The sequence below is a fragment of the Amphiura filiformis genome, chromosome 1 (assembly GCF_039555335.1).
Source record: "Amphiura filiformis chromosome 1, Afil_fr2py, whole genome shotgun sequence".
NCBI classification, from domain to species: Eukaryota; Metazoa; Echinodermata; class Ophiuroidea; order Amphilepidida; family Amphiuridae; genus Amphiura; species Amphiura filiformis.
This window is the reverse complement of record NC_092628.1, coordinates 3,662,034-3,732,928: the sequence shown is the minus strand read 5'-3', so window position 1 is coordinate 3,732,928 and position 70,895 is coordinate 3,662,034. Positions and strand designations below refer to the sequence as shown.

Sequence of the window (70,895 nt, the reverse complement as noted above, 5' to 3'; positions counted from 1 at the left end):
CGAATACGCAAAATTGCTGTTCTGAGTAAACGGCGTTTGAAAATCTTGATACCATTCCATTGGTCCTTCTAAAAATTGAGAACATTCTTGAGCACTCATTTGAAATGTATATTACAGAAGTGAATGTGCCCGAATTATTTGCAATAATTAGATGTTCTGAAACAATCGATATCATCCCTCCAAACGGGTATTTACAGCTATTCGGCTTTATGCTGAATCCAAAATGTCTCTACCGCTGCACAAATAGTTGTATACGAGGTCGAATCCGCATTCAACTACGCGTAAACCATAGCACGCATTCTTGATTTGGGACTTTCGTGTAGAAATTACTGGTTATCCAAAAGCTGTAGACTTTACATTTAATATATAAGTTATAAAATAGTCATCCCTGTAATATTTGGCAAAACCCGAGGATTTTAAACCAGAAATAAAAATATTGGCCTATATTTTGCATACAATTTTTGGGATTTTACGAGGGCGCACTCATATTATTAAGCCGTAGCGATATCATGTGGGGAATGCTTGTACTTATATTGGTAACAATGGATAGAAGACACCTATAGCTATACATTGGTATCAAATATAATAGTATAGGATATTTAATATAGAAAATTCGGGGTTTCCTGCAATACAATACTACAGATCAACCTGATTTGTACAGCTAAGTATACGATTCGTCTTTTGGTCGAATTCATTAATTGCACTCAGGCGCGATTCGTCCAAATCAAAATTTCGATATGTACGTCAGGGAGTAACATTTACCATTAATTTTTGGTAGAAATAAAAGATCATCTGAAACATAATCACAAGCATACAATAACTCAATTTACTCAAAATTCTCGATTCGTCACTCTGCCGAATTCATAACGACATGAGACTCATCCATGTGCTCAGTTTCCCATGGAGTGTTCCTGGTTAGGCATATGAACTACCGGTATGTGACTGTTAATGACCGCTAGCTGAAGTGAAAGCTACAGTATATCTGCATCAAAATTTGATTTTACTGCAAATTTTCTCTTAAATTCCTAGTTATATTGGATAAGTCAAGTTTTGTATATTATAATAACAATATTGAACCAATTTCATATGCAATTTTAAGACATTACCATGGTCATTGCAGAGTACATTGTGCACGGTCGGTAGGCCTATGGTACTGCATAATTCTGAATCCGATTAGAGGGTCTAAATTTCATCATCCAATATGCACCCCTAAATAGTAAAGAAATTTTATGAAATTGCACAAGGAATTAGATAAATATAGTATTAGAATACAAAAACTTTACTCACCTAATATATCTTTTTGGAGAAAATTTACAATCATTAAAATCACTCTTTTATACAAATAACCTGTAGATTTCACTTTAGCTTGTTGTGGAGGGAAACTATTGGTATCTCAAATCATAAAGTTGGCTGCAGTATATGGGAACTTCTTGTTAGGTGATGGGCCAAGTTTTAGATCTATTGATTGATATTTAGGGGTGCATATTTGAACTTCATCAAAACATGTTTTTGCCAAAATTACAAACAGGCTAATATGAGGTACATATCGTTATGAATACGGCAGACGGCCGAATCCGGATTCGTCTTTTGGTAAATTTATTTTACGAATGCATTACATTTGAATTGGAGAACAAGGGATCAATGCTGTACATGATAGAGGGCAGCATATCATTTTTTTAACGGAGACCAGATGATAACAGCATAATAAGTAATCAAAAGAGGGCGGCATACAAGGTTAGTTGACGGTGCATCACAGTACGGTCACCGACGGCAACCGTTAAAAAATCGATATGCTGCCCTCTATAGATATAGCATTGATCCCTTGTTCTCGAATTCAAATGTAATGCATGTGTAAAATGAATTTACCAAAAGCCGAATCCGGATTCGGCCGTCTGCCGTATTCATAACGATATGTACTACTGATGTGCTATGTGTGCACTCAAGTCAAATCCATTGGTCAGTGTAGGGAGATAAGTCTCTGTGTGCATAGCTCCATTGAGATTGTGTGTGTGTTCAGTCTTGCATGGTAAACATAAAAGGTGTCCAAAGGAGTGGGTTCTTGTGTTGGTCATCCCTACTTATAGAGCATAACATGTATTGGCCGTTGATACATAACCTGTAAAGAGTCCGCACCACAAACGAGAAGCAATGACGCCGGCCTTCTATCTCTTGCTAAACAGGATGTTTTTTGCCGAGAAAAAAGGTAGGGCAAGATAATCTCTATTTTGATGTTGGTAATATTCAGCTGTGCAAGCATAGTACCAAATAAGGACTATAGAGCTATTTTTAATCATTTGAAATACTATACACTGGCGAAGTTCGTCATTAATCGGATTAACTACCATAGCAATACATGTAGGTGAAAACAATTTCGTACATACCGCGCTGCACTACAAGCAGGTTGAACTAATCACCTGTGTATGTCTGCAATCATAGATTGAATACAATACTGGTCTTTTCAAAGATACTAATCTTACAGGTGCAAGTGATCAGCATGATATGGTTCACTGCAGAGGTACCGCATGAACGTATCAGTGCAGCGCGGTATATTCAAAAATTGTTTTGACCTATTGCTATGGTAGTTAATCCGATTATGACGTAACTTTGCCAGCATATTTTGTTTCTCTATTCAGTATGGGAATCTTTTATAGGAGACCCATTCATTGTAGATATTAGGTCCAGTCATAAATCCTCCGCCATCCTGCGAAGTTGGGCCTTTGAATGCTGGATGCACAACAGGAAGAATAACAGCAAACACATCAGAATTTCTTTCACAAACCTTTTAATCAACATTAGGAACTTCTTATACCTCATGTTGCTAAAACAAATTCTAAAAATAAAGAAATATATTTTAGCACACAATCGGTAAGTGAATTGTCATCACGAGTTGTTTTCTGGTTTAAATTTCAAACCAACTTCATTGATAAGTTCTCTATTGGCAGTTTCAGTACATTTAGCTCTTCATTAATAGATGAACACACACAATTGTGCACATATCTCTACTTCCATAAACGAGGAAATTAACATAATTATCAAGTCTGTAAAACAAAACAATCCCTAAAACATTCATAAAACATGAAGACGGTAAAAGAACTAGTTACAAAGTATGTTTACAAACTGTATGTATATGGAAGTTCTATGCACTATTGGTTTAAAAATTATTAATTTTAAAGATCCCTCTCTCTCTCTGTGTCAAGTGGCGCTGTGTAGCGCTGCTGCGTTGCAATATGAGCCCCTATAAGAAACCCTGATACATGGCACCATACACACAGGAAATCACTCTAATACAGTCCAACCTCTTATATCCTCACATGATAGGACCAAGCACTGGCCTCATATTAAAGTGGTAAATCCAAATACATGTGAAGCTAATATGCTATTGATTGCGCCTGTGTGGCTGCATCACTCTTTTTGCTCCTCAAATGTTCCTATTCTGTACTGTTTCTACTGTATAATTTGCTAATTCTTTCATACCATTGGAAAGAACTAACAACAAGGATACTTGCTGGCTACTCAGATTTTGGTGACTCTGCTCATATTTTGTGTACTTTGGGAAAATTACATTTTTTTTGAGGCAATATTTTTCCAATATTGGGTGAGTGTTGAATTCCTCATTGACTTTTCTCATCCTCAAGAACCTCATCACTCGGATGCACATGGCTAGCTTTACATCGTTTACAGTGTTCATCCTGATATTGATTCAGATTGATCTGATCATGCCGTCATCAATCACCTACTCAAGGCTTGATTTACTTGGTTTAATGCCAGCAAAGTGTGATCTACCACATTCAACATATCAAACTCTTAAAGAACTTGATATCTGTGGAGTGCAACAAACTAGTCGTGGCTGTAGAAGTGGAAAAGCTAAAAAATCTCAATCTGACAATAATAAACTCAATACAAATGTGATAAATGATGATGATGATGATGTACAAGTTACTACCCCACAACTTAACATCTGTTTGTGGAATGCCCGATCCATTAGAAACAAGACCACCACTTGTTCTGATTATGTTTTAGAGCATAGTACTGATGTGCTTTTTCTGACTGAGACCTGGTTAAACTCTGAGACTGACCAAGCAACTATTGGTGAACTAATGCCACCAGGGTATGTCTTTATTAATGCCCCGAGGGGTACCAGCAACCACGGTGGTATTGGAGTCTTGTATCGAGAGCATCTTAACTTGCGCACTATACAATCTGGCTTCAAATCTGAAACCTTTGAACACATCATTGTCTCTGACAAGATTAGAAAAATTGACTATGTTGTGATATATAGACCTGATCCGTCACCCCCTTCATTACGATTTCTCGCTGAGTTTGACGAGTTCCTATTGCATATGAATACGTTCAGCAGCAAGTTGATCATGCTTGGAGACTTTAATATTCATGTTAACACTCCCAATAAAACTGGTATATCACATTTCCTGGCTTCCGTACATGAGGCTGGTTTCAAGCAGTATGTAATTGGGCCTACCCATATACATGGGAACAGACTTGACTTGATCTTGTCTCGTCCCGATGATGGTCTTGTTAGCAACTGTAAAGTTGGTCCAAGGTTACTGTTGACCTGTGACCATCATGTTGTCGAGTGTAACATAATTGCTGAGAAGCCAGCTGAACGTACGGAGGTTAAAACATCCAGGAATTTCCGTAGTATAGATCCTATATCTTTTTGTGAAGATTTTGGTAGATCCTTTTCATCATTGACAGCTGAAGCAACTGATATCAACACGATGACAGAAGCTTACACCAATGCCGTCACTCATACTCTAGACCAGCATGCGCCCTCTACAACAAGAACCTGTAGTAATCGGGCTCGTCAGCCTTGGTACAACTCCGAGATACACAGTGAGCGCAGGGTCCGACGAAAACTTGAGAAAAAGTGGCGCAAAACTGGTTTAGATGTTGATCATCAGTGCTATGTAGAATAGAACATAGTTGTCAATACGATGATAGAAAAGTCCAAGACATCATATATGCAGAGCAAACTGCAAACTTCGGACACTAAATCTATGTATAGAACAGTTAACAGCCTTTTGAACAAAAATAAGAAAATCCAACCTGCCTCTGACTCTGCCAAAGCATTGAGTGATAACTTTGCTCACTACTTTGAAGAAAAGGTTGAGAATGTTCATAAAGGTCTTGTAAAATGTATGTCATCTAGTAGTATAAGTAGCACAAATGGGTATGATCAAGAAGTGTCATGTAAATTGTCTAAGTTTCCTGTTCTAAATGAAGGTGATGTTGAAAAACTAATTGTAGGTCTGAGTACTAAGAGTTGTATGTTAGATCCAATACCCACGTGGTACCTGAAAGACAATCTGTCCATTTTTGTTCATGCAATATCAAATGTTATCAACATGTCTCTTTCCACAGGAGAGTTTCCCGTCTCTTCTTAAACGCGTGCTGTTATAACGCCGATCATTAAGAAGTCTTCCCTCAATCCAGATGAACTAAAGAACTACCGGCCAGTCTCTAGCCTTCCATTTCTGTCTAAAGTCATTGAGAAGCATGCAGTTAATACCATCACAGAACACATGATTGACAATAGTCTCGGTGAGCCACTTCAATCAGCTTACCGCCGTGCTCATAGCACAGAAACAGCCCTGCTGAAAGTCAAAAATGACATTATGCATTCGATCCATAACCAGCAGGGTGTCTTCCTAGTATTACTCGACCTTAGCTGTGTGTTTGACACAGTTGATCATGTGATCCTTCTTAGCAGGATGGAAAAGGAGATTGGTTTGTCGGATGCAGCACTTTGGTGGTTGAAGTCATATTTCAGTAATAGAACATCACACGTTAGAATTGACAACGAACTCTCTGCTGAGCATGTTATGAACTACGGTCTGCCACAAGGTTCTACAGTTGGCCCATTGTCATTCACAGTGTATACCATTCCTCTCGGTAGAATCATCACCAAATATGGCTTATCTTACCACATGTACGCGGACGATCTTCAGCTCTACATTGCTTCGATCCATCCAATCCAGCATCAATTCAGAATGCTCTCTCCACTCTCACTCAGTGCATAAATGAGATACGTTCGTGGATGACTACCAATATGCTCAAGTTGAACAATGATAAGACAGAGTTTTTCATTGCCATATCCCCTCACAACAAGCAGCGCATGCTACCGGTTACATTACAAGTTGGTTCGGACACCATTCACCCATCCGAGACTGTACGGAATCTTGGAGTCATCTTCGATACTCACATGACAATGACATCCCACATATCATCCATCTGTGGCAGTTTGAACACACATCTCAGGAATATCACCCGCATCCGTCGTTACCTGGACTTTGACACCTGCAACCACATAATTCGCTCTCTAGTTCTGTCACGCCTTGATTACGGCAATGCTCTTCTTCTGGGTGCAAGACAAGCCGATATCTCCAGACTTCAACGTCTGCAGAACTGGTCTGCTAAACTGATCTTCGCGCCACCAAATATGACCATGCATCCCCTTTCTCCAACAACTTCATTGGCTGCCAGTCAAGGAGCGGATAGCTTTTAAGATCTTGCTGTGTGTGTTTAAGGCCATCAATGATATTGCACCAGCCTATTTGTCATCGCTCCTGACTTTGTACTCTCCTGCCCGTGGGGATTGCGCTCATCCACCGGCGTCACTCGTCTTGAATTACCAAAATAAACAGCAGAACTCTCAAATCAGCCGCTGACAAGACATTCTTTTTTACATCACCATCCATGTGGAACAGCCTGCCTCACACCATAAGATCCACCGGCTCACTTCCAGTCTTCAAAAGGGCCTCAAATCCCACCTTTTTCCACAATAATTGTTCTTGCATTGTATCATGTTGCTTTTTTGCTTCATTTTTCTTATTGTTATGTTTTTTATGTATATTGTTTCATGCGCTGTGATCACCTGAAATGGCGCTTTATAAAAGCCTGTGTATTATGTGAAGTGAATTATGTGTAATTCTGCATTGAACATCTTAAAAGAGTATTTCATGATGCTAGCATCCTCTTTTTATGACAAAAAAAGCTGATTTCCAAAATTTCAGTTGATTCCGATTTTGCGTTTTCGAGTTGTGCATGACTATGTGTATTACATTACTACTCTATAGGCCACTGTTGTAATTTTGTTCTGGTACACCAGAACGCAATTCAAATCTGACAATATTTTTGCTAAACGACAAAAATCTGCAAGAATTTTTTTATTAAATTAAATATCAGATTATGTTGTTCAAGTCCAAAGAAATTTTTTGTACATAAACATTATGTAGCCAGAGGTTTCTAGGTATAAAAATCTTTTTTGAGAAAAGTTAGGGAAGGCTGTGGATCACGAAATGCCCAAACAGATTACTCAATAGGGATAATAATACTGACAGATAGTATTAGAGTGCTGTATGCAACATAATGCTTCTGCATTGGAGCTATACAGAAATTAAGGTGTCAAAAGGTATGTTTTACTATGAAGAGTACACAGCCGGATCAGGGAAAAATTGTACATTTAAAATAAGAGAGGTTGGACTGTAGCTGTGCAAGCACCTGACAATATGCAAATCAATTTACAGAATCTACTGCCATTCTGAGTAGATAAATTTTTTTTATAAAAAATAAAAAATTCATTGCATACTATATACATACATTATCTCACTGCTTATGAATACCAATACAATAGTGAACCAATCAAACAAAATGAGGACAATGTTGTCTAATTATTTTGAATTATGACCTGATTTACGATTCCCATCCTCCAGGAATTTTATTCAAGGGGGTGTGAAATCGGGGGGAGGGGGATTTGTTTACCCTCCAGATGTTTTTGTTCTGACTGGAGTGAATCCCCTATGCCCCCTCCCTGTTGTGACACCACTGAGGGCTAGGTGGCCGAGCAGTTAAGGCGTTGCGCTTTTGGCTGGGAGAATACGATCGACGAGGGTTCGAGCCTTGGGCTTGTCTTTAGTGAGAATTCTATTCCTTTCCCAAAATGTTGGACTACAAAGTACAAGGTCAGAAATCCTGCAATTGTGTTCAGTTACTGAACAGAATATAATTGCAGAATTTCTTCCCACCCCCATACACTGTTAGCACATGCAGATAATACTAATAGGCAGTGTATGTGCAACGTTTCATGATTAGGAAGTCACATAATGTCCTGTGTATGAAGAGGCATCCTGCAGCTATTTGAAAAGATAAAGGGGACCACCCCGGTTCTTATACATGTACTCCTCCCTCTAGGTTCAAAGGACAAGCTGGGCGCGATACAAGTTGTCTACCCAGAAATCCAATGAACAAAAACTGATGAAATCTTATCTTCTTTACTGTTAAATAATTAATATTTACATCAACTTAAAGCCAATTAAAAGTTGTTTATCATGATGCAAGATTCTACTACAAAGTACTCATTTTGCCTGGTCCACTCACTATTGTATGAATACTTTTTCAGCCTTCAACATGATCACATGATACTCATAGGATGTGTAACCTGTTCAACTCAATTAGTACCCTTTATATAATCAGCACTTGATATTTTCTTTTGGGGGTTGAAGCAAACCAAATCATTGGGAGGGGGTGGTTCACCCCCTATCCCCCTCCCTCCCCTAAATGTGATCAGGACATCACCCCTCCCTCGTGTGATCAGGACATCAAGTTCCAATGCATGGCTGCAACATTTATTATACAGTTCCTATTTCAGCATACTGAATTGCAGCATTTCATAGTACAATACATGCCCTATCATGATCAGTGCCCAAGGCATTAATCAGGTTGAATACAGTGCTTCATACCACCTCCATGTTATAATATGGTTTTATCTGATAATACCCATTAAAAATACTACCTATGGCTTGGTCATTTTTATAAGTTTTTTGAAGCCAACTCCATTGCAAGTTGAGGTGTAAACCATGATTGCTAATAATAACAACTCTTATTTTCTTTTAGTTTAGTTATAGATTGTTCAATTACTGATCACTTTGGCTTTTCAAAAAGTGAAAATGGATTACAAAGTAGGTTTTATTTGATGATATATTAGCCATTGCAATGCCTCCATCTCATAATCTCCAGCCACAATATTCAGTATGATTAACCACCAGGAATATAAAACTTATAAAAGCAAAATAACAGTTAAAACAGTGGAAGCATTACTTTTTGAACAACCCTTGTACCAACATTTAGCACTGCCGCAACATTTAACATGGCAAATATAATTTGTGAGTGCTTGTCACTTTCACTGCTAGTCAATGATAGCCTTCTTGAAACAAATTCATCAGGTTTGGTAATGAACGAATTAAGAGAGTTTTTCTTTTGTCAAAACCAGTTTGAAGAAAACTTACTAGTTTTTTCTTGCTGACAGTTTAAGTCAGTGACCCACTGACTTTATCAAAGCTTGGTGTTGTTGTGATGATCCAACAGCTGATGACTGGCGGGAAGTTACTTCACTTCCGGTGACGTGTTAGTCTTGTTAGCAGTCTTCAGAAGAGGATCATACATGCAAGCAAGGTGGATTAAGGAATCAATCCTGATCAGAAAGAGAGGGCGAGGAGTAATGAACAGAGGCGACGGGGTCTACAACCTAAGTCAAGTGTATGATCCTCTTCTGAAGACTGCTAACAAGACTAACAACGTCACCGGAAGTGAAGTAACTTCCCGCCAGTCATCAGCTGTTGGATCATCACAACAACACCAAGCTTTGATAAAGTCAGTGGCTCACTGACGAAACTGTCAGCAAGAAAAAACTAGTAAGTTTTCTTCAAACTGGTTTTGACAAAAGAAAAACTCTCTTAATGATAGCCTTCATTAGACAATGTAACAGACCTTGGAAATCCAGCAGTCCCCTTCAAATTTCAATTGCCCTGCTAGAATTTTATATAATTCATTGGTGTCAACAATGTACTTGCCCTAAGGCCGACATATTAAACCGTCTTTGGTAGCATAACATAAAAATGCGGTTGTTCTGGTAAGTCAGACACAAATGTGACTCATCATATCAAACCGTGGCACTTCTCGGTTGTGACATGATATTTTATTGTTTGATGTACGTAGTACAGTCTTCCCAGGAATGAGTACATATGCTATAGTAAAAATTTCATTTGAATGAACACAGCTGCCAACAGCTGTACGCGATCCGACCATATGTCGGATATTTCAACGCACGATCTTGGATACAATAATGAAAATACTAACCAATCACAAGTGAGTTTGCATGGTTGGGTTCATTTCTGCGTTACACACACGGGAGCATTCACTACACAGTGAAAACGGACAATCATGATGCTTTTGGCAGCTGTGTTCATTCGAATAAAATTTCCACTATAGTATGATATTGAGACAAAGCATGCTCTTTTCAATTGTGAATCTCACTGGTGCTGATGAAGCAAACAGGTCAATGGCTGAGCACAATTCTTTTGAATCAAGAGCAGGCTAATAATCTCTGTATCTATCATGGGATTAGATTGGATTTCAATATTTTGAGCTGGATCTCATGATGGAAGGAACATGTACCAATGGCATCATTTTGGATGTGATGGGTCATAGATGCTCAATTCCATGTACAGGTGTGATGAGATGACAGATAATCAGATTCCAGTGTAAATAGTCATGTTAGTGAAGCTATCAAGGACATCTTGAAACTGATCCACTGTCTGAAAATACAAATGACAAAGAATTAGATGTTTGTTTGCAACAAATCCTGTAGCTATCTGCTTACCATTAATTCAATTACACAGGGCTCATCAAGTGAAATATATCAAGTTAACACAATGTGCTATTCAGTTGAAATCCATACACCCAGTATGGAAGACATGATCTTAATCTTCCAAACAAAGAGAGTGAATTTCAAACTGGGTTACCTGAATGGAATAGCCCAATGCTATAATTTTAAATCTTTTATGTTCATAATTTGGAATGCCTTTCTAGGAACCACCTAAGCAGTTAAAGTTGGGGATTACAAAATACAGAACAAGTCATTTGCAATGGAATAAGCATTCAGAGTTACTATGATCAATTGATATTATACAGTCCAACCTCTTTTATCCGGCCATGATGGGACCACCATTGGCTGAATACATGTATTGTTTGAATTAAACACTACCCCTCCAATAAAAGCCCCCTCCAATTTTTGACAAAATCCTGCCATGGTGTGAGTAAGCTTAAAACTTGCATCAGTCATTGTCCGTCATGTCAGTGACGATCATTAAATTGCATGGACAAATCCTATTATGACTCGATAAACTTCCATCCAGTTCATTGCCTAATTATGGTAGAATTTCACTTATTTCATCAGATTTTTGTTTGATGATGCACTCACTGATGTAATTTCATTGTATTTACCGCAAAAATATCATGTTCCAAGATGTCATTGTATAGACGTTTCAAATCAAGATTAGAAAAGTTTGGAAAACCAGGTGCAGTGAGCAGTATTTATTCAGTAAGCTAGGTGGTCAAAATGGCATACAAGAAATGTTATGAATCTTGGTACCCTTTAGAGTGAAAATGCAGCTTATTTAGCCAATGTCTACATAACGCTATGGTAAATCTGCCATCTTGGTTTGTCGCTCATGGAGGCCACTTAAATAACTTACCTCCATCATTCGTCGGAAAGTTACTTTTCTCAGGAAAGACTGTGTATTTGTTAGCTTAGATGCGACCACATTGCATTGAATTTTGTGTAGTATATTATTAAGCACAGTTGGTGCAAGCGCGAAATTTATTTACACATGCATTAACTTGAATATGCATTTGTTATGCTGAATTACCAAACACACAAACAAATAAATCAGGATGTACATTAAAGACCCATTCAGTGATCCCAGCGCAAGTGTGAAAAAATAAAAATTGTTTATAAATTGCTTAAAGGTGAAGGATAAGTCATTCAAATTGTCATTTGGTATTTTTGAAATGACAAATTTGGCAAAAAATGAAGAAAACAGCAGTACTGACGAAATTGAAGCCCCATTCGAATACATGTAGCTAATTTAGATACTGTCAGTATCTAAATTACAGATTCATGTAAAATGTCTTATTTTGTCTTAAATACATGGCTTTCGGCTGAACAACTCGCAGGCTATGTTAGCACATCTATGGCAATGACAAAGGTACCAAAATCTGAATTTTGATGATTTTTACCATCGTCCGGATGAGCAAATCACTGAATGGGCCTTCAAGTGGCCTCCATGAATGACATGGTGGAGTCAGTGCTCTTAGATTCTATTACACTGGACTTACCGCATCATCCATGACTGTACTGTTTCGTTGTAGGTGATCATTTAGTTGGTCTAGTCGTTGCATATGGTCTTCCTGCCCCATGTTCGTCATGTATATTCTTAGCATAGATATTAACTGTGAAAGAAGAAACATACAATGAGCCAGTCCTGTTATACAAGGAGAGTGATATATCCAGCAGAACTGACGAACTACCGATATTTTAAACATTAAGTTTTCTGATTCAATACTTTACCAACTGATGAGTTGGCTTGGGAAGTCTAAATTCATATCCCTTGTGCCCAGGGTGGGGGGGGGGGGGGGATCGTGATTGTGTAACATGATTTTAGCAAACAAATCCCTATTCTGCATTTGGCCAAAATCATATTGATATGTAAAACTGTATGAACCAGTGCCACTATATATGGCAATCCCTAGCAAAAGCCTATATAGTTCAATAATCAGTAATTGCTAATTTAGCTATACCATTTTTCACCCTGATGCGGCAGTAACATAAGTGTGCACTTCCTTGAGCCCAGCTTCAATGAAGTGCTGGAGTAACACATGCACACCCTTAAAAGATACTGTATATAGATGCACACGCCTCAAAGCATTATTGTCACTGCCACATCATAGTAAAAATTGTTATATCTTGATCACTAAACATTTGGATTGATGGTGCTGCTATTTGCATAGCGAAAGCTCCCAGATGAGCAATGCTATATTTACTTTGAGGATCAGTGTACCAATCTTTCTCAATACCTGTATATTACTAGCCACCTACCTGAATAACTTCACCTTTGAGTTGTATTGATGTGAGTTGACCATCTTGTTTGAGATGTGTGAGTCTGGAGTGTGCTAATTTCAATGGCGTATGACCTCCCCTGTCTAGTTCATGTGCATTGGCACCTGATTGTAATAAAGCAGTAACCACATCTATGTGACTACCTACTGCAGCTGAAATATTCAAAAATACAAATACAGTTACTACAAGAGGGTGTAAAGAGAATGATTGGAATAATTATGTTATACCCTACACAGCGTACCCTGTGTGTGCAATTTATATCTTAGTTACAACGAGGCATCACACCCTTATGGTTCTCAGTGCCGAGAGTATTCTGTAATTGTACTGTACTGTTTTGAATTAGTACCCCTCATTAATTAGAACCCTGTATAATTTGCAATAATGTTCATGCATCCCAGGTAGCCGTAAACTTCAACACTGATTCTATCATAACCTCACACTTAAACACAACAGTATTATTGCACATATTGGAGTGTGAGCTTACCATAGAAACAAGAAGAGATAGAAATTGTTACAACAGGTGCTTGAACTGCCCCCCCATTTTCATCATAATTTGACTATTTTCTAGAAAGTTGCACAGGTTGTCAATCTAGAATCACTATTTCATTCACTACAGTAAAAATTTTAATGAATGAACATGTGTCCGCTGCATCCACTATGCCAGGGCCGTAGCAAGCAGGGCAGCTGGGGATGCCATGGCCGCCCCACTTTTTGAGAAATTTGTTATGTTTTTCTTTATATCTTTATTTCAATTTGGTCATATATTTATATTTTGGCCGCCCCATATTTGTCATGGCCGCCCCACATTTTACAACCTTGCTACGGCCCTGCACTATGCATCCGATAACCTCCCTGTGGTTATGCTGGTTGAGTGGCCAGTGCTGTAGGAATGCACACATTAAAGTTTGTTTGGCTCATAATTGGCCAAAATTATTCCTTTTTTTACTGCGCATGTCAATTAAGTCCTGACTTGTACTTGTAAATTCACATATGTGAGCGCCAACCATGCATTATGCAATGTGCAACTAGCATATGTGCTGCACCCAACTGCATGCACACCATTTTATATCAATACATGATGTTTTATTTTTTTCTCATTTTTTCGACCAATTATAAGCCGAACAAACTTTAGTCATGCCGAGTTCATTCATTTGAATTCTTACTATAATATCAACAGCATGTACCACAGCAATGTATGCTTGTTAGTGTTGTGTCTAAGGACTTACCTAAATGTAGCGGTGTATTCCCTATGCTGTCTTTTTGGTTGACATCTGCACCGTTGTCTAGTAATAGTTTCACTACAGAATGAAAGAGAGAGAGAAATTGAGTAGTTTAATAAAATCAAAACCCCTTGCTCACAGATCAATATGTACTACTGTAAAAGTGGACATTTTCGCAGTACATTAATTTTCGCACTTTTCACGCTCAATGCAGCTATACCGCAAAAAACGCACAGAAAATCATGAATTTAAAAACAAGTAAAATGGTTCAAAACCGGCAAAGCTCGAAAATTTACACACACAAAAATAACTACTTTTACAGTATTACATTGAATCAGATCAAGAAAATTTAGGTACCACAGGCCTAAAATAATAAGTATTGGCTAAGCAGCCATGCTTGATCAAAAGATCAAATGACTTTGGCTCTGCAGACTATTGCCTTGCAGCCTTGGATGCTGCCATGTCCCTGTGTCACTTCATAGAACAGACAGTAAAACACATACAAATTAAGACAGCAAATTCAGATAAGAAGTTACCATTAGTGGTGCAATAGAGGCCGTCAGCGTGACGTCATATGCCACCATCTTGTGGGTACACGCTGTGATGGTCGTTCGATCTCCATGTGTGAGCAGCAACATCACCGCGTTGATGCGCGATAACAGCTGCGTGGCACGCTGCGCCCTGCGCGTAGTGTCCGACGCATGAACACAGATCATTTGTACCCACAAGATGGCGAAAGGCTGACGGCCTCTATATAAATTGGGAGTCCAAGTCCTTCCATTCAAATTCAATTGCATGTATGTATATCATAAACTTTGCAAAACTGTAGCAGTGCTTACCCATTTGCTGGTTTCCTTTTGTTGTTGCAAAATGAAGCGCTGTTCTGCCTTTGTCATCAGCTCTGGTAGGATTCACCCCGGAATCAAGAAGTCTCTGGACTATAACATAAAATGAGATTATATAACATCAATGGTTGTGTGGTCATTTAATTGAAACAGTTTAACCACAGGCAATGTGATGTGTGATGTAATGACATTTAGTATGCAATAATATAAGTACTTTATTTTATAATTAAATTACAACATGACAGTGATCATACAAATCAGGTCCTGTTTCAACCTTGCTTGGTAAAGGTACAAACCAAAAGATCAATGATGTCAGATAAATGGAAGTACTTTCATTAGTAGGATGACCCCTGCCTCCCTGAAATGTAAGAAATGTTGAAAATTCCAAGCCGAAATATCAGCTTTGACCAATATTATATTACTAGTTATTACAAACATAATCAGACTTTTGACCCCAGACTACTACAGACCATTCACAACCAGTCAAAGTCCTTGTGTTTTGTATGCTGTGAAGTCTCGCATATTCATGAGGGCCAATTGTTCCATCTTGCCATGTCTATCACGCCAGCGTTACTTATGTGCCTTCGAGCTGAGCCTTCGAGTATTTGCGATTGTGGTTTTTTGTGTCTTCGCCTTTACACGAAATACCGTAAAAATATGCGGTACATGTGTAGCAATTTCACCTGTCGCATTTCATGGAACAATCAACCCTCATTATCGGGTGATGCTGAGACTTTGTCTGTTTGGCAATTGTCTGTTATTGCACCTTAGGCGGGGACCTTAAGGACACCAATTCACTTAACAAAGGCAATCACTTCATTATTTTAGAACACACACTTCACATAATAATGGAACCACTTCACTCCTATAAAACCCACTTGAAGTGAAGTGGTTGTCCTAATTTAGTGAAGTGATTACCTTTGTTAAGTGAAGTGGTGTCCTAAGAAGTGCTCTAACTTCAATTTGTACCTAACTTCAACTAAATTGAGGCACAAAGGATTGAAGAGATCCATTGTAGTATTTATCTTAGGTTGATTTTTCCTTCTTAGGACATTTTTAGTTAACAGTGTTTATTCTTTGGTCCACAGCAAAAGTTGCACACAAATATTTTGTCACTTTTGGAATGCTCTAATTTTCAGTTGCCACTTTTTAAGCATACAGCACTATATGCCAACTTTTCATCTTAAATTTGTTCATACATGTATACAATCCTAGGAATAAATTGTTGCAACACGAACATCTTTTGAAACAGAAACAGCACAAATACATCCTTTCCTTTGCTGACAACGTTGTCTGATGTCCACACCCACATTTCAAAAGGGGGAGGGGAAACATTGCAGGAAAATATATTTGGGTATGACAACATTTATTTTCCTGTATTGTACATGTAGGTATTCACATGATTTGTTGAAATAAATTAGAGGGTGATCTTTTCTTACCTTCATCATAATCACCTTTCAATGCAGCCTGACGTAATTTTCTTTCACCTACAAATGTTAGAAAAGTAAAAGATTGTGTTCACTTCCCTGAATTTTTGTAAGTTTAAGGCACACAACAGGGCAGGAGAAGATAGTTGTAGTGCAGAGCTGTAGCTGATCGAGACAAATATATGGTATATTCGTCACAGGTTGTAGTAGGCAGAGAAATAACAGTTAACAGGGACAGACACACAGGGCAAATGAATAACTTTCCTTTTAGTGTTAATTATCTTCACATTATACAAACAGAATTACATAAAATATTACCTTGAACATCTCTTCCCAAAGGATTCTTTTGTAAAACTACCGCACCACGTCTACAATAAAGTCTTGACTTAGGCCTCTTAATCTTGCCCACTGTGTGTGCTTGTTGCGGAGTCAACTCTGTGTAGTCTGTACCAAAGCCCTGTGGTTGTATCCCCAATAAATTCAATCCTGATGGATTCTCTGGGGACCAACTACTTAAATCAAATTTGAAGTCAAATCCTGATGGTGATGAAGCGCTGGTGGTGGAAGGCGACTTGAGTCCGATCCTTGAGATTCATCCGATTCAGAGACATTGACCTCTGTGGATATGGATCTCTGAGTCTCTTCAGTCATTTTTACTGCACCACTTTGTAGATAATATCTTGTAATATCAGAATCATGTGCTGCACATTACCACACAACATTCAAGAATATAGCAAATCTCATTATGCAGTAGGCACAAGCAGCAAGTGGATCTACCTTCACTCTAGCTAGCAAATTGGTTATATCCTGCTGAATCACCTGTGCAATTAAATAAAAATAGGCTTAATATTAATGACATACCCGAACAGGAACCACAGCAACCCATTCATCAATCATCAAGAACCTTAGCTACAACCTTTTTAATATCCTCAGGATGTGTATGCATATGTATGAATACATTCCATTGAGTTAACACTGGGGCCCACTGTTTGTCAGGTGGTCAAACCCCCACCCTTTTTATTTCCCCCACATTTGTAGCCAGACATCTTAAAATAAATCAGGAATTGGAACCCACACCCTTTTGTGAACAAAGCTTACAACATTAATTGTAGCTATGTAATTATCAAATTCGGAAGACTGAACATCGTCGCTATCGCAAATTTCATAGCTACTTCCGGGATCATTATTTTACCACTGTCAGTGGAAAGTGAATTTCAGGGGGGGGGGGCAAAATCAACAAATTGTGTGCAAAATTGTGCAGCAAAAAGTAGATGTTTTCATAATTTTGGGTTTTTACTGGGGGGCAACAAGGGGGGGGGGGCAAGAGTTCTGACGGGGGAAATTTCCCCCTAATGCCCCCCCCCCTCTGTGGCGCTGCCACTGACCTAAAAAAAAAAGACCACTGACTGCACCATCATTGTCCATTTCAGAGTCCGAACTGAAGCATAATTTTTTATTTTCAAAGCAGAATATTTAGTCCAATATGATAGAAAAAATATTCAAACCAATGACAGCATGTTGACTAAGCACCGGCCATAATTTTACACAAGACCATACAGCACATCAGGCCATCATATTCATATTCCATCATACCAAGTTTCAAGATCATAAGTTTGCTTTATTCCATGTTTGATTATGAAAAATCATGTCTATGGAAAAATGGGCAAAATAAATAAATGTACGAAAAAAATCGCCCCCAAACTAACTCACTTTTCATGTAAAGAGAAGAATGCATGAACATGATGAACAAGCCCGTTGTGACGTAGTGGGTGTACAATTAACCCCTGTTACTTTCCTATTCGGCGAGGACGACAATTTTGACATCATTGTCTATTTATAAACAGAGCGGTACACAGTCACAAAAGACTCAAAACTGTTCCGGTTGTCCAAACTGAAACACTGAAGTATCATCAGGATGTTTATAGAATATAGAGTGATTCACACAATATGAATAGGGGATTAAAAAGCTGTGAAGTGGGACTATCACTGCGTGCTTCTATTGGCCCGCCAAAAAATCTTTGCCCTCCCCTTTGCATAGTCCGAATAATCAGACCCAGAACAAAATATTAATTTCTGACATGATCCTGTTCTGGGTCTGAACTGTTTTCATTCGAAATCTTGTTGGCAAATCGGACAAAAGAAGCACACGGTCCTACTTCACAGTTTTTTAATCCCCTATTCATGTTGCGTGAATCACTCTATAGTGGACCATCCTTTTGATACTTAAGTATTTGGACAAGCGGAACAGTTTTGACAGACCCTTTGTCTACCTCTCTGTTAGTAAACAAACGAGGAGGTCGAAATCGTCCTCCTCGCCGAATACGAAAGTCAGCGTAATAGTACGGCACTGCCCTTTGCACATGCCGAAGGAATAAGGAAACTTTGCAAGTGTTTCTGTACTGTTCTCATAAGCCTTTTTAGAGAGCATTTTATTTAAAAGGTGCCCCATGAACCAAAAAAATCGCTTGCCTTGCTCCCCCCCTTCTCGGCTCGCTTAAAAATTGCTTGTCACGTCCCCCCCTTGGCTTGCTAAAAATGTCTTCCCCCTCCAATTTTACCCTCACCCCAGCCAGGAGCTCATAATTATTGCACACTCATGTGAGCATGGATGGTGACTGTGTCTGTCATGTCTGTGTGACGTGAGTAAGTAAGTAGGTATCCCAGGCAAACTTTAGTTTTACACATTTGCTAGTCAGCCAAATTCGCCGACAATGTCAATGCATATTTACATAGAAATTTATAAAACAACTGGCCGAAGAACGAAACGTACATAAATATGTTTTCTATACTTCACTTGACCCAAATATGTGATTTTTTATGGTGATAAGACCATCGCACATGGAATTTTAGAGGGATTTTGATAGCAGTTCCATTAAAAAAAGCTGCTATCATAATGAGACTAAGTTCTAGAAACACCCCCGAAATGCCGTTTTGGGGAATTTTGCTAGCTGAATCTTTTTGATGAAAGTCAATCTTTGACAAGATGTAACTTTGCGGAAAGTGCTATGAAAAAAAGGTTTTCAGTTTTGGCTTTGTCTACTCAAGAGCTTTAATTTGAGTTTGATGGCAAATTTGAATTCACCTACATTTGTAGCATACCTACAATTGTCAATGACCTAACACATGCTAAACCATCCATGGCTAAACTAAGTAAAGGTAGGTATCCCAGGCAAACCTTAGTTAACACATTTGCTAGTCAGCGAAATTCGCCGAGACCGGGGAAAAACTCAATGCATATTTACATAGAAATTTGAATTTTTTTCGAGAATAGGTTGGTGAAGGAAACCTACATAAATATGTTTTCTATACTTCACTTGACCCAAATATATGATTATTTATGGTGATAATCAAGTGCGCACATGGAATTTTAGAGGATTTTGATAGCAGTTCCATTAAAAAAGCTGCTATCGCCATGAGACTAAGATCTAGAAACACCCCTAAATGCCGTTTTGGGGAATTTTGCTAGCTGAATCTTTTTGATGAAAGTCAATCTTTGACAAGATGTAACTTTGCTGCGGAAAGTGCTATGAAAAAAAGGTTTTCAGTGTTGGCTTTGTTTACTCAAGGGCTTTATTTTGATATATAAAATGATGCAGTTTGATGGTAAATTTGAATTCACCTGGCATACCTAGTAAAGGTACGTAACTCGTAAGCTTTTTGGCTACCATCATTTTGTTATGTAATCTTATGAAGTATGATCACTGCCATACTAGCTCATACTACAGCCTCTACAGTTGACTTTGCTGTGTCTGCATACTCTAATGACTCTTGCTTATAGATGTCATCCACCAATAAGCTTTTTGTTGTCACGTGTGATCTTCTGTGTGTGGCGACTCAATATGTATCACAATATTAATAGTCGTAAGCTACATGTATTGCAAGCCCCCTGGTCATTCTCAATATGTCCAGTTGCAAATGATATTCAACCAAATAAGAACTTAGCGTTGATGTACCTTGCCATCCTCTTGGCTACTCAAGCAAATGACATTGAAGTAAACCGGGCCATATACCCTAAGTACCCCTGTGGGTCTGTAAGAAAGCTGTTCGCTGGTCAAAAACGAGAACAGCTGTAGCCTGTGATACGTGCGATACATGGTATCATACTGATTGTATGGGAATGTCATCTGAAGTGTATGAAAGTATTAATAGATCTGATATTAGCTGGATTTGTATGTCTTGTGACACCCCAAACTACTCCTCATCAATCCTTGATACTTACCTGAGTGAATCTGACAATAAATTTCAAGCGTTATCAATCATTGACAGTTCATCGGACGCATTTACATGTAGTTCAGTTAATGCCAGTAACCTTGGAAGTCCGTCAACCACAACCAGTGGCCCTTCATCGCACAGTCGCTCATCCATTGATTCTGAGCCCAATCCTGGCTCTCCTCTTCAACAATCTTCCCCCATTAAGTCCAAGAAAAGGAGGAAAAATGATCCTAGACCTTTGAAGGTCCTCTCAGCCAACTTACAAAGTCTGCATGCCAAAAAGGAAACATTTTGGGAAGCAGTTGAAAGTTGCCAGCCTGACGTGTTAATTGCAAATGAAACCTGGCTGAAACCATCCAAGTTAAGTTCTGAAATGATGCCTCCTGGATACAATCCCCCCATCAGGAACGACCGTGCCGATGGCCATGGAGGTGTATTACTTGCTACCAAAAATGACATCATTGATGGTGAAATCAAAATTAATGGTAATTGTGAGCTAGTTGCAACTAAGATCCAGCTGTATGGTCAACAACCTCTCATTGTTATGTCAGCGTATCGACCACCAAATCGTGATCTTGCCTACGCCCAGTCCCTGTGCCAGTCTATTCGACATGTCGTCTCTAGCAACCCGTCAGCTGTAGTCTGGCTCAGCGGGGATTTCAATCTTCCGGACATAGATTGGGACACATCAGCTATTGTTGGCCACCAATACAGTCTTGCAATGAACAATTGCTTTCTTTCTACATTCAGCGATTTGGGTCTAACACAAATTGTTGACTTCCCGACCAGAGAGGAAAACACCTTGGACCTGTTTCTTACTAACAGACCAGCCCTCGTCAGCAAGTGTTTGCCTATGCCTGGTGTAAGCGACCACGAGATGGTTCTTACATTGTCTGACATCCGTGCCAAAAGACAAAAGCCAGTCCGCCGCAAAATCCTATTATGGAAGAAAGCTGATATGAGTAACATCAAGTCAGAAATCAACACCTTTGGCAGTCACTTTGTCGCTTCCAATTCAACTGACACAGATGTCAACGACCTCTGGGAGCAGATAACAACCTTCCTCCTCAACATCTTGGACTCGATGGTCCCTTCCAAACTGTCTTCTACAAGATTCAATCAACCATGGATCAATCGCCACATCAAGGCCTTATCCAGGAGGAAGAAGAAAGCTTATACAAGAGCCACCAGATCAAAGGATCCAAAAGACTGGACCCGATATAAGGACCTCAAGAAACTCCTGCAAAGAGACTGCAAATCAGCCTACCACAACTACATCGGTGACATGCTGTGTGGAGAAGGAGATAGCAACCCTAAAGGTTCTGGTCCTACATCAAGAGCAACGATGCGAGAATTCGGTGTTGCGCCACTGATGAAAGGCGGTGTCCTGCAAAGTGACAGCACAACTAAGTCAAACATGCTGAACGATCAGTTTGCTTCTGTCTTCACCAATGAGGATGCATCTGATTTACCAGATCTTGGCATCAGCCCACACCCACCAGTGCCATCTTTCTCCATCGACACTGAAGGTGTTAGGAAACTCCTTGCCAACATCAAACCCCACACAGCCAGTGGTCCTGATAACCTTAAAGAAGCAGCGGATGAGCTTGCACCAATTCTGTGCATACTCTTCAACGCCACCGTCCATCAAGGAAAGATCCCTCTTGCATGGAAATGTGCTGACGTGACTCCTATCTTTAAGAAGGGTGACAAACACAAACCTGAAAACTATCGCCCAATATCGCTCACATCAATTGTCTGCAAAACAGCTGAGCATATCATCCACAGCCAGATCATGCAACACCTCGATGCACACAACCTGCTAACTGAATGCCAATTTGGATTCAGGAAGAAGCGTTCCTGCGATTCACAGCTCCTGATAACAATTGCGACCTGGCCAGAGGACTTGAGACAAGCAGCAGATCGATGCAGTTCTCCTTGATTTCTCGAAGGCCTTCGATCGTGTACCTCATGAACGTCTTCTTTTGAAGCTCCATCACTACGGGGTCCGAGGCCAGCTACTCTCTTGGATACGAGACTTCTTATCAGGGCGTACCCAGAGTGTGATTCTTGAGAGGGAAAAGAGCAGCGTCGCCAGCGTAACTTCAGGGGTGCCCCAAGGCACTGTTCTGGGACCCCTGTTGTTCTTGGTCTTCATTAACGACCTTCCCGAGTGTGTTTCGTCAAGTATACGACTCTTTGCTGATGATGCCCTCCTGTATAGACCAATCCAATCCCAAGATGACATCACTGCTCTTAACCAAGACCTCACCAACCTTCAGGAGTGGGAGAAGAAGTGGTTAATGCAATTCAACGCTGACAAATGCGAAGTTCTCAGAATCTCCAACAAGCGAAGTAACATCTTGGGTGCAACCCCGTACTCAATCCATGGGACTGCACTCCGAACTGTTGATGAGGCAAAGTATCTGGGTGTCACTATCCACCGTAACCTCAGCTGGAAGCCGCATGTTCAGAACATCTGCAACAAAAGCAACAGCACCCTCGGCTTTCTCCGCCGCAATCTGAGGAAATGTTCCCCAAAGATCAAGGAACTGGCCTACAAGACATATGTTAGTCCCACACTGGAATATTCATCTACGGTGTGGGATCCACATCGCAGGACCTGATTGCCCAGATTGACATGGTCCAGCGGCGTGCTGCTAGGTTTGTGACGGCCGACTACAACCAACAGAGCAGCGTAACCCAGATGCTACAAAGTCTACACTGGCAGACACTCTATGAACGTAGGGCCCACAGCAAAATCATCATGCTGTACAGGATAGTACATGGCCTTGCCGCCATTCCTGCTGCTCCACCATACTTGTTCCCATCTTCATCAGACCAGACTAGAGGCCACAACCAACAGTTCAAACAACAACACTGCAGAATCCTGTCTTATCAACACAGTTTCTTCCCAAGTGCCATCTGTATCTGGAATTCACTACCAATCACTGTGGTGTCAGCTCAGTCACTGGATATTCTCCGGAACCGTCTGGGACCACTCACCCTCCGATAGTCTGCCACAGGGTCATCTTTTTACTTGCACCATGTTTTAAGTTATCTGCACATTTCGTTGAAATTTGTTCCCGTGACCAAGCACCTTTTGCACCCAAGTACGACTATACTCCACTACGGAGGGATGTACCGACAATGGAAGAAGAAGAAGAAGCTTAGTTTGAAAAACAGAAGCGCTAAATTTGTCACAACTTAAAGTAGCAAAATATGCATTTCTTAAAAATAGTGAGAATAGTTTTATAAACAATGCAAGTACTTAGTAAGTAATACAATAGTTGATACATACATGAAGATACTGAAGAAATTATAGCCCACCAAACCCGGAAAATTTCTTTCCCATGGGCAGCGCCATATTTGTTTACGAGGAATGATGGGATATGTACATTTTACCACAAATAATATTAAGTATTTCATGCTGTAAGTACAATTTTATGATTAAAAGTAAATAAAACAAAGGAGCACATTTTAATATTTCCCAAATGTATGTTTTGTTATTAATTACAAGTTTAATCGACTAAATATATCATTTTTACCAGGCTATATTTAGGAATCTGCCAAAGGAACTTTGCCCTCGCAAAGGTTGCTGGGAAGAAATTTCCCATACGTAAACACAATCTGCACAGGTCGCATGTCACGCACGTAATAAATCACACAACTATGGCTGCCGGAATGACAGATTTACGCCACAAATTAGATTCTTCTTACCGTCATCTTGGTGATCGAAAGCGAAAACCTTTCGAAGATGAGTATGATTCGTCTAGAAGGCGACGAAGGCCTTCCTTCGAGCGTCGTAGCTTTGAAGATGAGATCGAGGAAGTGAAGAAGATCCACGAGGGTTGCAAGCAATGTCAGCTGTTCTCAGAATCAGAGTGCCGCGAGATAGAGAAGAAAATTGATGAAGTGGTAGAAATCGGCAAAAATGGCAAATATAAAGAGCACACGGTGGATAAGGCACCATTACGTAATAAGTATTTCTTTGGTGAAGGTTACACGTATGGTGCACAGCTTGCTAAACGTGGTCCTGGACAGGAACGTTTGTACCCACATGGTGGTGTTGATGAGATCCCAAAGTGGATCTTTGAGCTGGTGGTGTCACGCTTGGAAGAAGCAGAGGTGGTACCAAAAGGGTTTATCAACAGCGCAGTCATCAATGATTATTTGCCAGGCGGTTGCATTGTCTCACATGTAGATCCCATTCACATTTTCGATAGGCCTATTGCGTCCGTGTCATTCTTCAGCGATTCCGCGCTCAGCTTTGGGTGCAAGTTTAGTTTCAAGCCGATACGAGTATCCAAGCCAAAAGTGTGTTTACCAATCTCAAGGGGATGTGTCACACTTATCAGGTGCTTATTATAATTAATTATACTATTTTAAAATGTATTTTCAATCATTTTGTGTACTGTATAATAGTTCTTTTTGTTTTGATCAATTGCTGTATCAATTTTAAATACCGCCATGATGACCGTATCAAACACCGGGGGGGGGGGGGCACTCCCATTGTGGCCTGTACACCATCCGTGATAATCAACTTTTGAAAAGCACCCTAAAACAAGGATTTAAGTGGCATATTTTCTAATTTCCTGCAGACGTGAAAGATGAAGGTCGGCCGCCATCAATAATATTTTGGGACATTGATAGGTTTTGATAACACTTTTCAATCACGACACTAAAAAATTCTCTGGAGCCCCCCGTTAAAAAATATGACCACCCCCTAAAAATCGCTCCAAAATCACCTAAAATATTTTGTTTAAAGCAGTTTTTCATCGTATTTCCAGGAAATATTGTAGGAAACTCCTTAATTCAACAGGTCCCAAACAAATTGGTATTAAAAATACATATTGGTAAATCTCCTCACAAATTTGCAGAAGCCAGCAATTTCATTAAGGTGGATTTTTCATAAACTCAATATAGCCATATTTTCAAAATGTCGAAAATGAGAAAAAATGCAAATTTTACCTAATTTTTAACTTAATTATTGCCTTTATTCAGGCTGAGTTTGATATTACCTTTTTAGATAAACATTTCCCATCCTTTGCCTATAAAAAAATGCTTTCTCTATTGTGGTATCTTTTTCCAATTTTTTTTTAGGGGTCTTTAAAATATTGCATTTTGCATTAGTTCGTAAATAAACAAAATCAAAATGAGTATATTAATATTGTCTAATATACTATTTACAATCTGTATTATTCAGAAAGAAACTATTATATAACATCAGTATGTAGATTATTAATAACAACTGAGTACAAGTTTTTACCTAGAAGTGACTTTTTAATGTCCAAATATCCCGTTTTTGGCTGTATTTGGTCAATAATTTACATTCATATGCCTATATACATACTGGCGCTACCTAACGTGCGCGCTTGATTGTTTGAGACTAAACAACGGCGATATGGCCCAGCGTTTAGGACCGGCTGATTTGCGTGAGGATTTCAGTTGGAGAAATAATGGTATATGATGAAGAAATAGTATAGTACCACAAAATGTTCTGGTATAAGCGTGGTTTTCATGAATGAATCCCTAATAAATTAAATTTGATGTGTGAGAATTTGTTAGATTTTACTACATCCACTTGGTCCCATTATCATTTGGTACAATAACCATTTGGTCCTATTTACCATTTCGACCAAAAATGTTAGGGGGGGGCTGATGCCAAAAAATTTCATCGCGAACATTTTTCGGGGCCCGCCTTTACAGACCTCAAAAATTTCAGGCCCCCCTTTTTTTGACATGAAAATTATGGGTCAACCCCATAGAAAAGCATATAAATTCTATTTTCCCGGGAAAATGTGTGGTCATTTTTTTCAAGGCCCCCCCCCCCAATGAGGATCCAAATTTTTCAGGCCCCCACCCTTTTTGCATCAGCCCATCCTCCCAACAAGTGTTTGTGAACGGTCCCTAATAACCAAAAAGTCTAAAACCATTTATTCCAATGAACCATTTGGTCTAATACCCATCTGGTCTAAGTATAGCCATTTGGTCTAATATTACCCTTTTGGTATACAAACCATTTGGTCTAACAAGCATTTAGTCTACTAATTAATTGGTCTACTAATCGATTGGTCTATAATAGCACGTGTGAGGCTATGTACATGATGTAGGCGCAATGATGCTACTAGGCCTACACATGATGAGGTCATAGGCCGGGGTTACCGTGGTCGTATAAAAAGCAGGATGCTTTTGCTTGTTTCATAAATGTAGTATTACAACTCTATGCAAATGACGTAAACAGGCAAACCTATTTCGTTTTAATGTTTGGAGTTGCAGGTAACTCGTAATGGCCCATGTCCCATGCTTGTGCACCCCCGGTGATGCATGATGAGCCTAGTGTCGGTTATATTATTTATGACTCAGTACACCGGTCGATCTTACCGTTTCCGATGTTGATTAAGATACTTCTTGCATCGATCCCGAGATGCGGAAAAAACCAATAGTCATTTTGTCCCACATAAATGAATAAATAACAAAAACCCCGATCCCGAGTGGACTCACCCATTCGGTGGCGTCACCTACGATAATCACCCTTATCCTCCTTGGTTTCTAGATGAGATAGGCGTGTGGATTTTTCTTTACCAACGCTAAGTATCATTACGAACCAAAGGGCCGAGATATACAGTTTGTTTGTTACACTGAGGTAAAAACCAACCAGTATAGTCGCTAGGGAGATAGTTTTGACGACATTTTTCGGCTAGAAAAGTGACAAAAACGATCCAAAAACTTAGCTTGTATGTGTGTTTCCGTTCATATACGGGACACACGTTTTCAAAATGGCCGCCCTTAGGACGCCATTTTATTTTTGTTCTCACGTAAAACAACTATAACAGACTAGTAAGTTACAATAGATGTTTGTACAGTACTGTGTATACATGTATGGTGAGTGATTATCGCTATGTTTATGGTGTGCTCTATCGTTATATCTTTCAGTATGCAGCGTCTGATGGCCTTGAGTTACTGCTAAGAGTTCGGTGGGTTTCGAAGGACCAGCCTGACAAATCTTCCCCAAAAGGTTTTCAGTTTTCATCCCTTTGTATATATATTTTTATATCATACCACTACATCAGCGTCAGCCACTGTGCGTGTGGGTCTGTTTATTGGGCTTGAGCTTGTGTTCGGGGGTAGTGCTGTACGCTCCCGATTACTACAATGTCTAGGCCTTGTCAATCATGCCCTTCCCTTGTACCAGAGTGGGACCCGCATCCACTCTGCTACTCCCACAGGGATTGCTCTAAATCAAATAAGTGTGCTTCCTTTTGCATAGGCTTATCGGACATCCACTTGAGGATTTAGAAAGTAGCGCTCGTTTAGGTCTTGACACAGACAGAAGGCGAAGACTAAGAAACAGAAGCCTACAGGTAAGATTGATATGGTAGGTACTAGCGAGGCGGCAAGGGCCACGCTAAGGTAACCTCTGGGGCTCGGTCCCGGGCAAGCAAGCGGACCCTCCGGGGACTGCTAGCGAGCCCGAAGGCCTAACAGCCAGCGAAAGCACTGACTTTACGTCTAAGCTAGTAGCAGGCAGCAGGGCGGTACTTGCCCTAACAGGCGAGTACCAGTCTACCAGTGAGATCTCTAGCGAGCTTCTTGCAGGTGGACACCCGTCTATTGCTGGCGAACAGCGGGTCTAGCACCATGAAGTAGCCGGCGACGGACAGTATGCCAAGGGTACCCGGGCTTGCCTGGGTTGAATCCTAGCATACAGCGTGCAGCGGACTTGCCTCGGCGGTCTGTAGCACGCATGGCGTGCCAGTGGAACCCGGGCTTGCCTGGGTTGATCCACGACACGCAGCACGCCTTTCGTTCCCGCAAAGGTCGAATGAAAGCGTGCATGGGTTTAGCAGAGACGATACCGGGGCTAACGCTTCAGGTGTAGTCTTAGCAGAACCACTGGGGTTGTCCTGCGGCAGCGTTCCATGGTGGGACCGCCGAGTGATTCCCTGGGCCTTGGAATGGCTGCCGGCTGTCCTCCGGGACTGGCTAGCGGCTATACCGGGGTTGGGCTCGCAGTCTCTCACGGGACAGCGACCCAAGTGCAAACAGTGGCAGCTACCGAGGCGAGCTACGGCTTGACTTCAGTGGTAGCCACTATGCACGCGCCCATAGCTGCCGTGAGTGGTCCGCCACACACAGCGACCTTGGGCGAGGCTCAAGAGGTTAGGGTAGGTAGTTTGAACAGCCTGGCTGATCAACAACCCACTTATGTCCTCGAGAGCCAGCAGAGCGTGGGTGATCCATTACAGTCAATGGGTCAATTACCCTCTTATGATCGATCACTATCTATTCAGCGGAGCATGGCTCCATTGATTGATACTGCCTATTCAGGTAGCGAGGTGACTGATCGAGGGTATACACGCTCAGCTACCCGTGATACTAGGCAAGCTCCTTTTAGCCAAGGGACAGCCAGTATAGCGGGTACCCATACACTGGCTTGATCCTCTAGCGGGGCGCTGTGAGGCATGGGTACAGTGGTGCGCGGCCGGGAGCCCTACCGGGCACCTACGCTACAACCACGCAGGTACCGCAGTACTCGTCCTGGTTACCACAGTCTCTGTGGCAACAGGGGAGGCGGTACTGGTACTACCGTTCCATGGGGTTTCCCTGGTGGCGGATCCTTTCAGGGTCAGCTACCAACAGGGTATGCCCGTGGTATCCGCCGCAGGGTGGTTTCTTCCACGGTCTTCCACCGTGGCAAGTGCCGCCTAGCGTTGGGCAAGCAGTACCACCAGTTGTTACCCAACCCGGCGGCGAGTGGCTAACCCTGATACAGCTCAGGGTAGGCCGCACACTGCTATGGCTAGAGGCGACAGCAGCGAGGCGTCGCGGATCCCGGGGTGCTATAGCTAGCATCTCGGGGTCTAGCGGGAGTACTCCCTCTTCTGCTGGTGTTCAGTTGGCTAGCCACACGGTGGCGACACCGCCCTGTCCACCTTCAGATGCCCGTCGTCAGATCTCTTCCTCATCAGAGAGTGAGTCAGAGTCTGAAGGCGAGGAAAGGAGTCGGAAGATGAAACCAGTAGCGACTCACAGTCTGTTGAGACTGTGCAGCTAGCTTCAGGTCTCCTTCCGCGGCTCCCGCGTGAGGAACTCGCTCGCAATCGTCTGCCTGCGGACACCGCTGAGGTGATGAGCCGTGTGGCCCAAGGTTTGGGCCTGGCTTTCTCTCAGGAGGAGTCCGTTCAGGAGGACCAGGGCATCTTTTCAGTAGGATGCCCAGCTAGCTGGCGTCCACACAAGGGTCGCCCGCACTTGCATTCGGCGGACCTCAAGGGTAGGTTTCGTGAGGGCTGTCAGGCTCGCTGGAGCTTCGACGCCGCGTGCTTGCGCTTCCACTGCGTGTTTCGCAGGAGGACTCTGAAACCTACCTCAGGGTCCCTGACATGGATCCAGGCGTTGCCAAGCGCCTGCCGCTGGCGGCCAAGGCGCCGGGTCGTTCTCCCCCAGTGGGAGGAGGAGCTAAAGCTCATCGATAAGCGAGCACGCTCGCTTATCAGAGTCTCTAAGCGTCGCTACCTGCGCTTGCCGAGCACCTCGGTAGGAAGGTAGCTTGAGCGACCACGGGAACAACGTCGGAACTCTTCCATGAGGTTAATCTGTTAGCGGTGCTAACAGCTAACCTCAACGAGAGTTCTATGGGCCTAGCCCATAGGATGTCATCTCGCCGCCGGGAGAATGCCTGTCTGTCCCTCCAGTCAACTTACGGCTCCGACTTTGCTGATGCAATGAAGAAGTCAGACTCGGTGGGACAGGGGCTACTCTTTGGACAGGCCTTTGGCGCTACGGTTGAGGACCGGGCAAAGAAGGCCACCAATGAGAGCACTCTGAAGAAGTCGGAGGCTGCCCTGACCAAGGGAAGGGCAGTAAAGCGAAGAAGAAGCACAAGAAGAAGAAGTCTTCTAAGCGTTCTTCAGCGCCAGCTCCGGTTTCAGCAGGACGCGCACCACAGACTACATCCGAGCCCGAGTCTACTCCAGCACCTCCCAAAAAAACTGGGAAGCGCAAGAGTAGTGCTGGACCGTATGGCAAACCCCCTAAGAAGAGCCGTTCTTCTAAGGGTGGCAAACCAGATCGGTCCTGAGGGCACGGCGGTCGACAGTCCATGCCGGCAGGCCTTGGACTTCCACAGGGGATTCCCCTGTGGGCGCCGCTGTGCATTACGCCCAGAGATGGCATGCCATCTCACGGGCGCCTGGGTATTGTCAGTGGTCAGTGGGGTTACAGGCTGGAATTTACCAGCCACCCTCGTGCGCCTGCGATTCAGAGGTCCACGGTAGTGCCGCCAGAGCGGCCCCCAGCGTCGGGCACTACTGTCAGAGGTCACTCAGCTTCTCACGAAGCAGCGATTGTCCCGGTCTACCCCCTTTCACCAAGGGTTTTTGGAGCACGTTTTTCTGGCTCCAAAGAAGACCCGGCGACTGAGGCCCATTCTGAACCTCAAGCCGTTGAGCGAGTTCATCAGGCCCAAGAGGTTCAGAATGGAACTCTCGCCGGTGCTAGCCTGCCCCATCAAGGGTATGTGGGCGGCATCGCTAGATCTCTCGGACGCATATCTGCATGTTCGATCGCACCTCAAGATCAGAGGTTTCTACGCTTCAAGGTACAGGGTCAAACTTACCAGTTTCGATGCCTGCCATTCGACTTGTCCACCTCCCCAGAGTGTTTACACTCCTGGTCAGAAGCGGTGGCAGCGTACCTGAAGCGCAGGGAGTCAACATGTGTTGCTACCTGGGACGATTGGTTCATTTACGGACGCACCCCGCTGGAGACACAGTGTCTCGTGGAGTTAGTAGTCCGCACGGTGCGGGACCTGGGATTTCTGATCAGCGTCAAGAAATCCAATTTGGTCCCAGACATGAACACCACTATTCTTAGGGGCCCAGATCAACCTCAAGGAGGGATCGCGGCGCCCTCACCAGAGAGGGTGGCGAACATGGCGAGGTGTGCCCGACTCTTGGCGAGTCAGAGGAGCACCCGCTGTGGCATGGATGAAGGTTTTGGGCCTTATGGCCAGTATGGTAGACCTCGTGCCGTACTGCCGCTTTCACATGAGGCCTATACAACTACACCTTCTAGCCTTTTACAGGCCCAGTCGTCACCCAATATCCCTCGCGGTTCGATGTCGGAGATCGTAGCGAGAGAACTCTGGTGGTGGACCCATCAGCCCAATTTGACTCAAGGTGTCAGGTTCCCTGCACCAGCGGTGCGTCACGTAGTGACGACCGGCCAGCGTCAAAACTGGGCTGGGGGCCACATCCGCGAGGACTCAGTCTCGGGCCTATGGTCGGCCCGCGAGCGGAGTTCCATATCAACCTTCTCGAACTTTGGGCAGTGGAGAGAACTCTCCAGCATTTCGAGAAGGTGATCGTGAGATCTCATATCGTTGTCCAAGCGGACAACACAACCGTGTAGCCTACCTCAACAGACAAGGGGGCACAAGGTCACCACGGTTGTGCCTGCACGCACTACGCCTGATAGGGTGGTGCACGGCCAGGCAGATTACGTTGACAGCGATGCACATAGCGGGAGTCACCAACATCCTCGCGGACGATCTGTCACGAGGAAGGTGTCGGGACCTACAGAATGGTCCCTTGCTCCGCCAGGTCGCCCAGGCGATCTTCGGTGATGTACCACCCCTCGATAGATTTGTTCGCATCTCATCGCAATCATCAGCTGCCGGTGTACTGCTCGAGGGTCGCAGACCCACAGGCATTCGCCGTGGGCGCTCTGTCCGTGAGACTGGGGAGGAATGACTGCTTACGCTTTCCCCGATCTCGCTACTCGCAAGGGTGGTGACCAAGATCGGGAGGGAGGATTACAACGTCATTCTGATAGCACCGTTCTGGCGAAACACCTGTGGTTTCGACCGATGGTGGATCTACTAGCGGCACAGCCGCGAGTACTCCCTGAGTTACCAAATCTACTCCGGATGCCCGGAGGAGAGGTACCAAGTCTACCACTAGAGCACCTGCAGTTAGCTGCATGGCCCTTATCAGGGAACGTGCGGCGGAGGGAGGCTTTTCATCAGAAGCTGCTTCTCTCATCGCCGGGGGTAGAGCGAGTCTACCCTCCGTGCACGATATAGTCAGCGTTTGGCTCCCTACTACGCATAGTGCGATGAGAGAAATACATCTCCCACTAGAGCCTCTGTGCCTCTAGTGGCAGATTTTCTGACAGAAAAGTTCAGGTCAGGACTTCAGCAGGCCACGATAGCCAACTATAAGTCAGCCATTCTCTCGATTCATCGAGGTTTCGAAGACGGGTCGACGATCAATTCAGAGGGGTCCCTAAGTCTTCTTCTCGACGGTATGTTCAGCGGCGCCCGCCCGAAAGGAAGGTGGTCCCTCCATGGGACCTCAACACAGTCTTGGAGTATATTAAGGGTGCACCTTTTGAGACCCTGTCAAAAGCGACCCTTAAATACGTCACTCTTAAGGCGGCCTTTCTTCTGGCGTTGGCTTCGGGACGGCGCTGCTCAGAGTTGCACGCAGTCTCGAAGTCAGCCTCCGTATTTACTAACAGCGGGGCGACGCTGTTTCTTCGCCCGGATTTCCTTGCAAAAAATGAGCGAAGTACATTCCGACACTCGCCCCTCTTCCTCCCCAGTATTGGGCAGGGTTCGTCAATAGCCGAAGACAGGTTGTGGTGCCCGGTGAGGCGCTACAGCACTACCTTGGCGAACACAAACCTTAAGAGGGGCTCATGACCGCTTATTTATCACTCACATGAGAACCGCACGGTCCAGCCGCTAAACAGACTCTGGCACGGTGGCTGGTCCAGGTGTTAGTGGACTCGAGGCGGCAAAAGCGCTCGCCCCAAGGCCCACTCAACCAGATCTATCTCATCTTCGTGGGCCTACCAAAGGGGGGGTCCCCATAGAAGAGATTTGTCAGGCTGTGTCTTGGAAGAACCCGTGCGTCCTTTTCCACGGTTTACTACAAAAGCGTAAACCAACGACCAGGCGATAAGTTCTCCAGGGCTATTCTGCGGAGATAATATGGTGGTTGGGTATCAGGTGTTTTGCGGACAATCAGAATTCCAACATGGTAAGAACCAGTGTTTCTATTCTTAACCACTGAACTTTCAGTTCAGGGGTTGTTGTCTGTTCACGAAGTCTTTCTGTTTCCCGGCCGGGAGGGGGGGAAATAGTTTGACCTCGCGATTACCATGCTACCCACTCTCCCGATCCTTATCAGATGCTGGCCAATCTTGTACCTCCATCCGTCGGTTACTTGCTAGATCGATCTTTCAGATGTTGATGCAAGAAGTATATTAATCAACATCGGAGAGGGTAAGATCGACCGGTGTACTGAGTCTCGTCCCAAACAAAGATGTTTGGGAGACTCATAACCGGTGCGATCTTACCTTTCGATGTTGATTATCGAACCCGGCCGCCCCTACAAGTTTGGCGAGTAGGGGCTGCCCAAGTCGGATAAGGGGTGATTATCGTGTGTGGCGTCACCGAATGGGTGAGTCCACTCGGGGATCGGGGTTTTGTTATTTATTCATTTATGTGGGACAAAATGACTATTGGTTTTTTCCGCATCTCGGGATCGATGCAAGAAGTATCTTAATCAACATCGGAAGGTAAGATCGCACCGGTTATGAGTCTACCAAACATTTTTGTTTGGGACTAATACCTTGTAAAGACCGGAAAGGAAGAACAAATAGCCCGGCAAAATGTCACTTTCAATACATGCAGGCCGCATGTCTTCTTCTTAATTTTTTTGGTACATTATAAACAATAATAAACAATATTAATTCTGAGAATTTAGAGGAATAATGCATAAGTTTTGATGAATGTAGTATGTTTATACACATGCTCGTCTCATTTACATAATATTTACAGCCCGTAACCAGTTGTAGACAAATTTTTTGGCAAATACACGACATAGTATTAGACTGGTTATTAGACCATACGGTTAATAGACCAAACAGTTATTAGATCAGAAGGTAATTAGGCCAAATTGTTCATAATAAAATATTAGACCATATGGTTATTAGTCTATATGGTCAGTAGACATACTGGTTATTGGACCAAACAATATTATACTAAATGACTATATAGACTATTAGACGTGGTAATTAGCCTTTCTGGTACTAGACCTTTTGGTATATGCAGAATTGATATTTAGTATGGAATATTCCAAGACTGGTCTGGAAGGGGTCTGCATAAACCGCACAGACTAAATATTAATCAGGGTGTGTCGGGGGATGGTGTAACATAATTTTTTGATAGAAAATGTGCTTTCCAAATTCCATTAGTTTACATTATGGCGCTCATAATGTAGTGAATTAGCCTAAAATGCCCGCTAAAATGGCGGTTTTAAGGAGACTGAATTGGATTTTTGTGGGGGTAAAATTTCTGAATTTCAAGAGCAACATTATTGTCAAATTTATTGAGGTTTAGGGTGATGTTTACTGAACCTTAATACCAATATGTGTTCATCAGAACTGAAATGCACTTGTAATTTACCCATTTTGAAAGTGGGAGGAGCTTTAAAAATATGGCTCTTAAAAGTGGTACGCACTCAGAAAGTTTGAATGGCCCCCGGGGCCAGATGAAATGTTATAATCTTACTGTACACAAAGAAGCAGCGTGAGTTCATTGGACAATAACAGAACAATTTTGCATAAAGTCCGAAATTCCAGCCCAGTCCTTGAATTTTGTGAGAAAATATTCCATACTAAATGTCAAGTCTGTAGATAAAATAGGTATTGGACCAAATGGTATTAGACCAAATGGCAATAGACCTGACACCTGATAAAGTCCCTGAATGCGTGAGTTTCACGCTCAATGAGATATTGTAAACGTACATCATTACATGTACATATTCAATTTTAGACCATGCTTAAAGTAGGGGAGATTGGGGTTAGTTGAAACATTTTTCACAAAATCGTCTTTTTAACGCAAACCGATTACTTTCAAGAAATACTAACCATACCAGTATAAACATATACATACATGCTACAAATACAGCCTTAAACTTTATTGGACCTGCTTATGATTATTTATATAATCCAATTTGAAAATTTGAAAAAAAGTGTTTCAACTAACCCCACCCCTGGGGTAAGTTGAAACATAGGGTGGGGTTAGTTGAAACACGGCGTGTAAAAATTTCAAAATAATTATTATTGTGTTGTTAGGGTTATACTTCCCTTGAAGGCACCCTTTAACATACAATCAGTGTGAAAAAATGAATAAATAAATATGTTGGAGTGTGGGTCAATACTTTGGACACAAGGTGACGAGTGTCACCATGGACCAAAATATGAGAAGCCTAAAATATTATAAAATTTACTTTCTGTGTGCACTTTTTGCTTGTATTATTGCTTTTTAACCATATTAAAGCAATATTGAAGAAATAGTAAACATGTTACAAAGTTTTAAAAAGTCCAATTTTTAACCATATTTTTCTATGCGATTTTCACGTGTCAACTAACCCCACCTCAAAAGTTTCAACTAACCCCGATGCCTATTTTTACATTTCAAAGTTCATTACACAAAATAAGAAATACAATAAAACTTTTATTTAACATTATTCTGGGACTTATTACTAGTGCTTATGATACTCAAAAAAATAATCCCCTGAATCTTCAAACAACATGGAGATAACGCATCTTTTCTGAGGGGTATAAAAATTAGTCAGTAAGTCAAAAAACAGATATTCCTTTCCCAAGCCAACACTGGTGGGGCATCAGTGCTGTTGCTAATTTGGTGGATGACCCTTACTAATACCTATTATTAGGTGCCAGTATTTTACCAAATTAATTTTTGTGTCAGAAAAAAATACAATGTTTCAACTTACCCCGCGTTCCAACTAACCCCAATCTCCCCTACATGTACATGTTATTTGGTAAATTCGCCTTTGAAAAGAAATGAAAATTCCATTGCATTGGTAGTAGATAATATGAAGTATGGTGTGGTGTTTGTTTTGTTTTGTTATAAATGTTTTTAACTAAAGATTAGTCTATTTTATTTAAAATATGATCTATTACCTAAACAGTGTTATTTTGGTTGTAAATTCCACTTTCGAAAATATGTTAAAAGACACAAATTCCTTGGAAAAAACAAATTCCATTAACACAAAACAAACACATTCTGTTATTGGAAACATATTTCTAAAATCAGCAATCAAAATAATTATCATATCAATCCAGGAAACCCAAGTTTCATATCATTAGTTTGCAGGGAGATTCATATGCAAATTCTATGAAAATTAACAAATTCCACTATAATAAAAGAGTAAAATCCACATGAAAATAGTTATCAAACTCAAATCAATAATAACCTTGGTTGAGAATTGAAGCCGTATTGTGAATGTAAAATAATTAGTATGGTTATACATTGGAAAGCGTTAATTAAGTCTACAAAAACAAGCAAAAAGCGGAAAATCCACCAAAATCAACAAACTCCCCTGCAGTATAGGAAAAAAGTACCACGCTAATTTAAACATATTTCAGAAGTACAACATGTTGGTTATATTATCCAAAAGGTTTGATCCAATGTTAGCCTGAATATAGCAGAAAATGTGATTTGAAAATGTTCTTTTTTCGCCACTTTCAAAATTATGAAAAATCCTGTTTTTGCCCAAATTCCACCATGATTTTACGTAACTATATCAAAAGAATTAATTTTTTCTGAATAGGTCATCTTATAAAGCATGGTTCAATTCCAATATGTTCAACTTTCTGTCAGACCCAGGTTATTTCAAAGTACATTTTCATGATGTCAAATGTTGTTCATTTTTAAGCTATATCAATTCTGAGGCAGGTCAAAAGAGGGCCAATTTTAGGGGGGTCATGGAATTTCCCCCAGGGGGTCACCTGATTTTTTTTACTATCATAGTTGTGAACCATCTGACCTAACTAGACTAAGTACCAAATACCATTGGATTTGGCTGACCTTCATCTTTCAGCTTTGTGTACAGGCCACATGGTGCTTAGAAAATATGCCACTTAACCCTTGGCTAAAACGACACCCTAAACAGGGATTTCATTCCTAACATCAAATGTCATACCCTCTAGAAATTTCATTTCAGCGTATTTAGAAATTGCAATTTTGCTACCCTTTTTCCAATTTTTCATGTTTTGACACCCTAAACGCGATACTGCAGCGTGTGTCGTGCCTACCCAACGACCCTTTTACGCGGGATCAAACACAATGTATGTCTTGACAAATTACTTGCATAATGCTCTAAATCATTCCCGATGAAAGTTTAGCCCCATCCATCATGAAAACAATTGCATATATATATATAGAGGCCGTCAGCGTGACGTCATATCCGCCATCTTGTGGGTACACGCTGTGATGGTTGTTCGATCTCCATGCGTGAGCAGCAAAATCACAGCGTTGAGGCGCGATAACAGCTGCGTGGCACGCTGCGCCTTGCGCGTAGTGTTCAACGCATGAACACACAGATCATTTGTACCCACAAGATGGCGAAAGGCTGATGGCCTCTATTATAATTACCGTACTTATATGTGCGAAAAATCATGAAATTGAAACACAAAGCGCTATTTTAAAAGCATGGTTTGTTGTGATTGTGGGATAGGCTTTTACGACGGGAATTCATAACAAAATTAGTGGGTTTTTAGCGGGTTCGCCGTCGGACAAGTTTAGAACTGTCAAGCTTTTGTCAGGAGTAGCTCTGACTTCTTCAGGACAAAGTACTAAGATTGAGACATGTAGACCGCCCCTTATCTACTGATGACTCTGAAAAGAGTCGTTCACTGAAGACTACCCCTTGTCAACAGAGAACAAGCAGATCTCGCCTATCTGCTAATATAAAGGTTTTGGTGGCTCTGAAAAGAGCCGTTTGCTGAAGACTGCCCCTTGTCTACAGAAACAAGCAGATCTCGCCTATCTGCTGATTTTGTAAGTTTTGGTGGCTCTGAAAAGAGCCGTTTTCTGAAGACTGCCCTTGTCAGCAGAAACAAGCAGATCTCGCCTATCTGCTGATTTTTGTAAGTTTTGGTGGCTCTGAAAAGAGCCGTTTGCTGAAGACTGCCCCTTGTCAACAGAAACAAGCAGATCTCGCCTATCTGCTGATTTTGTACGTTTTGGTGGCTCTGAAAAGAGCCGTTCACTGAGGACTGCCCCTTGTCTACAGAAAAACGGCTCTTTTCAGAGCCACCAAAACGTACAAAATCAGCAGATAGGCGAGATCTGCTTGTTTCTGTTGACAAGGGGCAGTCTTCAGCAAACGGCTCTTTTCAGAGCCACCAAAACCTTTATATTAGCAGATAGGCGAGATCTGCTTGTTCTCTGTTGACTCTGTTGACAAGGGGCAGTCTTCAGAAAACGGCTCTTTTCAGAGCCACCAAAACTTACAAAATCAGCAGATAGGCGAGATCTGCTTGTTTCTGTAGACAAGGGGCAGTCTTCAGCAAACGGCTCTTTTCAGAGCCACCAAAACCTTTATATTAGCAGATAGGCGAGATCTGCTTGTTCTCTGTTGACAAGGGGCAGTCTTCAGTGAACGACTCTTTTCAGAGTCATCAGTAGATAAGGGGCGGTCTACATGTCTCAATCTTAGGTACTTTGTCCTGAAGAAGTCAGAGCTACTCCTGACGAAAGCTTGACAGTTCTAAACTTGTCCGACGGCGAACCCGCTAAAAACCCACTAATTGTTTGTTGTGATCATCATAAATGGTCGGATTTGAATGCTAACTGAATGCAACAAGAATGGAAAGATGATGCATCAGATTTGAATGCAAAAATACCACCAGCTTATAGGGTGGTGCGATAATTATGTGTACCCCCGTTTTTTGTGTCTGACTGCAGGCCTCGAAATAAGCCAGAATTTCTGAGGGCTATTTGGGCCCTTGATCTTAAATGTTTGTGGGCCCTCACAAATTTTTGTGGGCCTGAATTTGGGCCATTGGTTTTAACCTATGATTAACCCCACAAAAAAGTGAGCAAATTGTCACAAATTTTGCGGGCCATTTGGGCCCGCCGGATGTGTCTTTTGTGGGACTCACTGATTTTCGAGGGCCCTTGGGCCCTCCTTATTTCGAGCCCTGTCTGACTGTCCGTGGTGGATTTTGGAACAACATGCAAAAAGCGGGCAATTTGACTAATTATGCAATTCACCTTTTCGGTAAATCCCATAAGCCTTTGCGAGTACACCTAAGAACTCGTCATTCTGCGTCACGCCGCTCCGCGCCGATGCGCACATCGTTTATCAAACATCGTTACTGCGCATTGCAAGGCGGCGTGGCGTCAACTTGCGAGTTCTCAGGTGTACTCGCAAAGGGTTATGGGATTTACCGAAAAGGTTAATTGCAAGCGGAGGCTTTGTGACGCTCTATAAAATTAGGATGGCCAAAGAAAATCTTCCTCGTTTGTGCAAATGTGCAATATACAGTGGAAACTGTTCTGATAATACAAAAAACCTGATAAGACAAGCTTGATTTTCAGGTCCCTGTGATGGATAAGACAAAATCCTGATAAGATAAACCAAATTTTGTGGCCCCACAAATTTCGTATTAAGAGTTTTCTCTGGATCTGGGCGTTATCCTCTGAATAAACGGGTACCCACATCACATCAGAGTTAGTACAAACCAATGATCTATGACTGGATTTGACGAAATTTAATTGAGGTAGTCCCTAATGGCGGTCTTGGAAGTTTCCGTAGTCTGATATGTCTAATATGTTGTGGGGGGGGGGTCTGTTCCAGTGTGGAATTGTCCATGGAAAAAAACTATTTGCGTAGGTTGCTGAGTTGACTCTAATTTGCATATATATGAAGATGAGTGGTGTCGTCTGGTCATTCGTGTTGGTCGGGTGAGGTGGTCCTGCCAGTCTATGTCGACCAGATTGTGTGTAATTCTGTACATCAGGTTACATGTAAGTCTGGTAATAAGGCGACAGGTATCTAAGCTTGGCCATTGGTTGAGCATTTGCGTAACACTTGCTAGAACTCTGGAGTAGTTGTTGTAGCACAACCTAGCAGCTGACCTCTGCATCATGTCTAGCTGGTGTCTCTCTTCATTTGTGGAAGGGATCCAAGCTGCCGACCCATTAGTCAATTTGGGTTGAATGAGTGACAAATAGAGGCGAGACTTGATGTACAATGTAGGACAAGCTTTGAAGTTCCTTCTGATGACACCCAGGATCTTCTTACAGCTATTTGTGACTTCAGAGATATGCTCCTTCCAACGTAGATTGTCACAAAACTTCAGACCAAGGTTCGGATGAGAACATGTGTTGCCTCAAAAGTTTTTTGGCACAATGTGGAGAGGTTTTGATTGTTTTCTTGGTTGTGAAGTTCATTTTGAAACATTTATCGGTATTAAAAGTCATCTGCCAGTCTTGACTCCAACGAGATATATTGCATCAAGATCTGTTTGAAGGATGATCTGGTCTTTTACAGAGTTGATCTCACGATAGATGAATGCGTCTTCTATGCGTTTTCACTCTATGTTAAGAGCCAGTCTCCCTTATTATGTACCCAAATCAGGGGGGTTGTGATACAAAAAAAAAAAGAATTTTCTCTAAAAAATAATTTGATGAAAAGCGCCCTCGTGCAAACTTTAAAGCATCATAACGGGCTGCGTCATCAAGATCCCAAGTTTGAACAAGTTTGAAATTAAAGACCTCAATGGTAAGTTTCATTTTTCAGCAAAAAGTTTTTAGGATTTCGATGGCGCACGTAGTTAACAGAGGTCAAAGGTCAAAATTTCCTATTTTCGCACATTTTTACATCACACTCGGCAGTCCACGCTTTTTAATGCGTGCCTGTTCGAAATTCTGAAAATTGGTGAAAGCATGGGGGTTTAAACTTTTTGGGTAAAAAGCGTGGAATGATATAAAGCGTGGGATTAAAATAAAAAGCGTGGGGCTTCTTCCAACTTACAGTATATTTTTATTGAAAGATAAAATAATCAGAGTTCCAAGAAAAATCGCCAAAACTTGCACACCATATCGCAAGATAAAATTCCATTTGATGCAGTACGAGTGTCAAGCGCAATGTACACTATATCCTCCCCGGAAGCCCTGCCAAAACACATACGTCATATATATGCAAATGTCCGATTTTCCATGACGTGTTATTTTTCTTTACATTGATCGCATATGAGTGACGTCATTAATCATGCATAATTGATTGAGCGAAGCAGCACGGAAGAAGTAGGCTATAGTCGCTGAACACAGCGCGTGTCAAGTGGTTCATGACATGACAAGAACAACATTTGAACGCCATAAAAGTACAGTTATTCATTAAAATGCTTATTATACAGTAGAGTAGTAGTTTTTCACATATAATTTGCATTGTTCACATAATGTATCAACTTAATGGAGAGAAAACATCTGACTCACACATGCTAAATAGGTGCAGAATTCGGCGTACTTGATTTACTTCAAACCAAATTGCGTGTGACTTCGTCAATGTTTACAAATAGCGGAAAAAGCAAAAAGTGGTGGGGGTCAAGAATTTTCAGTATAAAGGGTGCTTCAGTAAAAAGCGTGGGGGTCAGGAATTTTCAGTATAAAGGGTGCCTCAATAAAAAGGGTGGGGGTAAAATAAAAAGGGTGGGAGTCAAACCCCACTGCCGAGTATGTACATGCCTGTATTATTGCGCGCCACCGTCACCCAAATCTCCGAATAGAATCAAAGAAGAGGTAATTCTCTGCAAGTACTGAAAAAATTAGCTTGGGATCTCTTGATCTTCATATTTTTCATATTTTTTGAAAATGGACTTTTAAGCCTCATTGCCCTATTTTACCCTCATAATGACGCGTAGGACAATGTGGACTTTTTACTGCATCACAAAAAGATGCGCCAACAAGATCCCAATTTATTTTTCATCGTCTAGCTTCTTTGGCAACTGGTTGACAAAAAAAAGTAACAGCTACTTGGGATCAAGTGGGCGCACTAATATAAAAGAGGTCAAAGGTCAAGCTTACAAAAATGATCAATCAGCAGTTATTCAGCACTTTCACACAAAAATGATTGTAATTCATCTCATTCAGAAACCAACAATTGGTATAGGGCCTATCATCATAAAGCTGAAAGTGTAAGGAAGACAATTGTGCAACTTTTATTAAGTTGATATAGGGTGCCACAAATATCATATAGGGTGGAAAAGTTATATTTTAGTTCAAAAAGTATAAAATTTTGTCTTACATACAAAACATAAACACAGTTAAATGCTAATTATAAACCTTTTTAGATGTGCTAATAATATTGTTTGCTCTCAAAAAAGCACACTGATGAGTTTATGTTGCCTAACTTAGATACAGGGTGTTCAAAATTCGTCTCAAAATTATGCAAGAAAATATAGAAGAAAAAAATTTAAATAAAATTAATATTGCATATTAAATTCAAACTTTTGGGTGAAAAATCACACATTTTGGTAAAAAAAAGGTCAAGTTGCGCAAAATGTGCATTTTCAAAAACAGGGGCGCGCATTTTACTCTAAAAAATTGTGCATTTTCCATGCTAGTTACTTTTTTTAGTTGTAATATCCCACATGAATGTACATAAACTACATTGTACTAAACATCATACAAGTATAGGCACTACATAAATGTATCATGTACATGTATGCACTGTAGTGAACTTAAAATGAACCTCCTTGTTGGAAATCTCATTTCAATTGTAAACACTAGTCTGGCTGCTATATAATGTAGAACTGACCCATAGTTGAACTGAATTGTGACTTTAGGGTGAGACAGTGAGACTGGAAGTGGTCAAGAGTTAAACTTAAGTTAAATACAGTCATCAGACTGTAAACCCATTGTATCATGCAGTTGAATCCATCTTCTCTTATACAAAAAAAAAATCTGTTTTTTTTGTGCCATCAGTGACTTGATCTGCTACATTGTATAATAAGAAAATCAGAAAAAATCAACCATTTGTTTAAAGCAGTGTTCGAAATAAGCACTTATCCTCTTGTCCAAAAATCACTGGGGACAACCATATTGAGCTATGTACTTATCCCCTGGACAACCACTATATTTTACCTCCAAAAGTATGACACATTTTGGGGACAACCAAAATGTATTGAGGACAAGCAGAATTCATGCTTTAGTTATCCTCGGGATAACCTCCATATTTTCCTTATTTCGGACACTGGTTTAAAGTAAAACATGTTCATATTTTTGTTATAATTTACATTATTTCCCTTTAGTTTTGTCTGTTTGTTTATAATTACTTTTAATAGTATTTAAAAGGGCATTTCGTGATCCACAGCCTCATCCCCCCACTTTTCTCAAAAAAAGTTGAGATTTTTATACCACTGGATACCTCTGGCTACATAATGTTTATGTACCAAATATTTCTTGCAGATTAATTCGTTTAGCAAAGATATCGTGAAATTTGAATTTCGTTCTGGTTACCAGAACGAAATACAACAGTGGCCTATAGAGCAGTGTAATACACATAATCATGCATAACTCGCAAACGCAAAATCGGAATCAACTGAAATTTTGGGAATAAGCTTTTTTCATGGATATCTGCTAAAAATGTCATAAAAAGAGGATGCTAGGATCACGAAATCCTCCTTTAATTTTCTATTTGTTAAAATCTGCAATTTGTAAAAATAGAAAAAAAAATTGTTAATAGTTTCATAGGTGAATGTTATAATCGTATCAATTTATAATTTTAATTTCTGTGTTCACTTTTTTTTAATGCTAATAAATTTCTAGGAGAAAAATTTCAGCCAAATATTTATAGTTTTGATTGAAGAATATGTGTATAATTTTTAAAGAATGAAACTTAGAGTATTACACATGAGTAAATCTACATTGTATTTAATTTCCTTTTTGTATAAATCAGGTAGCTGATTGCCAGGGATGTGGGATTTCCTGTTCTGGCATGTATAAAAAGGACACAAAATCTTGTGTATTGTCACGATTTATTAAAATCCTTTCATTTCATGGAAAAATATATTTTTAGGGACAAATAATTGCACAACTAAATAAAAAGGATATCAAAATTTCAATGTATGTGTAGTACGTTTGATCTATAGCAATCCTCCCCTACATATGTAATAAGTGCCCTATGGAATTTTCAATGTAAAGTCAAAAGTGACAAAAGTCTCCTCTTTTGAACGATTTTTATGTGGTTTATACAAATGATGTTTTACATACATGTATGATACACATACCAGGTTTTAAATTTTGACTTTTTTTATATTTCATTATTTATACTAAGGTACCTCCTTCCAAAAATGAGTGATGTAATTGCTCGCCAGTGATGATACAGCATTTTTGAGATTGACAAATTGTGTGTGATGGGCATGGTAGGGTAAATAATCCATTTATTTTGACTAGGGTTCATTGTGTTCAATATCAATGGAACCTGGTTGGAACTACATGTATGTTTACTGTACATACGTGTACATGTAACAATTTCCAAATAATAAAATGACAAACCTTGAAACTTCCTAACCAAAGCAAAAAAGTACATGTAACGGTAGCACCCACACTATGTACCTTCTGAAAGGCAATGGACATGTTCTGAATTTACTCATCCAGTAGTCCCAATTAGTAAAAGGTGTTCAAATCAAAATTCTTGACTAATTGTTTTCATTTTCAAATATTGATGTCTGGAGAGCATCAATGAATAGAATGAGACAAGTGATATTACAAAATATATGATTGGGAAAAATAGTTTGTTTCTCAAACATTTTGCAAAAAAGCTAACTGCTATGTTAAATTTTGTTTATTTATGTGTGTTTTAAACCCACTTTCTTTATACCTACATTTTGTACACCCCAAGCCTTGAAAAGGCCCAGTGCTTACGCCTACATGCTAGAATGATGTTCAGATAATAATTAAAAAAGAGTGAGCAAGTCTGAGAGTATGGACCTTTTTTTTTTCTGCCATTTTAAATTTTGATTATGTTCCTCTGATTTTGTGAATGAATTGATTGTAAATAACTTTTTAAAGTGAATTTTCTATTTTCATTTTATTATCTTGAATACAGTGGGTATGCAGCTAATGAAGTGACACATTGCATTCGTCCTGAGGATGTGAAGGCAAGGAGGCGGTTATCATACTGCGCAGGTAAAGGGTGCTATACAATGAAAGACTTAAAGCCATATTATAACATTTTCATACAAAATAGATTAGCATTTCTTTGCCATAAAATGTTAGTTTTACTGTCAGATATATCCCTTTTATTTTTGAGCCGAACAACCACGGCAGAGCAAAGAAAATTGGAATTTACTACCAGCGCATATGTATGTCAATTACCACTTTTTTCGGTCATGTTATGGTACGGCCCTTTTGTTGTGTAGATCACCGTCAATACGCCGATATACGTACTGTGTGTTTTGAACATCGTGTATATGCGTTCGACTAATAATTCCAATTTTGACAAAACTACAGCACCTAGAGTCTTGATTTTTTCAGGGTATATTGGTTTAATAAAGTACAATATAATCGTGTAAAAAAATTAATTTTAAAAAATCAGCGAGGGCGTCCTCCTCAGCAAATGTTATAATATGGCTTTAACTTGGGAGATTGGAATTAGTGGGAAAACTGCAAGGTGTTGCTTAAGAGCCAATTCACATGGAAGCAATCCCATGCAATTGCTTGTTGCAGACCACCTATCGGCACAATAGTGTGTAAGTCCGGAGAGGGGGGGGTTGGATGGTACCACTTGGGGAGGGGGCAAAGCTGCACTTTTACCCAGTAGCGTAGCCAGCGGGGGGGCAGAGTGCCCCCTGACAAAAAAAAATGAAAGAAAAGTGCCCTCTTACAAAAAATGAAAGAGAAAATCAGGAGGGCAAAGGAAAAGAAAAGGGCAAGGAGCCCTTTTCTAGCAAAATTCAGGGCCAAAATAGTGTAAAATACAAAAATTTTCTGAGCTACACGCACATTGTAACAATAAAGCCCTTTTTAGCGGATGATGGGCGAAAATAGTGTAAAATACCATTTTTTCACGCTCACACGCACATCATCCCAATAAGGCCCTTTTCGGGAAGCTCGAAGACATACAGTCTCTATGTATTGTATGATGCAACTGCAATTTTTTTTTGTCTGTGCCCCAAAATTTTTATTTTGCCCCCCCTGACCAAGAAAGCTGGCTACGCCCCTGCTTTTACCATAGGTTGTTGCAATCATGGGTTACACAAAAATGCCTGATAGCAATTGAACCAGAGTAGCTTTTGGTGGGAAAAGGTTATCAAACTTTACACAGAGTCAAATTGGTAAAACAATTCAAATACTTAGTAAGGATAGGATTGCACCATCATGGATGTTTTGTTACCTACATAAATGTAGGTAACACAGCAAAATACCGTATTTAGTCAAATAGTCGCCCCCCCCTCAAATAAACGCCCCCACCACTTTTTTTCAACCAAGATGTTTCAAAAATTCCGATATTTCCATGCTATCTTGTGTAGTAAGCTTACCAAGTTGCTCACATGGTCATGAGTAGCAGCAATAAATGGCGAAAATCTGCATCCGAACCCGGAAGTGAACCAAAAGTCAGTGTCAAAAGGTCATAGTTCGTCATTTTAGCGTGACTTTTAAGCTTACCTAATGATTTTAACGGGAATTTTCGTGGTAAAAATGACCTCTAATAAACGCCCCCTTGGGAAAATGTAACGCCTGGGGCGTTTATTCGACAATACGGTAGGTCAAGGCAATGGTACTTGACCTATTTTGCGAAACATCCTAGATGGTGCGGTCCTATCCGTATTTGAATTGTTTTATCGAAACGAACAATTTGACACCTCTTTTGGCAAAATCGGTGCACTTTGATGTTTTTGAACCCTGCAGAGACAAAAACATGACCTTTTACCTTTTCGGTTCTAATGTAAGAATGGTACAGCCTGGATAGGTCAAGCTATACATTTTCTGAATCCTTGTGACTAGAGGAATACATTGGAATGGCTTTTAACACAAGTTGAGCAAGTTTGAAATTTGACCCTGTATAAAGTTTGATGACCTGTTCCCTCCAAAAGCTACTACACACACATTGGCATACATGAACGTCAAAACTTTGTTTTCTGATTATCTTTTTACATGGTTAAGGGTACCGGTATACAAAATATGAATGCATCTGCATTACCTGTATCAATGGCTAAAAAAGGACAGTCCAGTCACACATTTTATTCTGTTTTGTTTTTGTTACCATAGAGTTCTACCTGATGCTCCCCGCTTAGAACCTAGTACCGCATCCGACCACGACAGACACACAAGCGCAAGCCGTCACACCCCAAGTCATCAGAGCTCTAAACGAGATCATCACTCCCATCATCACAGGTCAAAGGATTCATCCCCAACCTCGTCCAGGTCAGAAAGGGAAAGGTCTGAAAAAGATAGGTACAGGTATGATAAAGATAAAGACAGGTCTGATAGAGAAAGAAATGGCAAAGAGAGAGGTAGGTCAGAAAAAGAAAGGTCGTCAGAATCGCCCCCGTCCAGAGAAAGCAAGCGGAGGTCACCGGTTAGCGTAGAAAATGGCAGCCACTCCTCGCGATCTAGTCCTCATGGTCAAGCCAAGGCAGAAGATACCAAGACATCTGGTAAAGATGACAAACAAAGTGGTCTTAGTCCTCTGAAAAGGCTACGTAAGGAGGAGGAAGAAGGTCTGAAGAGGGAAAAAACCGAAGCAGTTCCACCTAAGAGGGTCAAAATTAACAGGCACCAGTTGTCCAAATCGTAGCAGGTAGCAAAACAGTGCTGAGTGGTTTTGTACTTGATGTACCTCACTATATACATGTAGAGTCTATCTATGGAAGTCAAGAAGCCTCAGTGATGAAGAGGCTTGCTTTGGATTTGTACCCTCTTCACTATATATATCAACGATTGATACAAACATTTACTTGAGATGTGAAATATTTGATTTTCTAGCCAGCTGATTTACTGTACATTATAATCATCTCATGTTGGGTGTGTTCATTTATTGGTGATGACTTTATATCGTTGATATTTACCAAATGTTTTGTAGGCGCAGATTAAGAACAAATCAAGGACTCAGTGCAACAAAGACTTATTATCTCCATTATGTTGTTGGGCAGGAAAAACCTCCTGTGTGATTGGCCCCTGAACATGTTTAAAGCAAACCCTCCTATGTAACCTCTTGGCAGTTTTGTTTTAAACATGTTCAAGGGCCCAAGTACATGGAGATTTTTCCTGCCTAACGATTTAAATTTAGCTCCACTGGGTAATGTTATTTATAATCTCTATTGCATTTATACATTGATAAATAATACTACCTAGAGGAGCTGATGGAGATACGGCTTTGTTGTGCTGAGCCGCCAAAATTATGTTCAAGTTGTGTTTACCTGCATGCTGCACTTAAAAAAAAACCTGTTTTACACATACTCACAAAATTCACATAAAAGTACACTTTATAGCTGATCTAGATCAATTGAACATGTCACATTCTACCATGTTTATACACAAATACTATTTTATAGCATATATTTTAAAATAAAGATATCATCGTTGGGCAGAAAAAATCTCCCCTGTGTCACTGGCCCCTGAACATGTTTAAAGCAAAACCTCCTGTCCTGTGTAACATGTTGGCAGTTTTGTTTCAATCATGTTCAGAGGCCACAAGCACATAGGAATTTTCAACAATATTAGATAATCATCGCTCAAGTCCAAGAAAGTTGTATGTGCAATGGCTGCCTCATGTAGATTTTAATATTGCATGTGCAGAGAGATTCAACAATTTGACAAATGTTTTTATCATGAGGCATTGGGATTTGAAATTGTACTTCAGTTGATGCAGGGACTGTCTTTTGGAATGTACTGGAGAGCATTAAATTGCTCTTCTGGAGCCTTGAAGAGGAGTTGTTTAGAGCATTCACATTAGAATGTAAGGAGAGAATGGGCAACTAAGGAGAGCTAAAAATCACTCTCCTAGATTAGATATAAGGAGAGCAGTAGATAATGATTGCTCTCACTCTCCTCTAAACGCAGTTCCTGTTGATGAAGTTGCTCCTGGTAGCAACTCACGTCCCACTGCACCATTAGACTCTAGCAGTGTCAATTATAAATCGCAAAAGGCAGCTATTGTACACTAATACGAAGATGTTCGCCGATTACACGGTCATCTCAAAACAAGGCTCTACCCGCAAAGTTCATTCTGTGTGTGTGTATGTCAAACGCATGATTTAATTACCGCGTACGCATTGTAAAAACCTTCTGGCACGTTGCTAGAAAAGTGTGAGAAACAAAAATGCACATTTTTCGTATGCGTTTGCAGGGAGAACCTTGTTTTGGTAGCAAGATGGTGGATCCGTGCAAAAGGTGAATGGTTTGTTTCAATCAGGTCAAGGCAGAATTTAAATAGAACAATATTACATGGGATATACATACAATGTACATGTATACATGATTTATGCAGGGACTCTCTTTTGGAATTTGCAGGAGAGCATTAAATAGCTCTTCTGGAGCCTTCAAGGAGAGCTGTTTAGAGCATTCACAATAGAATATAAGGAGAGAATGGTCAACTAAGGAGAGCTAAAAACTACTTTCCTAGATCAGATTTAAGGAGAGCAGTAGAGAGTGATTGCCCTCGCTCTCCTCAAAAGGCAGTCCCTGTTTTTGCTTTGTATAAATCCCATGTGAAGCACCAAAGAAAATACTGCAATTTTTCATTTCTGTCGTTCTTGAAATCCAAAGAAGCTATCCGTATGTATAACTATGTCATTGTAAACTTGTGCACACATCGTCAATGTACATGTTTGAAACATAAATGATGTAATGATGTACATGTAGGTTGGGGGCTTTTTGCAAAAAACTTGTATGCTCAGTAAAATTAAAACAACAATAAGAGGGCCAACCCATATGCCAACCAGAAAAACAGGCTATGCCACTGGTATTACATGTACTTGCAAGGTACACAGATTTATCAGTTAAATGTTGGTACATGTATGTAGTCCTCTACAGATGCAAGTAATTTTTTTAAATGTAAGGCCCATCACCCAAACCTTCTAATTCTAGTTCCAAGTACATGACTACCGTGATGGTGTACCACCAAATTTCTGTTTCCGTTCATAAATTGCACTGGGGTTATCAAAATCTGCATTTTGATGGGATAAAGTGAGTGTGTACTTGGGGGAAGAGACTGTCAATCGGGTCACCTATACAGCTAGCTTTTATGATATGCAAGAATTCTAACAGTAATTATTTCAGTTTACATGTATCAGAGTAATTAACCAGTGCAGTGCATTTAAGGTTACATGTATCTTCTGTCATGGTACATTTTATTCCATAGACAATATATTTCATTCAATCTATCTAGATATTTTAATCAAGATATGGTATATACAGTAATAACAACGTGACGTAGCAACAACTATCTGTAGAAAAATAACTTTCATACAATAACTTGAAGCTTCAGTACAAATGTATAAACTCAGATTACATGTCTGTTAAGGTGTACAATGATTGTATTGTTAAACTGTAATTGGAAAAATAAAATCAGTTTCCAAGTATGTACAGTACATATAGAATATTGCTAATTTCTTTGCGTAGGCACACTTAAAAATGAAAGTTTTTCATATCTAATTGTACAGAGAAAATCCATGTGATGAGTTCATTTAAAAGAAACATACTCACAACACATATTGGAATACTTTTACATCCGCCTAACTGATCCCGTCCCTCCCATTTGTAACAAAATTGGAAGTGATTAAAAAAAATGTTGATGTTGAAGAACTAGCATACAAGAAATATAGTAAACTATTTTACAGAGGAGGCCCCACCAGAGCAATTCTTTTGGGGTGAACCAAACCTGTCTGGGTATTAAATTAATCAGTGACAAAGTTATCTTTGAATTTGACAGGTGCTAATTGATGCAATAACATTAAAACATCAATTAGCATCTGTCAAATTCAGAGATAACCTTGTCACTGATTAATTTGATAACCAGGCAGGCAGGGTTGGTTCACCCCAAAAGAACTGCTCTTGTGGGGTTTCCTCTTTAAGCCCTGCCCTGGGTTTTCATTGATCCTTACGGTTTGTTCTCTTACCTTGTTTTGCAGCGTTGATGTTACATATGTGCCTTTGTACATGTAGTACAGGATCTGGAAGTCTTTGATTTTTTACTTAAAATTGAGTTATGTTCATCTTTGCAAAACAGAACAATACATGTATATTTTTAATTCAAAGTTAATGCTGTTTTATTTTTGGCATTGGGAGCAAGTCAGGTACATTGTCTCAGTGAATGACTTAATTCATTCTGGTCAGTATTTTCTCGAACTGGAAGCAAACACGGGGAGAATGCATACGTATCGGCGATATGTAAGCCAACAAAAGTGCTGTCTTTTTGTTTAAAAAAAATGTTGACATTTATGCAGCTCTTTTTCACATGATTTAAAGCACTTTACATTTATTCTGCTGTCGTTAGAATATATCAGCTGCCATACAACGCCCAAGGCATGCTCATATATACCTTTGGGCAGCGCTCAATGGACAATATACCTAACAGCTCCCCATTTCACCCCTGGGTAGAGAGAGGCAAATGAGGTAAAGCTCCTTTCCTAAGTGCACAACACGATGGCACCGCTGGGACTAGAACTTGCAATTGTGAGGTACAGCCCATACCACTGTGCTACCGTGACCCCACATTTTATGAAAGCCAACAATGGACAAAAAAAGAAGATACATGCATATATCAGCAGGATGAAGAACCATTTAAATGGTGGTTTAGTTTTGTTGTTTTTATTTGTGTGATGTGGGAAAAGACAACCCACATACCTGATTAGGGTATTCCAGTTGAAATCCATACCCCCTATGAAAGACATGACCTTAATCTTCCACACAGGGAGTGTGGATTTCAAATGGGATTACCTGAAAGATTAAGGTCATACCTTCCACTGAGGGTGTATGGATTTCAACTGGACTAGTCCAGTGTACATTGTATGATTAATCATCATGTATATAACATATGGTATTATTTTCTCATTAGCTTTTGATGCAAATTATATATCCTTACAGTTTCTAAGTGTATATCTATATATTCTTGTTGGTAACTTCGCAGAGAAGTGAACATTGTTGTATTGTAGTCGATAATTGAGCAAAACTCGCATTGTGTTTACTGTATTTTGATCATTTATAGGACCTTGAAATAAGCCAATATTTACCCTCATGGGCTTTTTTATGAAGTTGATAGGCCTGTTGTTTACAAGAAGTTCAGGGCCTGGTAAGAAATCCAGGGGCCCATTGCATATTGTTACTAAATTGGCATATGGCATGGGGCTTGGCATAATTATTTCAAGACCTGTACTTGTATAAAACATAATTTTTCTAATCTTACTTGTATAAGATATATTAAACACGAATCAAATGAAAAAGTTATCATAGGCCGTATACAAGAGTGCTCAATACTAACATTACTGCCAGTAGAGCTAATTATAAAATAATTAAATAAGTTTAATTAACACATCATGGCCACTACTCCGAGTTTCATGCTACAAGCATGTAGCAATCATCAGGTGGAATGATATGACAATGAACACACAGTCTTATTTTTTCTTAGCACGGTTGGCTGGTTTGTATCCATGACGACATTTAGATACTAGCTCAGATCTTTTATTGAGGGCACTTGAGCTATTGGTTTTTTTGGCAAGTAGGATTGCCAGCTTTTCATCAATGCATAAATTACAGTTACCAGTCATTGTCATATCATTCCACCTGATGATTGCTACATGCTTGTAGCATGAAACTCGGAGTAGTGGCCATGATGTGTTAATTAAACTTATTTAATTATTTTAAACACGAATCACACAATTGTTATCCTTGTATGGTATTGATTTTTTTTTATCACATTTGTTTGTTCTGACCGCTGTACGTACATTATATAGGTTTGATAACTGAAATCTTACAGCACTCCTTAATAAAGTGCGCCATCAATAACTGTGCAGAATGGAGTTGTCAAGTAGTATCTAATTCAATTTGCTGTTTTAACAATACATGTATATTCATTGAATAATGTAAATAACATCAACATTTCTGCAAGGGTCATTCAAAAAGTTCTGTCTTGGCAATCAGGGACTCTCTTTTGGATTTGCAGGAGAGCATTGAATAGCGCTACTGGAGTCTTCAAGGAGAGCTGTTTAGAGCATTTACAATAGAATGTAAGGAAAGAATGGTCAAATAAGGAGAGCTAAAAATCACTCTCCTAAATCATATTTAAGGAGAGCAGTAAAGAGCTATTAGCCTATTATAGCTCTCACTCTCCTCAAAAGGCAGTCCCTGGGCAATCACCCAACTCAATTTCTGTTGCCAATAATCTGATGGATAATTCACATGCCCTAACATCAAATCGAAACCAGTGGACTTGATGGTGTTTTAGTCACAAGTGCATCGCTAGCCATGACTGCTGGTGGAAATGCTAGTTAACTACACGTGGCTAACTCCACAGAAATGGTACATTTGCATGAATTTTAAAAGTTCATTCAATGCTTCTAAGTTATTGTTTCCTGTCAAGTAGACTAACAAAGCTTTCAGAAACCAATCTTGTTTTTTGCCTCGCACAATTTTATACATTTTTATGACAATTTGAAGTTTGGGGAATTTGAACAGGTTTGTGTATCCCTAATTTTGCAGGAAATTGCTATCTTATGATAATGCTGATCCTAGTGTACATGCACAAAAGATATGTATTAGTGGTTTAATATCAGCTTTGATATCTTTACTGCCATTCCAGAACAAAATTTAAACCCACCAGTAACATTATAAATGTATACTACGGCCTTCAAATATGGGTATTGAAATGTCCCGTCTGTCACAGAAAAACATCAAAAAGTTGTTTATTTTCTATATTTTAATATATTTTTTGTCCAAAACTTAATTCCTATCTCCTATCAAGTAGGCCTCATATAAAAAACAAAGTAAAATTGTTCACTGACATTTAGTATAGAAAATATTCCATCTCAAAATGTGTCCGTCTGTCACATTTTAGCATTCTTACCATGTACAATCAAATGGGGGAAATTTTCAAGTCAGAAATATTTAGTTTTTTACTTCAGATTCATATTCTGCACTAAATTTTGGCCAATAAAAAATGATTTAATGTTCATTTTGACAATTAAAATTCCATCTGGCAGTCAAACCATTGTAAACTCTAAAATTTGATAATTTTTATGGGTACTGGATGTTTGAAATTGACCCCTCTCGTATGAGATGCCTCAAATGATGTTTAAGGTAATATTTTATCATGATTAAATGTTGTTTGTAATTTCTGTGTGAAAATAAATCCCACAAAGTATTTTTGAGCAACTCGCCATTGCTCTAAAGAATACCGTAAAAAATGTTCAAAAATGGTCCCGTCTGTCACGTCCCGTCTGTCACAACTTTGGCGAGCCCAGGTATAAAAATCTCAGCTTTGTATTTTTGGAGTATGATGTTTACTGAGAGTTTATGTACCAATGTTTAATTTTGAAAGCATTTTTCAATAAATCTCACTTGAGAACAGATAGAGTTTTGCAAGAATGTACTTTTTCTAAAAAATTGATGTTTTTTCCGTCCGTCTGTCACGCTGTATTTCAATTTGCAACCATACAGCCATTGAATCACTTGGTTTCATCTTGTGTGTTTTAAATTAAATTATGACATGTTCTCTTTGACTTGGAGTATAACAGTTTGGGATATGGCTTGCAGATTTTTTTGTTGAGGCATTTGAAAAACAAAAGGTCTATCTAACTGTCCCGTCTGTCACGCTGGAGTTAGCCACATATGTATCACTAGACGCAACCTTCCCGGAACCACCGCTAGGTGGCAGCACACGATGAAAGCTTTGATGGAACACCTTAATTACTTTCATATGGGAAAACCAGGTTATGCTCTGAGATGCCTGAGATATCTATGATGTAGCCACAATTTTGACATTGTAGCGCATGGAATGCCCGTTAGAATGGTTTCAAAAGGGTTGGAAAAAATAATAAAAAAACTGAAACAGCATAGATCTGGGCCAAAAACAGTGCATTTAATCGACAGATCTAATAGACCTGTGACGTCAAGCCAGACGCCACCAACGGCATCTATCTCTAGTTCCGAAAATCTGGGTCACTTACAAAAACAGCAGTAAGAAGGGTGATGCAGAACTTTTGAATGACCTTTGTACTGTCTGAATTTTATATTGCAATTTAAATTTGATCTGAGATGATTGTGTTACATGTATGTGTATACAAATTTTTGTCATCAAAATCATGATTGAATCTGGACTGAATGGCTTGAAGTCTGTGCGCGTTAAAATTCAAACTTGATTGAATGACATGCAGTGATAGAAGAAAACAGCTTTTTCAGTGTGTAAATTTGAATTTATTGCGTCATAATTATTGTCACATGCAGGGTGTTGCATCACATGTTATTCAGTACTTAGCATGTGACTGGCACGCAAATTTGAATTTGCATTTAAAAAATCAAACTTTTAGCAGCTAAGTTCATATGCACGCTTAACTACTTCATGGTTCTGAAATCAACTATGCAAGGTAAATTCAAAATGTGGTTGTCTTTCAAAAATGAATGTTGTATAACAGGGAAGGTTTCAACAGGTATGCCATTGGAGTGATAATTCATACCCTCATGGGTGTTAGTGGAAAGGTTGCTTGATTCCATTCCTATCGCCCTTTAAATTTTCAATTAATATATCCAAAACATTTTGCACCTTGTGCCTTTTTGTTCAAAAATATGTATCTGTAGTGTTAGACCTCTGTACCATGTAGTCTTTTAAGAAGTACTTTTATTTTGTTCTATATTTTACTCTTTTTTTAGTATTAAGTATTTGAGAATAGTATGTCTCTTTTGTCTCTAGTTTTAAAATATACCATAGTACCCAAAATGACCACAAACAATTCCACAGTCTGATATAAAACATGCTGGTTGGATCTGCTAAAAGAGATAAGGTGACAACTTAAAAACAGTACAAAAACAAGCATTTTTTGACCTTAACTTTCGGTTAGTGCCAAGCCATCAATGGGGGTTAAATATACCATGGACACCACATTGTTGATCACAATTTCAGACTTTAATTGAAATGAAAGGTTGTTTTCTCAAAGTACAGTTGAACCTCTTTTACCCGGCCAACAAGGAAGCGAGCATTGGCCAATTAAGTAAATCTGGATAAGTGAATTATGTGTAATGATTTGTTTTGAATGTCCAAAGTGCTACATTTTGAACAGCAAAATTTGCTTAATTTGGGGATAATTATAACACTGAAAGATGGTACTTCTGCTTAAATTATGTCCAAATATTAAAATATTTCCTATGAAGATTAAACAGCCAGTTAACAGAGATATCTATATAAAGAGGTCCGTATGATAAAGAGGTTGGACTGTACTCTTTTTTTGTTGTGATTTGGACCTTTTGTTAATTTAGCAAATATCTTTTTGTATGGATGAGGATTTGTGTGCCTAAAAAATATCTCAAAATTACAAACTTTGAAATCGTCAGCCTGCTACGCTAATTGCCTAAGTCATTTTTCGTAATTTTGAGAACAAAGAACAAAATGTGATTCAAACATGCATCAGTTATGTAATCACCCTAATTATTTCAGATTATTCCCTTTCATTTGTATCATCGTCATTTGTTCTTGTGCAAAGATTTGTGAATAAATGTGTTTAAATGCATTCTTGAACCATATTTTGTACTTTGGCAGAAAAGCACAGCAGGCTGACGAAATGTAAATCTATTATGACCTACTTGGCAGTATGTACATTATTGTTAATTATTCAAAAACTTGATTTGTCCTGTAACCAAACTTTGTTGAATTTATTTATTAGTTGTTGTTTAGAAGCCCTGTAAGGCTGCTTTAATAAGCACAATTGGCCTGGGAAGCAGCCATTCTTTTGATGGTAATAATTGTGTTTTTTACTTGGCCACTTTATACACAATGATGTATTTAAAAGATAATGTTACGCAATGACAGTTTTGTTATGAATGCAACTTGAATCTGGCTAAAGGAAGATTAGGATATTACATGTAAGTTAGTTGTTGTTCAGCAGCCGTAATAAAGAATAAGGCTGATAGAGGACAGCAGTGATGAATACCCATTTGTATTTTAAACAATCTTGATAACCACCCTGTGTGGTCCACCCATTTAAAGAAATGCAGCTGTTTGTATTGATATAGTTTTTACCCAATTATAAAGAGGAGTGGGCATTCTGCTGTGTCCTAGCAGGACATCAGTCAGTGTGACTGAGAAAAATGTAATAAATGCAGAAGTGAAGCTCAGGCAAACTGCCACAATGATAAAGGAGGGAGAAAATCAGAACAGTTTGCATCCAAACAATTGCTTACATGTCGTTGAGTTCACATGACTGGCAGGGTCTTAGCTAGAAATTGAGGGTTGCCCGTCATTTGAAAAAAAGTGCCTGTCCCAATTTGACCTTTAAAACATTTACCAGATGTCTATAGCCCATTGGGGGTTCAAAGAGTTCAAATATTTGCTTATATGGCCTTGTTCTATAAACTGGGTTCACTAAAAAGGTCAATTAGCTTCTCAAAACATACACTTTATAATATAGCATCTGTCAAAGGCATTAATTTTGCCCGTCCCAGGAGCAAACTCCCCGTCTAAAATGACGGCCAGACGGGTGGCTAGCTAAGACCCTGATGACTGGTGTGTTCATTGAAGTGGTATGATTATATTTTGCTGCAAACCTTTGGCGAGCATCATGATGTTGCAAAGTCGCAGCTAGCAACACGTATGATGCAAAGTTCATTCATATATTTCCACTCGGTAACATCAGATCACTTCAGCAACCAATCAAAGACAATTGTTTGTCAATGCAGTAAATACGTAATATACACTTTGCTTAACATACGCTCTTGACTCGTGTCAAAAGTTTACAGGAAATGATGTATTTTCAAAGAATTGTTTATTCTTGACTTGATAGGCTGATTTGCTTGGACATTTAATAGAAACTGGATACCTGAAGAAGTACTACCATCTACATGTCGATGGGTACAAGTGTTTACAGTCAAGCAAATATGTGTACATCCATATCAAAACGATGCACTTGTCGGCTGCCCAGGGGGCACTCAACTTGAATTTTGGTAGGGGTGTGTGGCGCGGAGCGCCGAACTTTGGGAACTAAGAACTGATTTTCGGACAAAATAGGGGCTTGAAGAACTGAAATTAGGGCCAAATTATACTTATAGGCTGTTGAGCTAAAAATTTACAAATTATTTCCAAATTTGAGCTTAAAGAGCTACAATTGTTAGAGTTTAAGGCTCAAAGAACTGGAGCAGATCCAAATGTGGGGCTTAAAGAACTGCCGGAGAGCCTGAAAAAAGGGACCCTTGACCGCTGCACATACCGTACCACCTTAACATGTGAGTGCCCCAGATCGGCTGCTACATGTGTCTCATTTCAAACAATAGCTAGGAATAAATACCAGACTCAAGTGGAGGTCACTTCAAATCATCCCCAAGTCAAATTGTACAAGGAATGTTCTCCGTATTCATAAACCATGTGACATGGGGATGATTTGAAGTGACCTCCACTGGTATTTGAGTCTGGTATTTATTCCTAGCTTTTATTTGAAATGAGACACATGTAGCAGCCGACAAGTGCATCGTTTTGATATGGATGTACACATATGAGAAATCAGACTGGCATGGTAGAGAGAGTTGTATCTCATATTAATATTATTCAATTTTGTTGTCAAGTGTATTTACTATGTGAGTTTAAAGACAAGAATTAAAAAGTATACACTTAATTTAACATATAACCCATATTTGTTGACCTTTGTTTTTTTGGTGTTTTGAGCTATTTAATGTATCCATATGCTTACGTGATAATTTGAATGCTAATGATAGTAAATGGTCGGGGGGTAATATCCATTCATTATGCATCATACACCTCTAGTGACCAAATAAATCAATCAAGATTTCCCCAGCGACTTTTTATGCCTTTTTCACACCTAAAGGTGACGTTAGAAAAAATGGAGATATCCCCGCTTCGTAAAAAAGAGCTACTTTTGCTACACATCCCCCTCTATCTAAAATGCCATAAAATTGGTTATTGCCAGGATAAGTGAATAATGCATCGCTGTAAATCTTCTGGAAATGACCGAAATTTTGGCCAAAAAAAATCCAGAAATATATTTTAAAAAATTTGATAATTGGTCCTAAAAAGAGCCAAAAACTTTTAGTAGTGAGTGATACCCTGCAGCCTATTCCCCAGACAACCCCCCCCCCTTAATGTTCAATACTGCACACAAGCCCTTAGTACAAATGACCATACGGGGACGTGCCGCAAATATGGGTAGCATTTTCGACCTTTTGGTATATCAATGACCCCTTTTTCTAAGCCAATTTTAGTATATGAATGGGTCCTTTTTTTTTAATTTTTCAATTTCGAAAAATAGCCCAATCTACAGTCGGTCTACTCTGAAGTACAAAGTTTGAACAACTTTGAAGGCACGCATACCTGCAGCAGAGACGCAGCACTACGCACTCTTTACGTGCTGTATACACGCGCGTTGTCACTTTGTACTTCAGAATGGACAAACTGAAGCCAAAATTTTGAAATTTTCCAAAAAAAAATAGGGAAAATTTGTCAAAACTAAGACAATTTAGGTTAAATTTGGCCAAAAATTTTGACTTCTGATATATCAATGGGTCCAAATTTCTTGATAAATTGGTATATTTATGGGTCCACTTTCAAATTCTCAGTGGCACGTCCCTACCAAAATCAAACTTGAGTACACAGAAGTGTTTCGTTTGGTAAAACATCACACTTTTGGGTTGTTCCCTTACATCCTGTAGCTTCAGTGGCGGCACCAGGAAATTTTTTTCGGGGGCATTAGGGGGCAAAGGGAATTTCAGGGGGGGGGGGCAAAATCAACAAATTTTATAAAATTTCATAAAAAGTGGAATTTTTCGTAATTTTTGGTTTTTTCTGGGGGGCAACAGGGGGCAAGACTTCTGACTGGGGGGCATTCCCCATGCCCCCGTGGCGCCACCACTGTGCAGCTTCCTGTGAACCACTGAGCAGAAAGATTGTATGTAGAATGCCCTCAACTATATTACAATGTATAGCATTCAGAACAAGAGGGCAGTCTATGGTGCACTCAAAATGTCCAGCACAACCCAAATGACTAGATTCCAGAGCTCAAGTCATTGAGTAAATAATTTTTGGATTTGTCAAACAAAGAATAAATTAAACAATAACAAAATGTTATGAACAAATTAATAATGCAGAGCTATGTCAAGATAGTCATCCTGGTTATGTACGGCCCATGCAAATATGTAATCAGTGGAGGAACTTAAGGCTTTTTAGGGGAGAGAGCAAAGTCGATTGGGAGAGGAGGAAATTAGAATTATTTGGTGCATCAAAAGTCAACGAGTTTTTATACTTTCAGTTTCTGTTAGTTTATTGTTCAGAAATGAATATGCACAGGATTATGAGAGTTGATCTGTAACTTGAATTCATACATTTGGCGTATCAACAGTCGTCTTAGGGTATTTAAATAAAAGCACTTAATTTAATGCCCACGTGACGAGATGGGCGCTGACATTACAGCTTCTAGACAGGATGTCTGGAAAAGTGACCTTTGGCACAGCGGATGGTCTTTCTGTGTATTTCAATTGGAAACGCAGGATGCATGTCCAAATTTTCTAGCAAATTTGTAATTTTTTTTGCAACTTTGTAGTATTATTGTAAGAGTTTCAGTCGGTAACTTTTTTTTTCCGTCTGTAAAAACGTCCAAAATTATTTAGTTCTTGAAAACATACTGAAAAAGTAGAATCCCCCAATCCAATGTGTAATTAATCTGCCTTATACATTTTCAGCAATTTAAATGATATTTGTCTGAAAAATTCCTATCTCTTAGCATTGTAGCACATCTACTGATCACTTGGTGGTCTTGGTATGGCGGCACCCATGGGTCACGTTGGCATTAAATTTAGTGCCTTTTATTAAATGCCCTATAGGAGTGGGTAGTAATTAAGCGGATTCTGTCAATTAAGACTGGATAAGACAATATTATATGGAACACTGGTGACATGTTTGAAGACATGGTCAAGTGCAGGCCTTGCCGTTTGAGGCGAGCGATCGCTCTCACTCGCCACCGCCTCGCCCAAACTAGATTTCTAGTAAGCGATTTTCCACTCGCCATATATAGACACTAAATATCACTCGCTGCGAATCTCCCAAAATCAGCCATTGAATCTGCCATTTCAGTATGTAATCGCTTCTGTACCCCTCCAAGCGTAGAAAGTCAAAACTTTTAGCGTGCTTTTCAACATAAATACATAAGTACCGTTTTAAAACCGAAGCTCTACTTGATTATACCCAAATAAGTGATATTTGTGAAAATTCTATCACTCGCCTAGAATAATGCTAGCGAGTGATTAACCACTCGCCTTTAAAATCTAGACGGCAAGGCCTGAAGTGCCCCTCTCGCTCATGTCTCTCATCTTAATAATTAGATTTTACAAATTTTACTGCAGGATGTTATACTGGTCCATTTTAATGTGACACATTAAAAAAAGGCTTCAGACCTGCAAACATCCATGTGAGTCGCTCTCGTTCCTCTCCCCATCATTTCCATCTTGCTTTCTTCTCTTTTGAATCTTTTTGTCTCTTGCCTCTCTCACTTGTTCATTCTGTCATGTGTCTTTGGCCCTTGAACATGTTTAAAACAAACTTGAACTGCGAATACGATACATATATGTTTTGCTTTAAACATGTTCAGGGGCCAAAGACATGAGATTTTTCGTGCCCATGGATGGGATTAATTATGTTTCTTTGTCATCTTAATTCTATTCAGTGGCTGTATTTTCAGTCTCTCCTCCTCTGCTTAAAGTTCCCCTCTCCTCTTTTCCCCTCGCAGTGTTATACTTTTTTTTCCAGGTTTTTTGGTCATCTTTGTAGGTTTTCTTAATATATCTGTTTACTAGTGGTTGTGTTTTTTTAGCCTCCTACGCAATTTGAAAACTTGTATAAGGCAACTTAATTACACATTACACATCCGGATATGATAGTTAGGAGAGGGAGGGATATGGGAAGATGTCCGATTTTAGATGCAGGAGGAAAACCTGTGACGACGAGCATGGATCGGCAACCAAACTCACATGTGGCACTGTGGGGAGTTGAACCCTGGTCAGTGAGAAGCGAGTGAGAAGACCACTACACTTACCCGTCCTCGTTTGAATTCAATTCTTTTGTGTTGCATACCACCCATTTGTTTCATAACCAATATGGTATAGGACAATTTTTATTTTGGCTATGGCCTCCTCTTCAGAATTATTTGATTATATTTTGTACTTGCTCAAGTAACATTCCATGCAAATTTTGTTATACAGTTGTATGTGGTTCTCTTTTTATGAGCCTTTAAGTACCTAAATTGGCCTAAAATGGCCCAAAAATGAGGTAGCACCCTCTCCAGCCTTTTCCAACTCAGCTCCATAGACTTTACATACATACAATTAATAGGTCCATTAAAAATTGAACCGCATTCAAGTTTGTAATCAAATTTGCACAAAGCTAATTGAGAAAGTACACATGCAATGCACTAGTTTTCAAGAGGGGCCTATACAAATTATTTGTTTAGGTATTATATATCACTGTATGTATATTGTCTTTACAAAAATAAAATGTCCGTCTGACATAAGGTCACCATACTCCTCCATACACATGAATTTGGAGCTCACTTGAGCGAAAATCATACGTCAGACTTCCTGTGATTTGATGAAACCATCACACCAACTACTTCTTGGCAATACTGGTTAGTAATATTGATGCTGGACTATTTTCTAATATGTTTCTAATCTGTCTATGCGCAAATCAATTTGTTGTGAATTTAAGACCATAAAATTGAGATATTTCATTAATTTATCCAAATGAATTCGAGTTTTTGTGTCAGAAATTTACATAGCTCATGAAACTGAAAATTCACTTCTTTCAACTTTTCAGTGAGAAAAGTGAAGATATAAAAAGGACCATGATACTGTGTGAAAAGATATCCTGAACAAGTATTTTGCTGGTTTGCTATAAATGTGCATCTAGGAAGGTAAAATATCAGGTCTTAAATTGTGCTTGTAAAATAATTGTCAAATATTAATTTGTTTATTTTTCAAAAATATAATATTCTGATAAAAAAAAATAGACCCCATTTCTTAGGGTTTTATTTTCCTTTACATTTTTCATACCCTAAATGCATATTCCTGTGAACATTTACCCTTTTTCAAATTTGGGTGTATATATTAAAGCCTTAATGTACGATCTTTTTTCAGAATTTATTTTTTTCATAATTTTTCATAATTAATTTGTAATATTTGTAATACTTACACATGTTCCACCTTAAATCTATGAGCAAACTGTCAAATTTGCCCTATTTGTAGTAAAACGGGATAACTTTCTGTTGGTCCGACATATTATCATAATTTTTCAGATTATGATAATATGTCAGAACGATCACAAATCGTAGTTTCCTAAGAAGCCAGTTTGGTTACGCTCCCTCCGCACATGTGGAGGGATGGGCGTAACCAAACTGGCTGCGTAGGAGAGTAACTCTGAGGTCGCACTGCCCGTCCTAATCCAAAAAGTGCACAATATTTCGAGTGATAGAGGTGAAGTTTATGTTGTTTCTTGCACATGTGGAGGGAGCGTAACCACACTGGCTGCGTAGGAGAGTAACTCTGAGGTCGCACTGCCCGTCCTAACACGAAAAGTGCACAATATTTCGAGTGATAGAGGTGAAGTTTATGTTGTTTCTTGCACATGTGGAGGGAGCGTAACCAAACTGGCTGCGTAGGAGAGTAACTCTGAGGTCGCACTGCCCGTCCTAATCCAAAAAGTGCACAATATTTCGAGTGATAGAGGTGAAGTTTATGTTGTTTCTTGCACATGTGGAGGGAGCGTAACCAAACTGGCTGCGTAGGAGAGTAACTCTGAGGTCGCACTGCCCGACCTAATCCAAAAAGTGCACAATATTTCGAGTGATAGAGGTGAAGTTTATGTTGTTTCTTGCACATGTGGAGGGGCGTAACCAAACTGGCTGCGTGGGAGAGTAACTCTGAGGTCGCACTGCCCGTCCCTAATCCAAAAAAAGTGCACAATATTTCGAGTGATAGAGGTGAAGTTTATGTTGTTTCTTGCACATGTGGAGGGCGTAACCAAACTGGCTGCGTAGGAGAGTAACTCTGAGGTCGCACTGCCCGTCCTAATCCAAAAAGTGCACAATATTTCGAGTGATAGAGGTGAAGTTTATGTTGTTTCTTGCACATGTGGAGGGAGCGTAACCAAACTGGCTGCGTAGGAGAGTAACTCTGAGGTCGCACTGCCCGTCCGAGTAATCCAAAAAGTGCACGATATTTCGAGTGATAGAGGTGAAGTTTATGTTGTTTCTTTGCAAATTTTCAATATTTTTCGCGTCCAAATGTATTGGGAACTTTCATAATGATTGCATGTTAACTATTTTATCATTTTGGAAGAAAAAAAAGACATATCTACAAATTTAAAAAGCTCGTACATTAAGGCTTTAAGGGAGTACATCCAAGTACACTGGCACTGAAAAACTACCTGTTTTACAATTTTTGTATGAGTAAAAGAGTGGGATAACCACTTGAAATACAAAGTCCCCCCCCCCCCACCACCAACTCCCAGCCTGGGCCAGGACCCTAGAAATTAACACACATCATGAGCTATCATGTTTCAAAATAATACACTTCCATACAAAATGTTACAATCATACAGTGATTTATTGTACATTGAATAGTTCAACACACTGTCAATTCAGAGGATGATTTAAGCACTACCCAGCAAGTCTTGCGGTTAGCACAGCTGTGTGAGTGAACATGACACCACTGCCCGCACACTGCATAGACGTGCATGGTTAAATTTGAATTTGGACTGATGTATTTACAATAAAAACACCTTCAAAAGGCTGGTCGATTTCACATCTTATGTTATCTACAGAAGGTGTGAATTATCCTTCATGCATAAGATCTGAAATCGACCAAGTAATAATGACACACACACAATTCTAAAACAACATCTTTTGCACAGAATTCAATGGGATTTGAAAAGTAAAGTGGCAGTTGAAACTCTAGTGATAACACTTTGCAGTGCATGATGGGGCTTCCTTAAATCATCCTCTGCTGTCAATTTAAGAGCTTATTTGACATATTGCTATGTACACTCTCTGATTGAACAACTTTGATTTGCTTAATTTAATTACATTTACTGTGTATGTGACACACACCGACATCGCCTGGCTAATAATTACTTTGTCAGCAGAGATACTAAAAAAATACCCGGGATCGATACACATGAATTTGCTATGCACGACTTTGATATGAGAAGAAAATCTTTGGATACTGGGGTAGAAAATGATGAATAACTCCCGTAAATGATTTAGTATAAAGAAACCAGATGTGGTTCCTTGCACTTGAATATATATTTTGAACAGATATGATAGTCGTTAGCTTGCGTCTTGAGACAGTAGCTTGCGTCTTGAGTCAAAAACTGACAATAATTCTGATTTATATGTGCCGAATTATATAGCACAGTGTATAGGCCAAATGTGTAGGTAGTCTAAAAGAATATGACCTATGGTGTACCATGCTCGACTGACACACAACGAGGTCAGTCACCGAGCTAATCGGGGCTATTGTCAGTAGCCTTAGCCTTCGACCCATTATGCGACTCAAAACTATTAAACAGGTCGATACAAAATGGCCATGCGTGGCGGTGGATTCAACCTACCATGGCGCTTTTCTGCCATGAAGATATCGGGGCGATGACACTGTGTGACATAGCCAATTCTTATCCTTTTTTTATCATTCAATTTACATTTAACCCATTTTATATATAAGAAATACTGGAATTTGACTCTGTAATTGAAAAAAGAAAGAAAAACACAGCACGACCTCATTCTGTATTGAATTACGGAACCTACCTGGCCACATGAACTTACACAGTGAGGTTATTTTCTTGGTATACTCTTAAAAATTAATGCATTTAAAAAAAGTAATTTATGGTGCGATGCCCTACAAAAGTAAAAGCCACAAAGATATTAATTCAATATGTTTCCTACTTGCTTCTCATCCAGAATAATACAGTATGAGCAATAGAAAAATGCAGACTGGAGTAATTCCATCTCTTTTGCTACCACTGTTTGATGCAAAAATACACACAAGGTTTTAACTGTGCTCATAAAAATTGTCATGTCATGAAAACACTTCTACATTGTTAGACCAATTTTATTTTCAAATTTTGACATCAATGCCAATTAGTTGTGTCATTTCTATCAGTTCAATTAAATTTAATGCATATGAACTAATTTTTTCCCTCAAACTATTGCAATTTATTTTAACAATCTAAAATTGAAAAAACTTTAAAGAACATTGCACTCTGTCAATAACATTATATTGAATTACTAAACGTACCTGTCCATGAACTTACATACCAAGGTTACTTCCTTGGTTCTTTTATTGCATTTCTGTCAAATAATTGATGAAGATGCCATACAAAAGTAAAAGCCAAAGACATTTAATTCTATGCATCATGCAACTTTTGAATATTTCATCACATTTGAGACCTGCCTATAATTGAAAAAAACTTTAAGACACTTCACTCTGTCAATAACATTATATTGAATTATTAAACCTACCTGTCCATATGAACTTACATACCAAGGTTACTTTCTTGGTGCTCTTAATGCTCTGCGTGCTAGCCAGCGTTCGAAATTTTGGTTGTCCGGTTGCCCGGGACAACTAAAAAAGTCGCCGGACAACCAAAAATACCGATTCGGTTGTCCGCCGGACAACCATAAATCTAGCCAAAAGTCACATTTGTAGGCCTACGGACAACCAAAAACTTAGACGGACAACCAGAAATTGTAATCTGGTTGTCCGTGGGACAACCATTTATTTTTCCTAAATTCGAACACTGGTGCTAGCCATGCACTTCAACAGTTTTGAAATATTTTCTCAAAATATCAAGAGCTATCTTTAGAACTACTTAACCAATACTAGGATTGTTTGTACTCATTTTAATGCATTTTTCATGCTGATTCCAATTATACTCATGAAAATTTAAATTTCTGAAATTTTTAAATTATTTTTTTTTTTAAACATGTCGTCTGCAGCCGACACCCGCGTGGAGAGAGTTGATGCATTTCTGTCAAGTAATGCCATACAAAAGTAAAAGCCAAAGACATTTAATTCTATGCATCATGCAACTTTTGAATATTTCATCACATTTGAGACCTGCCTATAATTGAAAAAACTTTAAGACACTTCACTCTGTCAATAACATTATATTGAATTATTAAACCTATACCTGTCCACATGAACTTACATGTACCAAGGTTACTTTCTTGGTTCTCTTTGATGATGCCATACAAAAGTAGCCAAAGACATTAATTCTCTGCATCATGCAACTTTTGAATATTTTCTTCATATTTGAGACCTGTTCCAACAAAATGAGACGAAGGTCGCACAATCATATTGTATTTTTTGAGTACAGGTCAGATTAATCATATGATATACTGGGATCATAAAGCTTGAAAATGATATAGGCATATAACTAGCCAGGGTTGCCTTGGTGCTTACTTGGTGCTCAAAAGTCAAGTATTTTATATTTCTGGCATGTTAAATATCTCATTTTGGGGAACAGACTCATATTTTCATTTATTGCAAAATATATATCCCCATGTTTCTTACAATTTGCTTGCCTATGAAGATGCATTTAAATCACACAAATTAAATCACACAATTAAATTCAATTTTTGTGCTATTGAAAAGTACTATATTGTTCTTTAAAAATGTCACTGACAAAACATTTTACATTGTAAAACATATATACCTATTTTTTTCCTTGACAACAGTTGAAAACTGAGTGCTGTAGGGGTGACATAATCAATTTAAAACCACAACAACTGGAACCAGACATTGTGAAGCTTATTTAAACAATTTGCCACAATTTAATTGAGAAAACATATATTTAGAATTGTGAAATAAAAGACCACCGCAAAGGACAAAAAGGACATTGTCAACATCTAGGAACACTAGAGAATCATCGGTCAGTCTACCAACAGCATTACACCGCTGATGACAGAGAATGGTTTCTCTGAAATATACGGTTCAAAAAGTGAATGTTGTTGACCAGTTTTAAAATATACCTTTGTTGTTATTTCGGATTCTCTATCTAGAAAACGTGTCCGGTTCAGTGATACAAAAATATTTCTCTTTCACAATATTTAAAACATGGCTAATTTTCTAATTAGAGGTTAATAACTGCGCATCGGTTATTTGGTGCACGGGCATTGTGAAAAATCTAAACATTTTGCCTTTGGAACCGAGGAATATCCCGAGGGGCGTAGGGATATTCCGAGGGATATTCCGAGGGATATTCCGAGGTCCAAAGCAAAATGTTTCGATTTTTCACAATGCCCGACATATTACCGATGCAAAGGTATTAACCTCATTCATAACCGTCACTGATTTTTTGACTTTACAAAATAACACAAAATTTTCCTCAAAAGTTTGTAAAAATAAACAATTTTTACATCTTCCCTTTCCCAAAATCGATCAGGCTAAAACAAGACGACCAATAATAAAAGTGCGTATTAGAATCTGTGCAAATATGGTAGCGCGCAATCCAAATACGGCAGCCAGCGCGCGCGCAGTTTGTTGGACGCACAATACGGCGCACGCGGAGGTCAATTGTATGCGACATTGGAACAATTACGCATTTTGTGGTAAATTGTCAGATATTAATGACCTCAATTTGCGTTCGCGTTTTCACAAATGATAAAAATATGATTGGATCGCATGTGCATCGCGTTTATTAATGAGGTTATGAATAAACATTTAGCAGGTCTTTTTTGAGCATTTGGGAGTTGTTTCTTTTGAAATTAGTGGGTGGCCATAACTAGCCTTATCCTTCCGACCTTTTCCTCCATAACATTTTGTTTGCTTTTGATTTTGACACCTCATTTATACGATAGCCCAGAAAACAATAAAACACCAGTCAATTTAATGTAGTGAGGTCCAGATTTGAAAGTTGCACTTACAACAATACAAAAACACTTGGATATCATTACACAAATTTCCATCCATTAAACTGAATACAAATCATTGTATTTATTTACTGCAACTTTCAAATCTTGGGTTACATTGATTTAAATGTATGCTGTGACGTCAATATTTAAACAATTTCTACAAATGAGGTGTCAAAATGCGCAGAAATAAATTCTGCTTCCAACGCATTTTACAGATTTGTAATACAATCACCTGTTTTTGAATAGTGGCCATTATTTAAGGAGGTTAGTTACTTTTTTTGAGATGTTTATATTAAGTTTCTTATGGAAATCAATTAAAGGAGGATTGCGTGATCCTAGCATCCTCTTTTTATGACATGTTTCAGTAGATATCCACGAAAAAAGCTTATTTCCAAAATTTCAGTTGATTCCGATTTTGCGTTTGCGAGTTATGCATGATTATGTGTATTACACTGCTCCATAGACAATGTGTTGTAATTTCGTTCTGGTGCACCAGAACGAAATTCAAATTTAGCGATATTTTTGCTAAACGAATTAATCTGCAAGAAATATTTGGTACATAAACATTATGTAGCCAGAGGTATCCAGTGGTGTAAAAATCTCAACTTTTTTTGGGAAAAGTGGGGGGGATGAGGCTGTGGATCACGAAATGCCCCTTTAAGTTCAATTTCAATCAAGTTCAAGTTGACATGATCAGTGGGTTATTGCTTTGTAAGTATGGTCATGTTGCTCAGACATGGACTTTAAGTATTAAAATACAGATGTACAGAGGATGGTTAAGTACTACCCCACAACCCACTTCTCTGCTACTGCCAATAAGTGCATGCTTAAATTTGAATTTGGACAGTTATATTTACAATAAAAACACTGTCAATATGCTGGTCCATTTCACATTTTATGTTATCTACAGAAGGTGTGAATTATCCTTTATTCACAGCACTTTTGTTCTGAAATCAACCAAGTAATGATGACATGCACACAACCTTAAAACAACATCTTTTGCACAGAGTTCAATGGGATTTGAAAGGTCAAGTGGCAGTTGAAACTCTGCCGATAACACTTTTGCAGTGCATGATGGAAAGTACTTAAATCATCCTCTGGTACATGCAGGTCCCGGGGGCTACTCGGAATAATGCTTGTAAGCATCCCCGTCAAAGAATACGCGGATCCGCACGGTTACAAGATTAGGGTCTCAAAACACTATTTTACCAGAAGAAGGTGGTTTTTTTTAATTGCCCAATTAACGGCCAACAAAGAGTGGTTTCGATGTCCGAGCAAA

The 70,895-nt window shown here is 39.6% G+C and overlaps 2 protein-coding genes across 2 annotated transcripts; one reads left to right on the top strand and one right to left on the bottom strand.

Annotated features, from left to right (window-relative positions):
• Positions 1-9,757: 9,757 nt before the first annotated feature.
• Positions 9,758-17,057, bottom strand: LOC140165192 (uncharacterized; the record flags this gene model as incomplete). Its single annotated transcript, XM_072188625.1, has 7 exons — positions 9,758-10,610; positions 12,193-12,306; positions 12,953-13,125; positions 14,200-14,271; positions 15,033-15,131; positions 16,478-16,525; positions 16,784-17,057. Coding segments are annotated over 7 exons (846 nt in total), but the record flags the coding sequence as incomplete, so codon positions are not given.
• A 7,249-nt stretch (positions 17,058-24,306) lies between these two features.
• On the top strand, positions 24,307-48,750 carry LOC140169606 (RNA demethylase ALKBH5-like). Its single transcript, XM_072192874.1, is given in 4 exon segments — positions 24,307-25,035; positions 45,616-45,674; positions 45,677-45,695; positions 47,778-48,750. Coding segments are annotated over 4 exon segments (1,293 nt in total). The 5' UTR covers positions 24,307-24,349; the 3' UTR covers positions 48,307-48,750.
• Positions 48,751-70,895: the final 22,145 nt, after the last annotated feature.